The following is a 69153-nucleotide window of genomic DNA, read 5'->3' as shown; positions in this document are numbered from 1 at the left end:
AGCCTGCCCCCACCCCCCATTTTCTCACTTGCCAAATGTGCACATTGATACCTGCTCAGCTTTAGAGGGTAGATGAGTGTGGACAGAAAAATGCATATATAAGTTAAAAAGCCCTAAAGTATAAGGTAGAAGTGGTGAGCTGGAGGGAATGAGAAGACAGGATAAGGTCAAAGCAGTCAACTTCAGAAGCTCATACGAGGAAGTAGGAGACATGAGTGCCGTTAGGATAAGGGTTTCGGTCACTTTTCAGAAGTCAGGGATTGCAAAAGCAAAGTGAGGGTAGAGAATATTTTTCAAAGTGATAGACATGGGCTCTGGACATGTGTGGACTCTGGAGAGTCAGGCCACCCGCTTTTGAATCCCAGCTTGGCCACTTACTAGCTAGGTGGGCCATCTTGGACAAATACTGGATCTCTTTTTGCCTCTGTGTCCCCTCTATAAAACGAGGGTAATAGTGGTACCTACTTCACAGGGTTGTGGTGATTAAACGTGCTTGGCATGCGGGGAGCTTCCGTGTCCATAGGGTAGAGATCATAATAGTATGTACCTTATAAGGGATGGAACGAGAGTCTGTGTTAAAAGCTTACAGTAAGCGCGCTGTAAATATCGGCCAGTATTAATTAGCATGATCGTTTTCAGCATTGTTTATGATCCCAAGATAATATAGGGGAAAGCACATAGTAAATTGCAAAGTGCTATGCAAATATGTTGTTATTCTTCACCGGGTTCATATTAAGTTGTGAAGTTTGGAGATGGATAACTCAAACCAAATTGGCTGTTATGGGACCAGAGCTGGTAAAGTGGCATTTCAAAATACATTTTCAGGTGTGTTTGTCTGTGGCAGGAAAGGTCTGCATTCTTGGTCTGCAGAGAAATGTGTTCCCTGGGACTTCTTTAGTGCTTCTGTTCTATCTATTACCCACCTCACAGGTTAGAATCATTATTTTTTGCTATTTTCTGCCGTGAACCTCTGGTCCAGGCAGGCCATATGCTCTAACCTCGTCTCCTACTCTCCTTCATCTCCAGGCACATCCCATCCTTTTCTGCTCCCCCCAAAGTTTATACTCCCAATCTTAATTCTTTTTTTTTTTCTAAGTTTATTTATTTATTTTGAGAGAGAGAAAGAGAGAGAGAGAGAGAGAGAGAGAGAGAGAATCCCAAGCAGGATCTGAGCTGTCAGTGCACAGCCTGACACAGGGCTTGAACTCATGAACCACGAGATCATGATCTGAGCCAAAAGTCAAGAGTCGGATGTTTTACCATTTAACTGATGAGCCACCCAGGTGCCCCTCCCCATCTAAATTCTTTTTTTTTTTTTAATGTTTTTATTTATTTTTGAGAGAGAGAGAGAGAGAGAGAGAGGCGGGGGGAGGGGCAGAGAGAGAGGGAGAATCTGAAGCAGGCTCCAAGCTCTGAGCTGTCAGCATAGAGCGCATCTCAGGGCTGGAACCCACAAACCGTGAGATCATGACCTGAGCCAAAGATGGATGCTTAACCAACTGAGACACAAAGGAGCCCCTCCCCATCTAAATTCTTAATTTTTTCCTCCCCTTTCCCTACCAGTATGTCCAGCCTCTGCTGTGAACCCTGCTATCTGCTCTGACCACCAATACTTTTTTTGTTTAAGTTCTGTAACCTCAGAGGCTGTGTTGGATTGCCTGTACTGGGTTCTCATGTGCTTCTCCAGTTGTCTCATGTTGCAATATAAAATGCCTCATCCGTGTCAAGGTGTTGTGTAAATCTTACCACCCTGGTTAGAGCAAGGCATAGGTCTGCTCCTTTGTTTAATCCATGTCTTTTCCTTGCACGGTAACCAGGGCTCACAGAAAGCACCCAATGACAGCTATTTTGAAGAAAGCTCCCTGTCTTCTCCTTGGATTTTTGGGGACTAGGGTCTCATCTTCTCATAAGAATGACAAATTTTGTATGGCTTTGGGCCTCCTTGGAGACTCCATTCCTCCCCCTTGCACAGTGTCTGCTCATGGCTGGTGGGAGACTCAGATTTAGAATCAAGAACTTGGATCTAATCCGATGTACCCAGGGCAGAACTGCCTGCTGGAGGACAGTGGCAGATTTCTGGCCAGTCGTGCCACAAGCAAAATGGTACATCCTATTGGTTTGTTGGGAATTGCAAAGCCCTGGTATTTTGGAGAAATGTAGGAAGGGATGGGAGACTCAGGAGGGCTCCATTAGCATTAATCATGTTCTAGACCTGAGAGCACCATGGAAAACACTGCCCCCCTTTCTAGCTGCTTCCCTGAGGACTATGAAAAAGTGTGGGTCCCTGATCTGCTCCTACTTTTCCCTGGGGAATAGAGAGGCTCTGTTAGAGAAGTAGGACAGGATTGATGATTGGTGTAAGAATCCCTTCCACTCTCACTAAAGCAGGTACTGGATCCAGCCTGCACAGCCATCCACACTGTCCCAGGAACCTGCCTCAGGACCAGAGGCCTCCTCAGTCTCCCAGACAGCCTTTGTTCGCTCCTGTTTTCTGAAGAGTTGGCCAAGGTGTTGGCAGCCTTAATCCTCTGGGGATATTCAAGTCAAACCCTAACCCTACCCCTAACCTTCCCACTCCCAGTGATGAGAAGAGTGACCCCACGCTGTGGACATCAGAACACAATGCATCTTTTTCCACAATGTACTTTGAACACATTGCACGTAGGGCCTGTAAGAGTGGATGTTGTTATCTGACTCACAGCCAAACACCTTCATCCTCAGGCTAGGTCATCACAGAATCCAGATACCAAATGTCCTCCAGCCTCCATTTCCCACCTGATCTCTAAGGAAACAAGAGGCAGAAAGCAAGTGTTCTGGCTTGCTGCTTCCCTCACAGCATCCCCATTCCAATTAACCAGGTTCTCCAAGAGTGGGAATGTTGGTTTCAAGTGGCCAAGCAATACACTTGGCTTTCTTTTCTTCGTCTTTCATGGCCAGTCCAATAAAGGTGTCAGCTTCTTTCTTGCTACCTGACAGCCAACAATAAATATAGCCCTGGCCTGCTGGCCTTGACCAGAGAATAGCCAGCTCAGATGGAGCACAGATACAAGGGCCTTTCCCAGTGGGGACATAAATGGAGGACACTACCAAAACCAAAAGGAGAATAGAGAGTAGTGACTGAATTGTTACAGTGAGCAGTGATGCCCTTGCATCAGCCACCACACATAGGACTTCCCAAGGTCAGGACCACTATTGAGGGCAGTGATGCAGACAGGCAGGGTCCAGTAAACCAGCGAGTGCTTTGTTACCTTTCTGTCACCTAGAAGAAAGTGGCATTATCCCTGCTTTATAAATAGAGACATTGACACACATCCAAGAGCACTATTAGCCATGAAAAAAAAAATACACTCTAAACCCAAGAGCTGTAGGCTGAATTTTGGCCATAAGCTAAATTCAGTTCAAGACCTATTGGGTATTTTCAGCTTGTGACATTGTTAGGCACTCTGGAAAAATTATAATAAGCAGTTCTGCTCTGAATTGCTTTCTGTTTCTTAGGAGAGGAACACAGGGACACTTGTGACTCTTAGGAAACAACATACCCAAGTGTGCATCAACCAATGGATGGATAAATAAAATGTGGTATATCCATACAATGGAATATTATTTGGCCATTAAAAGGAATGAAGTAGTGAGACATGCTACAGCATAGAAGAATGTTGAAAGCATTATGCTAAATGGAAGAAGGCAGTCACAGACCATATAATGTAGGATTCCATTCATATGAAATATCCAGTATAGGCATATCTATAGAGATGGAAAGCATCAAGCTTCCTAGGCTGAGGGAAAGGGTAGGAGATGGCATGTGACTGCCAGTGGGTATGGAGTTTGTTTTGGAGATGATAAAAATGTTCCAAAGTTAGGGGTGCCTGGGTGACTTGCGTCTGACTCTTGGTTTCAACACAGGTCATGATCTCTCAGTTTGAGCCTGCCATGGGGCCCTCTGCTGTCTGTGCAGAGCCTGCTTGGCATTCTCTCCCTCTCCCTCTCCTTCTCCCTCTCCCTCTCCCTCTCCCTCTCCCTCTCCCTCTCCCTCTCCCTCTCCCTCTGCCCCTCCCCAGCTTGGGCTTGCGCGCGCGCGCGCTCTCTCTCTCTCTCTCTCTCTCTCTCTCAAAATAAATAAATAAACTTAAAACAAAATTTTTTTTAAGTTCTAAAGTTCAATTGTGAGGGCGCCTGGGTGGCTCAGCAGGTTAAATGTCCAACTTCAGCTCAGGTCATGATCTCATGGTTCATGAGTTCAAGCCCAGCCGGCATCATGCTCCATGCTGACAGTGTGGAGCCTGCTTGGGATTCATTCATTCATTCATTCATTCATTCATATTCTCTCTCTCTCTCTCTCTCTCTCTCTCTCTCTCTCTCTCTCCTTCCCTCCCTCCCTCCCTCTCCCCCCTTCTCTCTGCCCCTCCCCTGCTCTCATCCCCCCACTCAAAATAAATTAAATAAATAAGTAGACTTTAAAGTTAGATTGTGGTGATGGTTGCATAACTCTATGAATATACTAAAAAAAATCGAATTATATGCTCTAAATGGGTGAATTTTCTGGTATGTGAATATATCTCAATAAAGATGTTTAAAAAAGAAACAAGATGGTATGTGATCGAGTGTGAATTTGTGTGGTTTGTACAGTATGTTTTACAGACAGTTGGGGTGGCAACACTAGGGACAAGAGGAGGATTCCTGGCGGGCTTTGATGGTGCACTTTGAGCAGTGGGGGGGGGGGGGGGGGGCTAGAGAATCACAACGCTGACAGTGTTGAGCAGAAGTAAGTTTTGTTGTGAGAGAAGAATGCAGTTGGGCTGGAGAACAGCCAGCCTTGAAGCGGAGGGTGGGGAGAAGAAGGTTGCGTGGAGAGGTGGGAAGAGATTGTCAATGAGCCTTGAATGCCAGGCAAGGATTTTGATTTAATCCTATACACGGTACAGGATCTTGATCAGGAGAATTAAGGGACAAAACTCCAGAGGCAGAGAAAAGAAAGGTGGTCCTTGAGGCTATTTATTTATTTATTTAACAAATTGCTTCAATCTTGTTTTTTGTTTTTTTAATTTATTTACTCTTGAGAGAGGTGCCTGGGTGGCTCAGTCAGCTAAGCGTCCAACTTCTGCTCAGGTCATGATGTCATGGTTCATGGGTTCAAGCCCTGCATCGGGCTCTGTGCTGACAGCTCAGAGCCTGGAGCCTGCTTCAAATTCTGTGTCTCCTTCTCTCTCTCTGCCCCTCCACCACTCATGCTCTGTCTCTGTCTCTCTCTCAAAAATAAAACAAACATTAAAAAGAAATTTTAAAAAATGTTTTATTTATTCTTGAGAGAGAGAGACTCCCAAGCAGGCTCTGCGCTGTCAGTGTGGAACCTGATGTGGGGCTTGAGGCCATGACCCTGGGACACTTAACCAACTGAGCCACCCAGGTGCCCTGAGACTTTCTATGTATCCTGTAGAAGTTTTGTGTGCACATCCTAGTTAGAACAAGCGGGGAGTCAGGGCTCCGAGCTAGAATCAGCCAGAGTGGTCTCAGTAGGGCCAGTGACCCTTTGCTTTCTCTGGGGGGAATGCCCGTGTTTTCCTCGCTACCTTTTTGTTCCGAGACCTATCAAAATAGGCTGCGATGCCAGAGGCTAAGAATTCGAGTTTACGGAGTTTACTGTTTGACCAATGGCTTGTACAGAATCACGAGCTGCAAAATATTTAATCAGTGAGGTCACTGGAGGGAACAGAGGTTTGATCAATAGGAGTGTCTGCTGTTTCCCTTAAGGATCAAGTCTGAACTGCTTTTCTTCCCCCTTCTTTTGGCAAAACCACAATCCATTAAAAATGGAAAGAATAACTTTTTTTAAAGACCCACAAAAGCTTATTTTTAATCAGTTATGTGGTCTGCTCACCTTTGTGGGGTTCCTCTTGACCCGATTCACAAAACTATAAATGAATGCTAGCCTAGTGGCTTTCAAACCCTTTTGCAGCAGCACCTCCCCCTTTCAATGACTCAGTATTTACCCAGTATTTAAGACAGCCCTTGGGTTGCAAGAGGGTCAGGGACGGCAGCCTTGGCCCCTCTGAGGACGATGGCTATTAGCTGGTAGTCACTGGTGCCATCTGACGCCCAGGGTGCTCATTTCTTCATTTGTAAGGTTTGGCACCTGGGTAGCACTTCAGAAGGAGTCGGTTACGGTGAAGGTGGTAAAGGAGAAAAGGGAGTTTAGAAAGGAAGACGGTGAGGAAACCGTGCATTTTCCAACAAGTGTTCATTGGGCAACTGTTGCGTGCCAAGTCCTGTACTGGGTGTTGGGCATTTTAAAAGTAAATATGACACGTCCCCACCCTCACAACTCAGTCGAGAAAGGGGACCGTCCTTCAGTGTGACGAGTGCAGTGGGAGAGCACCTGCCCCAGCCTGGGAGTCAGAAAAGGCTTTGAGGCAGAGTCCCCAGCCAGCCAGAGAACTGGAAGGTAGCTGAGAGCCAGGCAGGGCACGGGCCCTGAGGGCAGTGGGGTGCAGGGATGGGAGAGCGTGTTTCAGAGGCGGGTGCTTTGGGGACCTGCAAGGAGCCCCAGCTGGGCCTCCCATGGTTAACCGAGGGGTGAGAAAGAAAGAAGGCTCCCAGGGCAGTGGAGACGTAGGTCAGGTGGTAGATGTGAGCTGGAACAGGTGCACTTTTTGGTGGGGGGTGGACAGTTGGCAGAAGATGCCAGGAGGGAGCACAACTGAACATCCTGAAAGGAAACAGAAACTGCATTTCCCCCTAGTTAGTAAAGGGGAGCTGCTCAAGAGCGGGTCACAGTCAGGGATGGTGGACTCTGAGTGTGCCTGGCTTCTGGCCTTCACTGTCAGTGCGGGTGCCCACTTGCTGGTTGTGAGGATGGATGGGTAAACGGGTTGTATCAGATCTGTGAGCCGTGGGGCACTCGGGATCCAGGGAAAGAAAGGTGAGGAGGAATGGATGTGTGTGACCGTGTGTTGGGGGAGGGGAAGCTGGAGGGCTTGAGGCGGGGGAGCCCTGCAGTGGGATGAGGAGAAAGGAGCTTTGTGTGCAAGGGCTTCTGTAGCCAGAGCAAGTGTGGGCTTGGTGGCAGCTGCAGGCCTCCGTTCCTAATATAGTCAAAAGCTCCGAATCCTCTGGCCCGACACCTGTTAGCCAGAGGTTCCCCTGAGCTGACCTCTCCTTAGGCCGCCTCTCCCACATATGCATCTTATGCATCTGACTCACTGAGGGGCCAGACCCCTCCCTGCTGAATCACTTGGACTGAGGGCCCCGGTTGACAAATTGCCTTCTCTCAACTTAGGTGGGGGCTGCTGGAGTTTTGAGGGACAGGTTTGCTCAGCTGTTTCTAGGGAGAGGCGTGAGGCTGGGCTAGCCAAAAAGAAATGGGGTGTCCTCCTGGGAAGTGGCCATCCTTGACAGAGGACTGAGCGAGTGGGAGAGGGGCAGTCTGGACACAACGAAGCCCTGGGGAGGGCCGGCCTTTCCCCCGCCCTCCGATGGAGGGAAATGAAACATCAACTGCTTATTGCTGCTGTGGCTGCTTCCTGGCTTTGCCTCTTTCTTCTTCTGACCTTTGGGGGAGTGGGGCATAGCAGAAGAGGTGGGGTTCTAGGTAGCCAGCCGTTTCCCACTGACGCCTGTTCCGGTTCTCACCTCCCAGCTCTGTAGCCCCTGGGATGTTGCAGCTCAGTGCGGCTAGCTAGCATAATTCCCTTTGTCTCTCCCCCTCTCCCCTCTCCCCCTCTTCCTGTCCCATCCCTTGGTCCCCCTTCCCGGTCCCTGTGGGGGGCTGCAGCCCAGCCCTGGGGAGCCCCTGTGGAAGTGGAGTCCTTCCTGGTCCACCCTGGTGACCTGCTACAGCTTCGCTGTCGGCTGCGGGACGATGTCCAGAGCATCAACTGGCTGCGGGACGGGGTGCAGCTGGTGGAGAGCAACCGTACCCGCATCACAGGGGAGGAGGTGGAGGTGCGGGACTCGGTGCCTGCCGACTCCGGCCTCTACGCTTGCGTGACCAGCAGCCCCTCGGGCAGCGACACCACCTACTTCTCCGTCAATGTCTCAGGTTGGTAGCAAAGCCTGCCCTCCCCCTCTCCCTGGATCCACCCCTCCAACCCTCTCTGCTAGTTTCAGGGGGAGGCGAACCTCCTCCCCTTCATGATCTGCCCCCACTCTGCTTCCAAAACTGCTGCCCACTAACATTGCTCCCTGCCCGCCGCGTGGCTTAGCTCTCAGAGGGGTGACCAGGTGGGGCAGGCCTCAGGTCAGAGATCTAGGCCTCCAGGATCTGCCTCAAGTGACTGCTGATACACTTGGGTCAGCAAGACACTGATTGTTTTCCGCCATAGCTTGTCCAGATCTCCAGGTGCTACCTGGGGCTCAGCCAGCTTCCATTCTGTCATTCCCTTGCCATTCGGACTTGGTACTTGGCTTAGGGGTTAGAGCCCCAGAATATGTGGTGAGGTAGGTCCCTACTATGATGGGAAAGGATCCAGGTGCACCGCCATATTCACAGGCTTCATGGAAAACATCGGTCCTCCAGCTTCCTGAGCTGTATTAAGGGCAGCCAGGGAACTCTGGAGTTCTGTGACTTTGGGAAACTGCCACTTATAGAACACGAGTTTTACAAAACTCTAGGATGAAACAAAGAAGAGTTGAAATTTTCTTGATGCCGTTTGTGCATCCCAAGAGGGAGGGCTGGGCATCTCCTCCCCTTCAGGCATCATTTAGAACCTGCCCCCATTTGAAGGACTGGAAAAAGATCTGGCATGAACCCTGATTGGTGACCACATGTGTGTCAAGCCTTTTAAAAGGGGTGGATACTTGGGGAGAAGTGTCGGCAGCTGCAGACGGTGTGGTGGGCTCCCTATCTACCCTGGGCAAGAAGGGCAGCCCCCAAACCTCAGCAGATACATGCTAGGAAAATTCCATCTGTGAGTTGTTCAGCCTCATGGCTTTAGAAATAGCTTCTCGCCATAGCGTGCCTAGATCTGTCTGGGTTTCTGAAGGAGACACACAGATTCCCCTGGCTGCTAGTTCTGAGACCCAGCATGTCTGGGTGCTACTGAGTTGAGAGAACTTCTCAATACAAGGTGTAATTAAATCCAAGAGGACCCGCTGCCCCTGATGGAACTGGCCAATATCAAGGCTTGTGGACAGAAAGGGGCACTGCGTTGGGCTGGGGAAGGCGGGGGACAGGCATAGAGCATGCAGTTCTTAAACCATTTCTTTCCCACAGAGAGACTGTCACTAAGGGTGGAATGGGACTGGGGGGTTCCAGATGCATTCGTTCTGTAACTGGACTGGCCTTTATGTTCATGGCTGGCTGTTGATATGGATGGAAATCTAGTGAGCCCTTTTCCCTCGAAGGGACCTCAGTGCCCCCTTCTTCCCATAGATGCTCTCCCCTCCTCGGAGGACGACGACGATGATGATGACTCCTCTTCAGAGGAGAAAGAGACAGATAACACCAAACCAAACCGTATGCGTGAGACACTGTTTCCTATCTTATTGCCTTCGGGCCGGGCCTTGGGTTTGAGTGGGAAGGGGGAGGCTTAGATGATTGTTTGGAGAAGGGGAGAAGAGGGCACATGCGGTCATGGGATCCTTTGGGCGCCCTGATTAGTGCAGGCATTGTTTACAGTGTTGGGGACACCTCCAGGTCCTGGCCTGGGCCCCTGCTCCTGAGCCTGACTGGCCCCTGCCTGTCTCTTTTGGCTTTCCCTGGGTAGCCGTGGCTCCATACTGGACATCCCCAGAAAAGATGGAAAAGAAATTGCACGCGGTGCCAGCTGCCAAGACTGTGAAGTTCAAATGTCCTTCTAGTGGGACTCCTAACCCCACGCTGCGCTGGTTGAAAAATGGCAAAGAATTCAAACCTGACCACAGGATTGGAGGCTATAAGGTACGTGTGTATGTATGGAAGTTAATGTAAGATGAATGAAAAAATCTACTTAGAAAATCCTTATTATGTGGCATTAATGGTTTAAAGTAATGCTTTCTAACTATAAAAGTAGTGTGCCTTAGAAGAATTTCAAATATAAAAAACTTCAAATGAAGCTTCAAAATCTTTTCAGTCTTGGGGCGCCTGGGTGGCTCAGTTGGTTAAGCATCTGACTTTAACTCAGGTCATGACCTCACGATTTGTGAGTTCGAGCCCCATGTCGGGCTCTGTGCTGACAGCTCAGAGCCCGAAGCCTGCTTCAGATTCTGTGTCTCCTTCTCTCTGCTCCTCCCCCGCTTGCTTGCACGTGCGTGCGCGCACGCTCTCTCAAAAAAAAAAAAAAAAAAAAACATTAAAAAAAATTTAAATATTTTCAGTCTTTTTTCTTATGTGTATGGTTTTTTCATAGTTAATCGCAATGTGTGTAGAATTTCTTTCCCTTGTTAACATTACAGCACGTGTCTTCTGCCATGTGTTCGGTAGATAATTTTTCATGGCTGCACAATATTTCATTATTAAAATGTCCATAATTTGATGACATACATTGTCATACTAGTTATTTTCTGATTTTTCACTATTACAAATTATGCTGTAGTGAATATCTTTATACATAAATCTTTGTTGGTGTTTTAAAATATTCTTCCCTAAGACAGATTGCTAGAAGTGAAGTTTACTAGATCAAAGTATAAGCATTTTTTTAAGCCCTTGATGCGTATTCCCCATTACCTTATTTCCCCCTGGTAATTAGATAATTTTAATCATTTTTTTATTATGTGAACATTTCTTTTTTAAAAAAAGTTTTATTTATTTTGAGAGAGAGACAGGAAGTGCGCGTGTGCGCATGTGCGTGGGGGAGAGGCAGAGAGAGAGAATCCCAAGCAGGCTCTGCACCATCAGCACAGCCCAATGCGGAGCTTGAACTCATGAACCTGGGAGATCATGACCAGAGCCTAAATCAAGAGTTGGACGCTTAATCAACTGAGCCACCCAAGTGGCCCTTTATGAACATTTCTTGAGCACATGTCTTTTCAGAAGGTGTACTGGCTGGACAAGTAGAGCTCTAAGTAAAACAGGAAGATACAAAATTTTAATTATTGTGACATTTGCTTTAATGGAGTATGATGTAATGAGTTGGGTGTGATTTTATTTTTTAATTTAATTTTATTGTGGTAACGATTACTTTCCTAAAAGGGAAGATTGATTCATCTTCCCATAGAAGAGTACAAGAATGACAAGCTCACCATACCTGAGCCAACAACTTTGATAGATGATGAAAGTATCTCATTGTTGTCTTGTGCATTTTTTTGCTTATTAACAAACTTAGAATTTTCATATGTTAATGAGTGATTTCCGTTTCCTGCTGTGTGAATTGTCTGTTTGTATCTTTTACCCACCTTCGTTTCTAGGAAGAACTTCATCCTAATCTCTTCTTTAGACTCCCAGATCATCCTTATATCCCATTTCACCTAGCTGCTCTTTCCCCATTAATCTTGTATAAGAAAAGCAGAGATCCGGGGAGCCTGGCTGGCTCATTTAGTGGAGCATGTGACTCTTGATCTCAGAGTTGTAAGTTTGAGCCCCACATTAGGTGTAGAGATTACTTAAAAAAGTAAAATCGTTAGGGGCACCTGGGTGGCTCAGTCAGTTAAGCATCTGACTCTTGGTTTCAGCTCAGGTCATGATCTCACAGTTCAGGAGTTTTGGCCCCACGTCAGGCCCTGTGCTGGCAGTGCAGAGCCTGCTTGGGATTCTCTTTCCTTCTCTCTCTGCCCCTCTCCTGCTCATGCTCTCTTTCTTTCAAAATAAATAAATAAATCTTAAAAAAGTAAAATGTTTCTTAAAAATCAGGAAAAATAGGAGAAACTGTAAATTAATTTACCAGACACTTGCAAGGCACTGCCATGGTACAAGGCAGCATTCCTGCCCACAAAGAATTTCCAGTCTGGTAGGAAGGCAGATGTCCTTGAACACTGCTGCAAAAAGCAGTCTGTGATCAGTGCTTCAGCAGGGCCACAGGAGTGAGAACCATTCTGACCCAGGTTGGGCTGGAGGAGATGGTTTTTGAAAGGAGAGGTCAAGAGCAGACAGGGCAGAACTCTTTGCAGGGAGCCCTTCTGGCCCAGGACACGAACAGAGGCGCAGAGTGGAAAGCTCCCAGTGCATTGGGGAGTGTGCAGGAGGCACATAGGTCCAGATCATGGATGGCCCTGGCTGTTGTGGGCAGACTTCCAGAGTTTCTCATACCCACCTGCCAGCTTGCCTGATACATTCTTTCCCCGAACTTGGACCAGGGTGGCCGTCTGCCCTGTCCTGGCTCGTTTGCTGCGTGGGCCGTGTGTTCTGGGCTGTGATTGGAGGGTAAGTGGCACAGGGTGCCAGTGCCTCCCGTGGCTTCTGCCTCCATTTTCCTCCAGACTCGCGATGGAGCTATTGGCATGTTTTCCCCCAGGTCCGTTACGCCACCTGGAGCATCATAATGGACTCCGTAGTGCCTTCTGATAAGGGCAACTACACCTGCATTGTGGAGAATGAGTATGGCAGCATTAACCACACCTACCAGCTCGACGTCGTGGGTAAGAGGGCAGTGGCAACAAGGTTAAGGAGCTTAGAGGAAAGAGCAGGGTGTTGAGAAAACAGCCGTGGGGTCCAGGTTTACTTACAGGTCATTGGCGTTTACTAGCTCTGTCACCTTAAGCAGCTTTTCCATAAGTCATTTGTGCATTTTTCTTACCTGTAAATGGTTGAGAGGATTGGACAGTTCTGTGACTCACTGTAAGGTGAAAGGTGCTGTGGCTGGTCTCCTGCAAGGGCTGCCTGGGGAGGGTGTCACGTAGCAGATACACAGGCAGCTGCTGGTGCTTCAGGGCCGGCAGCCTGCTGGGTGCATTACACCCGGCCGTTCTCACGGGCCCTGCGAGGTAAGCACTGTCACTCCCACCCTACAGAAGAGCAGACTGAGGCCCAGAATCAGACACCTCATTAATGTAAAACTGCAGACCCGTGCAGGGCATCACAGGAAGCACTAGGAAGGACGTAGTCCCTGCCTCTAGGTGCTGTTACTGCAGCCTCTTCCTTTCGGAGACTCTGAATCTCATTCCCTAGAGATCTTAAGGTGAAGAGTTTCTCAGCTAGCATTCTGTCTTGGCTTTGCAGATATGGTATAAAAAGAAGCTTCTTGTCCGAGGGGGATAGGACCTGAGATTTGGCATTGCTAGTGGACTCTTAAGTGCTGCCGGTGATGCTGTTCTTGGACCACGCTTTGAATAGCAAGTCTAAGTGACTCTCTAATTTTAGTTAGGGAGGTCTGGGAGTGTGACTAAGTTATATATAGGGTCTCCATTTAGGCAAGAGGGACTTCTGGTGCCTGGGAAAATGGGTGCACTGCCCTGGGGAGGAGGTTCCTAACAGCTGAAGACCCGAGGAGAGAGTGTCCCTTCTCTTCTTCCAGCTCAGGGTCAAGGGGCTAAGGCTCAGCAGAGACTGGAAATGCTCTGTCAGCATCCCAGCCAGGAGCAGGCCATGGCAGAGCCTAACGAGCCTCTCCTCTCCCTTCCTCCACAGAGCGGTCCCCTCACCGGCCCATCCTGCAGGCGGGGTTGCCTGCCAACAAGACAGTGGCCCTGGGCAGCAATGTGGAGTTCATGTGTAAGGTGTACAGTGACCCACAGCCCCATATCCAGTGGCTAAAGCACATCGAGGTGAATGGGAGTAAGATTGGTCCAGACAACCTGCCTTATGTCCAGATCTTGAAGGTAATCTTTGCCCTAGTCTCCATGGGCTGGGTCTGGGAAGGTCTCCTGCATCTCCCGGGGCCCCAGTTGCTGTGGTCAGGCTCAGCGCCGGCGATTGGGACCCATCCCTTATCCTTTTAAATAGGGACCTAGCCACATTCCCCAGAATTAGTGACAGGTCACAGAGTAGAGGTGCAATGGGAACAGAGGACAGGGGGTGGAGTGGGCATCACTAGTTTCTAAAGAGCTCTGAGAGTGGCTTTGCTCAGGTTTTTGGGTCAGCTACTCAAGGAAGGCCTTTGTACTCCTGACTTAACATTGCCTGGGACCAAAGCCTCTCCAGCAAATGTCTCCCAGATTCTGCCCTATTTCCCAAGTCCTGTCCTTTCTGGCAAATGAGTGAATGAATGATAAGGTCACGACTCTTAGGTAGAGTTGGAAAAGCAAATGCCACAGGTAAATTCTAAACAGCATCAGGAATAATGGCATTTTCTTCCTTTTTTCCTCTCAATCCCAGACTTACATTGTCCCTGAATGCTCCACTAATCCAGGGAAGGTAATTACCTAATTCCCCAGTGGATCTCGCAACAAGAAGTAACCAGAAGCTGGGAACGTGGTTTACCTCCTGGTCCCAGAGTTAGACCTCATCCTCCCCTGGCTTGGCCGTCCCAGAGTTTTACTGGCTATCCCTTTTCTTCACTATTGGTGCTGAAGCCTGCTGTGAAGGAGATGAGGCCGTGGCCTTGGCCCTTGGCCACAGTCTCCATTCACAATCCCTGGCCTAGACCTGGAGGAGTGAGTTTAACACAGAATGTTTGATTGGGGGCAGCAATTTGTTTTTGTTTTTTTTAAAGCTTATTTTTCAGTCAGATGCTTTGGGCCTTTGAAGTCAACTTGTTTTGTCCTACTAAAAAGAGAAATGACAAATCTCACTAACGTCTCCCTCGCCTTAGCTCCCTGGGCCTGCCTTAATGTTACATGGGAGCAAGTGTGGCCACGTCTCAGTGTTTGCCCCACTGACTGGCTTGTCGTTGGTTTGTTCTAGCATTCGGGGATTAATAGCTCGGATGCGGAGGTGCTGACCCTGTTCAATGTGACAGAGGCCCAGAGCGGGGAGTATGTGTGTAAGGTTTCCAATTATATTGGTGAAGCTAACCAGTCTGCGTGGCTCACTGTCACCAGACCTGTGGCAAAAGGTAATGGGAAGATGGATGGGGCCGTGTGCTGGGAGTTTGATTCAGGCCCCAAGCTGCTGGGGCAGATGGGGAAGCCAGCACCCAACTCTCCCTGTTATCCTGCTGTATTTCTAGAGCCCAGAGCCATGGAAAAATACCCGGCCTGGGAGGCTGCTTTGGTTTGGTACTGTGTTGGTGTCTGCTCCCTCTGTGCCTTCTGTGTCCTCCTTGGCTATGTGCGTACTTGTGGGGACAGTCTGGCTGCGTGGTGAATGATGCTACAGACTGAGGTTTGAATGGTAGAGAAGGGGCCAGATGTCCCCTTGCAAACTGGCAGGCCATGTGCACGCATGTGTGTGTGTGTGTGTGTGTGTGTGTGTGTGTGTGTGTGTACGTGTGATTGCAGCACCCTTCCATCCCTCCTGTGTGTGCCCTCTGACTTTCTTTACCAGAAACCAAACAGCACCCCCCCTGCCGCCGGGCCCCATTTCTCCATGCTGCCCACTGCCCGCCCGCATGCTTGGATGGGCCAGGGGCTGCCAGCGTCTGGTGAAGGGTTGTAACCAGCCAGCGTCGTCTCAGGTCTGCGGAGTCCCTCCCTCAGGGTTTCACTGTCTTCCTCTAACAGGTCTCGCTGCCTGGTGGTTTTTGTTTGTTCCTTGTTGCAAAGGAGACGCTGGGGAGCATTTCTTCCTCCGGTTTTTCCCCCCTTCTCTTCCTCCCTCCCTTCCTGTGTGTCTCTTAGAGGTCTCATGTCCTGTGCTTGTCCATTTTGCTTCCGTTGTCTCTTCTAGACTGCTGGAGTTAACACCACCGACAAAGAGATGGAAGTGCTTCACTTAAGGAATGTCTCCTTTGAGGACGCGGGGGAGTATACGTGCTTGGCGGGTAACTCTATCGGACTGTCCCATCACTCTGCATGGTTGACCGTTTTGGAAGGTATACACTGTACTTCTCCTCTCGATGTCCTGCCCTCGCCACGGGCACGGGGGGAGCATGCATTGTGGGGCTGGTGGAGACACAGAGCCAGGAGAGGTAGAGGAATGGCCCTGGCAGGTTGTCCAACCTTGAGTGTCGAATCCTCTCAGCTCACATAGGATCTGTCCTCGTTTTGCAGGAACACGGAGGCCTCCCACCTCTATGCCTGCGTCTGCCTCTCCCCTTGGCCAGTGCGATGCATGCGTGGGATCTGGAGTTAACCTGCAGCCGGGCTCTCCTGCCGGCCAGGCTCCTTCCCTCCTTGGGTCCAGCAGCCTTCCCCAACTTATCAGATCCTTTTTTGCTGGCTCTGCAAGTCTCGGGCCCATGCCTCCCCTCAGCAAATGTAGGCATTCTGTAAAGGGGGGCTTGTTGCTTACAGAGAACAGTGCTAGCCCACCCCGCCATCCTCTGATCTTGGAGGAGAGGTTCCATCCACATGAGTGAACTTGAGCTCTGAATAAAGTAAGGCCGCCTGGGATGCGGTGGTGCCCCCTTATCCTCTTGGGCTACTGACGTTTCTCCTCTCAAGAGGGGAGGTCTGTGTGTGGGGCTGGGAAGGAAGGAGCCTGCGGCCTGCTCAGGTGGTGGGCTGCCCATCGCTGCTTCTCGAGTGTCCTGCACGTGGGTCTGGGGGCTGTGCTGCTCCTGTTGCCGCTGACGCTGCCCTCCTCTCTCTCCCTCCATCTTCCTCTGCCCTGCTCGCCCATCAGGGTCTGAGAACACCCCTCCTTCAGGGGAGAAGCGTTCTGTTTTTACCCTGTCACTGTCTTTGTCCCGTGTGTGCTCCCAGTCACTTGTCTTCGTCCGTCCATACTGGGAAAAGAGAAAAACAGAAACACTTCCTCTTATTATCAGCTCTGCTGTCTCCTCGTCAGGCTCGGGAGTCCCTTGGGGCTCTGTCTGTGGTCACACCTAGTGCCTCTCTGGGGAGGTCCCCGGCATGCCAGCCTCTGTGGCTGGCTGGGGTCTTTGGAAGAGGAGGGTTGGGAGGAAAGCCATGCAAGGAAGAGGGGCGTTCCTGCTGGTGGCGAAGGAGTGTCCTGTGAAGCCCCCCGGCTTCGGCTTCGGCTTCGTATGCGAGGGAAGGGTGGGTTCAGCTGGATGGGCTTCTGTGGGAAACAGGCTGTGTTCTAAATGGAAAGTGGGAGATGACAATACAACAGTACCTTCTCCCCCCCCCCCCCCCCCCCAATGTCCTCGTTCAGTTTCAGGAGTTAGGGCCTGTGAGTAGAATTCTTACAAAGTGCAGCAAAGCTTACGTTCTCATCTCAAGCAGCCCAGACATGGTTGGAAATGCAGTTAGTTCTGCCTATGGTTCAGCTAGGCATGTAGGTACGAATATTTGCAGGTCTGACCTGACACAGGTGAAATAGGCAAGAGGTGAGGAATGGTCAGGACACCGACTGGGGTCCTCCTTTCCCTCCCCTCTTGTTCTCGTTATGTGAGTGTTGCTATATGCTAGGCACTGTGGCATGTGGAGATGAACAAGGCGCCGGGCCCCTGCCCCCAGGGTGCTCATGGGCTGTCAGGGACCAAAGACAGATGGTTCCTTGTGTCGCATGTGATAGGTGTAGGCACACAATGCTGGGGCCCTGCGGAGAAGGGCCATGTTTCCATGAGGCGACTGAGAAAGTCCTTGTTGCATACCTGGTAGCCACCGAGCCCAGTGGTTCCACTGAACGAGGCAGGCTCCTGACCGAATGAATGAGGATGGGCCTCAAGTAACAAGACGGTTCTAATCCATCCCTCTTGTGGGATCCAAGTCAGGATCAGGAAGACTCAAAGATGGTAGGATATCTGATCTGCTCCATGCTGGAACACAGTCCCAGCTAGGACCTGGCTTGGTTCATTCTCTGCCCTGAAAATTCTCAGAGGAAAGGAGATGGGGGTTGTTTTTCTTATGAAGCTGGAAGCCTAGCGCATTGCTAACACGCCTGCTAACATGGTGTTCACACTGACTCAGCCCTGGAAGAGAGGCCGGCGGTGATGACCTCGCCCCTGTACCTGGAGATCATCATCTACTGCACGGGGGCCTTCCTCATCTCCTGCATGGTGGGGTCTGTCATCATCTACAAAATGAAGAGTGGCACCAAGAAGAGCGACTTCCACAGCCAGATGGCCGTGCACAAGCTGGCCAAGAGCATCCCTCTGCGCAGACAGGTAACAGAAAGTAGATAGGGGATTTGCACACTCTATATCACCTTTCCTTCCTGTGCCCCCAGGGGCTTCTCCAGGATTCTGATGCCCTGCCCTCCTCTGTCCCCAACCTACCGCTTCCAGCTTTGCTTTCTAGCTTCTGGGCCAGAGGCAGTGGAATGTCCTAAGTGTTCCAGAGTTGGGTTCCAGGCTGTGCTAGCCCATGGATTCCATACACCTACCGTACCAGAACTGCGAGCCCCCTGCTCCTCCAGCACATGGCTTCGGAGAAGGCCCTAGCCAGGCTGAATGTGCATCTGATATTGCACTTTTGAACTGTCCCTGAGGGCCAGCTACAGGTGCAAAGATACAGAGTAGAGAAGAGGGCCTGAGTCAGGTGCCAGGATGCCTCTCTCTCCTCTCCAGGATGCCACCCTCTCCTCGTCCAAGGAAATGGAACAGAGGGTGAAGGCATGTGGAAGGGAGGGAATGCTTCTCATTCAGAGTGGTGCTAATTCTGGAAGGTGCTTCGGGGGTTAGGAATCCATAATTTGAGGCAGGGTTTTCACAAAGAATGGGAACAGGAATAGAATTGTGGTTGCAATAGTAAGTTATAAAATAATCAGTCTGGAAGAGGTAGACTTGGTCTGTTTGTGTTGAAGGTAAGTGAACAGAGAAGGCTGGCCGGTGGCAAAAATTAGTTTTAGAACTTTAGGCCTTCAGACCTTTTGTGGTCTTTCTGTCACTCTGTGTTAGAGAAGGAACATCAGATACCAGATACCTCTGCCATGTTGGTGGAAAGCCCTAAGAGTTGCAGGAACTTGCTGCTGCTGCTGCTCAATCCCCCCAACCCCCCACCCTATCCTCGCTAGAAGGGTGACCCCACGCTTCCCTGTAGGTGTCGGCTGATTCTAGTGCCTCCATGAACTCTGGGGTTCTGCTGGTTCGGCCCTCACGTCTCTCCTCTAGCGGAACCCCCATGCTGGCTGGAGTCTCTGAATATGAGCTTCCTGAAGACCCACGCTGGGAGCTGCCTCGAGACAGGTAATATTCTAACTTCAACTTCTGAGGAAGTCCCCTGCTTGGGAGTGAAGGTATACCAGATGCCTCCAGAAATCATAGTTGACACTTCTGTTCTCAGTCGAGTGGAATATGGACAGGTGGAAAGGGGGTGCCCTCTCAAGGCCTGAACTTTACCGGTCCTGACTCACACCACCCTTTGTTTTCCTAAAAGGCTGGTTTTAGGCAAACCCCTGGGAGAGGGCTGCTTTGGGCAGGTGGTGTTGGCAGAAGCCATTGGGCTGGACAAGGACAAACCCAACCGTGTGACCAAAGTGGCTGTGAAGATGTTGAAGTGTAAGTGATGTTTCTGTCCTTGCAAAAACAATCCCTTCCTTTTCCGAGCAAACTGTTACCTCGGGCCAAATAGAACACACTCTCCGGTGCTCTTTCACCATCCACACCGGCTGCACTGCCTGCTTGGCGTCTCCTGGGAGTGGAGGGGCATTCTGTACCCTGAGATTGCCATGATCTCACTTTGTTCCTCAGCGTCAGTCTGGGTGGTGGCCAGGTGTTTATTCTAGATCTCGCTGCCAGCTGGTTTTTCTTATCATATCCTCCGTCCCACTTGTTAGCACACACTGCCAACAACCGCTCTCAGAAGAGGGAAGGGAAAATAGATTTAGGTGTGAATCAGGGAGGAGAGAAGCCACTCCGGAGGACAGGGACTCCTCGAGCATACACCTCATCCCCTCTCCCTTAGCTTTCCTCCTCTTGTCCTCCTTCACACATAAATGAGTCTCATGCCCTTCTGGTTTATGTGTAAAGCGGACGCAACAGAGAAAGACCTGTCAGACCTGATCTCAGAAATGGAGATGATGAAGATGATCGGAAAGCACAAGAACATCATCAACCTGCTGGGGGCCTGCACACAGGACGGTAGGCGCTAAGCCAGGCCGGCTCTCCCACCCCAGCCGGGAACCCGGGCCTCCCACGGATAACAGTGTCTGTCGGGAAGGAGATCACGAGCTGGGGGTATCAGTGAGCAGGCATCTCAGCTACACTGAGGGAACGGGGGCCAGCTTAGCAGCAGTTGGGAGTTACCTCTCGGGGGCTGGGCTTGTGCCTGTTGGTGCTCATCTGAGAACAGTGTGTGGATAGAACCAGGTGAGTCCTTGTGGTCTCAGGGCTCTTACCTCCCTCCCCCAACCCAGCTTGGCTCAGGAACTTCCTAGTGTATGCTAGGAAGAACCACTTCCCTAGCTTTCTTTGGGTAGTGGACTGAATTTCCCAGGCTCCCTAGAGGTGCAGTTAGGATTGGAGGACAGACACATGGTGTGCAGTTGGGGGTGGGGTTTCCTCAGGGTGGAGCTGACCCAGAGCACCTGCCTGCCCACCCTGATGGCCTGTCCATCCCCGTGCTCCCAGGTCCTTTGTACGTCATCGTGGAGTATGCCTCCAAAGGCAACCTACGGGAATACCTGCAGGCCCGGCGGCCCCCGGGGCTGGAGTACTGTTATAACCCCAGCCACAACCCAGAGGAGCAGCTCTCTTCCAAGGACCTGGTCTCCTGCGCCTATCAGGTGGCCCGAGGCATGGAGTATCTCGCCTCCAAGAAGGTGTGGCACCTGAAGGTTCCCCTGGGTGAAGTTGGGATGGGAACAGAGCCCTCCTTGCACTCCAGTTGATGACTTTTAATCCTCTGGTGGGGTCGTAGATGTCTGTAGCACCGCTTCCCTGTGCTGTCTGCAGCTCTCAGGGACGTCGTCAGGAGAGCCTGGTGGCCTTCTGGTCAGACGGGATAAAGTTCTGATCCGTGCACACTGCCCCTTTTCTGTGCAGCTACTTATGTATCTCCAATTGTAGAGTAAGAATGGGGAGTCCTATGTTGTGGGTAAAATGAAGTCGTTCGTGACAGTGTTAACTACAGTTCTAGTGCTTGGTAAACGGATGCTTTGTTTGAGAGCACACACCTACACAGACTGGCAGAAGCGTCCAGGTTCCGCCTTTCCGGGTGCGAAGGAGACCCATGAGGAGGGTTTGCTCAGGTGACTGAGAGGCCTGGAGCTGGAGGTGTTCGAATGGCTGACTTTGAAGTGGAGCAGAGGGACCTCCTAACAGTGAACTAGAATGGTCAGGGGGAAGTGGTGTGGCAGGAGAAGGCCTGTAAAGGCACCTGGGCTACCTGCCTGCTGCAGCGTCACAGCTGGGCCAGAGGCTGATCCACAGCTGGGCACTGTCAGCCCCTCACCCGCATCCCACCTCCTCTCTGCACAGTGCATACACCGAGACCTGGCCGCCAGGAACGTCCTGGTGACAGAGGACAACGTGATGAAGATCGCAGACTTCGGCCTCGCTCGGGACATCCACCACATCGACTACTATAAAAAGACAACCAATGTAAGTGCTGAGGACGGAACTGGGCGCTGGTCCTCGGCCCAGGCCTCTGCCCTGTTAGGCTTCCTCCTACTTACATCTCCTGGCTGTGACCCAGTGCAGGCAGCCCTGCTTGAGAAGCAGTGTGCTGGGATGAGCCAAGAGTGTGCCCCGTCCTGTGTGTGCCCCAGCTGGCCCCCACGCTGCCCTGTCCTGGGCCACCCCCAACCTCCCTCATGCTGCTTGCAGGGCCGGCTGCCTGTGAAGTGGATGGCACCCGAGGCCTTGTTTGACCGGATCTACACCCACCAGAGTGACGTGTGAGTTTGAAAGAAGCTATTGCCGGGGATATTTGGTATAGAGCATGCCCCTCTGGATGGGGGGTGGGGGAGGGGGTCCTCTTTCCATCTCAGAACAGAAGGAAACATTGTATGTGCGCACCTACTCTGTTCACTCAGTAGAGGTTGAAAGGCCAGTCTGTTCTCCAGCACTGCCCTTGGCGTCCCCCTGAAGAGTTTGTGCTCCGGGAGGGTGGGTTCAGGATGACGTGCTGGTGGAGAGATGGAGAGGGTTCTAGGCTGCCCGAGTTCTGTGCCCGTAAGACCCAGTGGCTCTGTGCTCACCCACAGCTGGTCTTTTGGGGTGCTCCTGTGGGAAATCTTCACTCTGGGAGGCTCCCCGTATCCTGGCGTGCCTGTGGAGGAGCTTTTCAAGCTGCTGAAGGAGGGTCATCGAATGGACAAGCCCAGTAACTGCACCAATGAGCTGTAAGCATGGGAAGACACTTGAGGTCCTGAGCCAGGCCCTGGGGACGAAGGGGAGAAGAAAGGGGCTTAGGTAGATCAAGTAGCCCTTCCTGGTCGTTCCTCCCCTGACTCAACAATCCTGTCCCAGATACATGATGATGCGGGATTGCTGGCATGCAGTACCCTCTCAGAGACCTACCTTCAAGCAGCTGGTGGAAGACCTGGACCGCATTGTGGCCTTGACCTCCAACCAGGTGAGGCAGTCCTATCCTAGACCTTCAGCCACCATCAACTAGGTGCATCTCTGTGAATGAACACTACCACAGGGAGTAGAGTGCCGGATCTTTTGTGTCTCCTTTCACAGGAGTATCTGGACCTGTCAATGCCCCTGGACCAATACTCTCCCAGCTTTCCCGACACCCGAAGCTCTACCTGCTCCTCAGGGGAGGATTCCGTCTTCTCTCATGAGCCGTTGCCTGAGGAGCCCTGTCTGCCCCGACACCCAGCCCAGCTTGCCAATGGCGGACTCAAACGGCGCTGACTAGCACCCCAGTTCCCATCCCCGAACTCCATTGTCGGCTGTAACCCTCACCCACCCCTCCCTGCGGGACTCACTGCCTTCCCCTCTGCCCCTTTCCTGCTGGCAGGAGCCGGCTGCCTACCTGAGGCCTTCACCCCATGGAGTTCACCTCTCTTCCTCCTCCTCACAACCTGCTTGTGAGAGAGAGGAGCAGAGAGGCAGGTACTTGCTCATGGCCACTTCGTTCCCTCCCAGATGTTGGACCAAGACCCTCCCCACCACCTGGCACTGCCTGGAGGGCTGGGGAGTGGGAGATGAGCAGGCATGCAGGCGAGAGCTGACTGAGCTTTCCCATGTTGGTTTTGTCTGCTTCGAATAACCCGTAAGCCTGAGTTCCGGTGGCGGGGGCCTCATCCTCATGGCCACCGCGGTAGTGAGGGGAGGTCCGTGCTCCGGGCCTCGGCTGAAGGCAACCTCTGCTCCAGATAGATGGTGCCAGTGGCTTATTAATTCCGATACTAATTCGCTTTGCTGACCAAATACCTGGTACCAGAGGATGGGGAGGCAAAGGCTGGGAGCAGTGTCGTGGCCCTGGGGCCCAGCCCCAAACTGGGGGCTTTGTACATAGCTATGAAGAAAACACAAAGTGTATAAATCTGAGTATATATTTACATGTCTTTTTAAAAGGGTCGTTACCAGAGATTTACCCATTGGGTAAGATGCTCCTGGTGGCTGGGAGGCATCAGTTGCTATATATTAAAAACAAAGAAAAAAGAAAAAAAAGGAAAATGTTTTTAAAAAGGTCATATATTTTTTGCTACTTTTGCTGTTTTATTTTTTTAAATTATGTTCTAAACCTATTTTCAGTTTAGGTCCCTCAATAAAAATTGCTGCTGCTTCATTTTTATATGGGCTGTGTGACGAGGGAAAGAATGTCAGCTGAAAAGGAGTGAGCCTAATGGGGCCCTGGGGCTGTGTCTGTGCAGAGGGCGCCACAAGTTCCCTGCAGTTCCCTCCTAAATCTCTTCCCCTCGGGTCCTTCACCGAGACCTCCGCCACAAATCTCCTACCCCTCCGATGCTTTTGGAAAGGCATCGATGTGTGTGTAATGGGCAGGAACCTCCCATCAGTGCACCAGAGGTGCTGGGCCCGGAGCCAAGGCCCCACCGCCCTCAACCACAGATCGTTTCCTCAGAGGAAACTGATGGGGTTGGTGGGGTTGGAGGGTCAGAGGGGGAGCTGGGGGCCTCCCTGGGAAATAGCCAAGAGGTAGAGCTAAGTGATTAAGAGGAGAGCTAAGGATTACTCCACCAAGGGCCTGCAGAAACTCAAACCCAGATATACATCTACCCCTTTATGTGGGTGTGGTTTTGTCTGTGCTTCTATGTGGGGGAAAGCTTGTCACCTAAGATCAGCTTTACACTCGGGTCCCTTGCTTCATGTTTCCTGGCTTACTCTGTTCATGGCGGTCCCCCACATCGTGCTTCCTGTGTCTGTGACCGACTTCATGTGTTGAAACTACCACAGATCTTGGCTTCCTATAGTTCTTCCTGTACAAACTCCACCCCATCCCCCAGGAAAGGGAAAAAATTCTCTGAATGTTTGGATTTTGGCTGCTTGGAAATCTACTTTCTCTGCCACCTGCTGGTTATTGCTGCGTTCCACGCGTGGATCCCTGCTCCTCGGAACGTTAGCACTCAACCTGCTACCACTCGGCCTCTATACCCAAAGCTTACTCTTTGCTGGATTATTGCTAAATACAAAAAGAAGGTTCGATTCACTTTCATTTCTGCAGGGCAAATGGGATTGCTGCTTTAAGTCTCCTTTCTAAGCTAGCTATGTTTTGGCAGCTGCGGTGTTGGCCACTATTGTAAAGTTCTCTCTTATCCTTGTGTCTCTCTGTAAATATGTGTCTGTCAACATGTTACAGTTTGTGTTTATGCTTAAAGAAGGCGTAATTTGGTGCAAAGAGCCAAGAAATGAATTTCTGATCTTAAAACCATTTGCTTTGAGACCTTAGAGTGGTGTCTTTCCTTGCAAAGTACAGATAATTTCTGCCTTGGCCCTCCCTCGAAGCAATGTTATGTGAGTGGATGGAGGACCTATGAAGAGCTTCAGATGCCTTTGGGAAAGGTGCCAGAGAAATAGAAGGCACTGTTATGATAACCGTGATGTCCTTGCTGTTACTACTCAAAATCACCCACAGATTTCCCCAGAGACTGAGCTAGCTGTCAAATAAAAGATAGTAAAATTGACCTGAGAGAAAATGAAGTGGCCATTTTACTTAGATAACCAGATTGGGTCTCCTGAGGAAAGGAATCCAGTTTATCTAATGAAGACGTTGTGCTGTCAAGGCACTGAATCTCTGGTTTCCTGAGGGTTAAAAGATTAGGGCCTGGGACCACCACAGCATTCATCAATACTGCCTTTCCACCTTTTCTAATTGCCACAGACTGAGGGTCATCAGTCCCTCGGTACCACTAATGTACGATATCGATCTCAAGTAAGAAAGATGGAACCTCAGGAAGCAAGAAATCTGTCTCGAGGACAGTGAAGCCGCTGTGACTATCGGCTGCCACTGGGAGGAGCCAGCAGGCCAAACTCAGTCGACATTCACATTCGGCAGCCAACCTGCTTTGAAGTTCCCTTAGTCTGACCTCACCTACGGTGAACTGGTGGTGACTGGGAAACCTTTAGCCTCGGTTTTAGCATTACAGAGCATTTATTTGATGTCACCAACATGACTGGTATTGTAACGACTCAAGTCCTGGCACGAGTGCAGGTCCTAAAAGTCAAGTACCACCAGCACCTCTCTCCCTGTTGTAGCAAAAAAATGTGGGAGACACAGGCCGAAGCTGACCTCACCACCGAGGTTTGGTTTTAAAAACTGCCTGAAATCGTCCCCAGTGAGATGATGAGCACCGGCACAGCTGAGGCAGCTGCCTCTGCAGGGAAGAATGGAGAGCAGGAAAGCGGGCTTTGTAGCAAGCAGCCTGGCATAGCCTTCTATTCCCTCAATCGATGAGAGACGGAAGGTGAGCAAGAACCCAGCTGTTCTGGAAGACTCGGTCTGGGGCAAGTTCTCATTAGATTGGCACCTAACAGTATTCAGGGCCATGTATGCCGCGCCGCCTCCCAGGCGCTTGGATCGGAGCACAGAAGTGACATTTAATGAACATGCTGCCAAGTACAGATTTGCCCCTTGTTGCTCAAGGAGGGCTGGGGTCGGTGGTGTGCTGGAGCTGATCGTGCACACCTCTGACTCTTCTTCAGTGACCGCCTGTTGGCAGCTTGAAATCGAGCACTACAAATCAGGGCACCCTCTCATCAGGCAGAGCTGGTTGTTAATCATTTACCAGAACAACACCAGCTCGGTTTCAGCACGGGGATAGATGTAACAATCACATAGAGCCTGACAGCCAAGAGTGCTGTGTGATGATGAGCCCAAAGAAACATCCTTGACTTCTCTGAGCCACTATCCTAAGAACGGGAAGAGGGCTATATATCAGGTGTCTCAGATGCCTAGATGTAGAAAAAAAAATGGGTGAGAGCCAGCTGGGGCCAGAACTGCCCAGGGGCCCCTTGACCTAACCAATCCCACTCTGCTTACAGGGAAAGCCAGAAAGAACCGGAGAACAGCCAACAGTATTTATGAATCATTCAGCTTAAACAGGATTGAACAAGTTGACTAGCTAGGCCCTTTCCCACCTTTAACACTTGAATGTGAGCTAATTAAAACAAACGCCCATCATTTTAAAAATGGGAAAGTTTATTGTGAATCACCTTACTGGGCCAACAGCAAAATCCATGGAACCTGCATAGTAGGGATTCGTCATTTAGCAGGCTGTGGTGGGGCTTTTCCTCTGGGGGAGAGGAGGCTTAAAAAGTATTGTAAGGTACAGATCTTTGCTGTGAAGTGCTGATGACAGTCCTCACTTAGGTGATCCCAGAGAGAGAGATTTGAGTTTTACTTGGTTTAACTGACTTCCACTTAACCGCTTTCAATTTCACAGCAAGCAAAGAAAACTAATTTCATCACCCCCGGGCCAAAGTATCTTTTCTTTCTAAGCATTCCCCAAGGGAAGAAAGCTGTTGGGTCAGCTGCATGGCAATCTATTATGTTAAGGGGTTTTTTTTGTTTTTGTTTTTTTTCCCAGTATTAATAATAGTGAACACACCAAACATAAATATCTGAACATAATACTTGTTACTGGGTAGCACAGGGATTGTATCAAACTTTAACAACCCCTATGACCAACAAATAGTCTTGTTTATGGAAGACAGACTAGAAAAACATACACCCAGCACAGACAAATGGTTAAGTCTTAAACCCTTAATTAGGTTTCCTGGCAAAATGGTGGCTAATGAAAGCCACATGTGCTGGAATAGTGGCAGCCTCCCAGATTCCTGGAGCCTCTGCAGGCCCCAGAGGGGGACGTCTCAGAACAGCCAAGCAGCAGCCAAGCCTTTTGGACTGCCAGTCTGCTTAACTCCCCATTTCTTCTCCGAAGAGCTTTTTCTTCTTCATATCCAGAAAGACTTTACTGGGGAGTACATCCATCCCATTTCATAAGGTACTCTGTTTCCAGGGCACTATTCATACTGATGGATCACTGGAAAAGTGAGGTGGTCTTACAATGGTTTTGGAGTTTCCAAGTTCTCACTCAAGCTATCTAAGATGCCAAGCTGATTCCATTATGCGAAAACTTTCCTTCCGTAGAGGACACGCACACAAATACGAAGCTGTTGAAAAATAACATGGGGAGGGGGCTTTACACAAAGTTTAGTGGGATGACATAATGGTACAGAGGAAGTTGGCTTTGCAATTATATTTCTAAACGGTCTGAACTTGGTCTCACTGCTGACATCATCTGGATGGTTACAAGGCCCCAAGGACGAAATGGCTGATCTCTTCTCAAACCAGACACAGATCGTCTTAGCTGGGCGGCCCGTTATGGATGCCACTGCGGAGGGCAGGGAGCTGGAGAGAGTGAGCTTCGTCCTCAGTAGTCCTTATGCTCCTTTTGAACTAGCCTTGCTGTTCTGGGTTGTCTTTTGGGATTTGACCTGGAGTGTCTAGGCATAAAACATAAGGACTTTAGGCACTGGTCACAGTCAGATGTGTGAGTTCTTCAGGAGTCCCTCTTGTATTTTCTTAATCAAATAATGACAGACCATAAAGTCAGATCCAAGGTTATAATTTACCTTGATAATAAAAATTTTAAAAATTTAAAGGGGGGGGCCCTGCAAGCAAGGCCCCTGGATGTTCACCCCCAGATGTCTGCATGTTCACTGGCTCTCTTCTTTGGTGGTCAGGATCCAGTGGAGATAGTCACCGTCCAACTCTCCCATGAACACCCCCCCACCACCACCACTTACTTGTGTCATGCTTCTGCTCTTGCCCCAAATTCTTTCACCCAAATGGAGAAATGGATAGATAAGTAATTTCTTATTTACATGCATTTCTCCTAAGATTTAAATTGCTTTCCTGCTAGTATTTCCTGACATCTGAAGCCTGTGTGAGATACACAACATATGGGAACTATTTCCATCTGGCACAAAAGAAAATAAGAATCTGCCTATATTGTAATTAGCTTCTAGACTTAACATGTTTAGTCCTGATCCACGATTGCATTGGTTGATAAGGTGTTTTGTTTTGTTTTGTTTCGCTTTTGGATAACCGAGTTTTAAAAATGTTAGTGGTTATAAAATGACTAAAGTTCAGCCTACAACTTCCTGTTTGGAGGACAGGAAGAACTGTGCAGTGTTTTGCAATAGTTACAATTCTAGATTCTCCCTGCCCTTAAAAATAGCCAGAGAGAAAAGGCTTTCTTTTTTCAGACACTTACAGCTTCTTTAGCAGAAGGGATGGGTCCTTTTGGTAATGAAACAGGTGAAGATGGCAATATGGACGATGGGGTAACTGGGGGCAGTTGTATACATTCTTCATCCTTAAACACCAGAACTGAGAGTTAGGTTATGGGTTTAAAACAAAATGTGTACTAGATCTATAGTCACACTGCCATGACTGCCAGGAACTTGTAACAATGACATATTTTGGCACAGGATTCAAGAGGCTACATTTGGAACCTAATTGCATATAGCCAAATGTTGACCTTTCTTACAAATAGATCTGTTAGTACAATAAATATTCCTTATTTAAAGAACACCACTGTATTCAAATACAGTTTCATTGAGGGAGTTAAAAATATATGTTAACTTGTTCTCATTTTTAAAGCTAATTAATCAAATGAAAAGTAATTGTCCAACCTTAGTTCCCTTCAGTGGAGGTGCTACATCCAGCAGGTTCTCTTTAGATTCAGGAGAAGTAGCTGGTTCCACAGGAATATCCACCTTTGGAGACTAGGAAGAGAGATATTTTATATAAACATAAGCTTTCTGTTATTCCTGAAACTCAGAAGCACTTCATAGTAATAAATGCTTTCTAGCACAACTTGCTTTCCACTAAATCCCTGACTTCTTCCAACTATACCCTTTGTGAGAACATATGAAATATGTCCCTGAAATAGCAACTTAGTATTATTATCTTTGAATTATGAGCACCCTATATACAAAAGCTGTACCCTAAGGAGATCCTAGTATTAAAAATCCTCAGTCATTGAGACACCTGGCTGGCTCAGTTGGTGGAGTGTGTGACTGACTCTTGGTCTGAGCGTTGTGAGTTTGAATCCCATGTTGGGTGTAGAAATTACTTAAAAAGTAAAATCTGAAAAAAAAAAATCCCCATTTATGAACAAGCTCCTGATTTGTTAATTCTGATCCTGTTCTCACTCTCAACAACAATCATTCATCAGCTTTGTTTTTTTTAATGTTTATTTTTGAGAGAGAGTGGGTAGGGGAGGGACAGAGAGAGAGGGAGACAGAGAATCAATCCCAAGCAGGCTCTGCCCTGAGCCAAACAGGGGGCTTGAACCCACAAATCTTGAGAGTAACCTGAACCGAAACTAAGGGTAGGACGCTCATCTGACAGAGCCACTCAGGCGCCCCTCATCAGCTTCTAATAGCATTGATATAACTTAGTCAAAATTGACATCTTTATCATCTTGGTGTCTAATAATAAGTGATAAATTTGTCTGAATTATTAAAATGGTAGGTGCTGCTTAAGCACCTAATGGTAGGTGCTCCTGCAACATGAGGAAAATGTAAGGGATGGTATTTTAGAATAGCTAGCTAACTTACTTTCAAGAATTATATTAATTAGATTTGAAAAGTAAATATGTCACTGCTCTTTGGAAATAAGTAATTTCTTTATGCACTTTGGAGGGAAAAAAGCTACATATATCCTAAATTATAGTATACTTAACTTGATGTCTCTAAAGTCTTTACAGAACCTAGCATGCTACTTATTCGCATTTTGTATATATGGAAAATAGACGTTTAAAGACGTGGATTAAAAAAAAAAAAACTAATAAAATGCCTAGGAGCTTGTCATTTTGTCCTTGATTTCTAGGTTTTTCTCAAACATTCTAGAAAGCAGCATCTGGATAAAGGGCTTATGCCCCTCTAGAATAATTCTGGGAATACAAATTTAGCTCTGAGATATTACACTATTCCAAGATTTCCTTGCTCCTGAGAACAGTCTAAGAATGACAAATTTGTTCTGTCTTAATGACCAAAGATAGAGTAAGAATCAGGTAGGCTGCCTTTTAGAACATGGTCTGGGTTCCAAAATTGCTCCTACTCTCCCCAGGGTCCTTCCCAGACAGAGCCCAAATCTGATTAATCTCTGGAAATATGGAAAGGAAAAGCAAGGTGGTGTTCCCTGAAATACATTTTTCATGCTGGAATTCATCTAATATCCCTTGGCTTGTCCGAGGAATCACTAGCTTAACTGAATTAAAAATGATTGGTCCCCAATCCAGAGTACTTCACTAAACCACATGTGCAGCGTCTTCTGTAATGGTCTCTCCTTTCTTACCCATGCAGGTTCTGACTTAGACATGAAGCCACAAAGTAGAGAAGTGAGAGTCCCTTTCTTTTTTTTAAAGAAAGAGATCGCGAGTGGGAGAGAGGGGCAGAGGGAGAGAAGCTTAAGCAGGCTCCACACTCAGTGCAGAGCCTGATGTAGGGCTCAATCCCACAACCACGGGATCATGACCGGAGTCAAAATCAAGAGTCGACGCTCAACCAACTGAGCCACCCAAGTGCCCCGAGAGGTCCTTTCTGATCAGAGCAAGATGCTCTAGTGATTGGGCCCATCCTGGGTTTTTCAGTAAAATACCAGGAGGGAAAAGAAAACTGCTGAATTAAAGGCAACAAAAAATGATTAAGGAAACGAGTTGAAGGAAAACAAATAGTTTACATTCTAGATTGGCCATTGACTGCTTAAAAATTAATAGGAATCTGGACAAATAGACACGAAAGAACAGGGACTATTTAGTTTCAAAACAGAAAGTGGTGAAAACAGTCTGCTGCTGAAGACAAGATAGCTTAAAGAGAAAGAATAAATGGGATTCCTAAATCAAGCTGGGATTAAAAAAAGTAATAGCTCTAGAGCTGGAGCTAGTTTTAATGATTTTAATTTTTTAAAGAATTCTAAAACGATTTTAAAGCCAGTTGGACCAAACTTCAAAAGATATTCCAAAAGAAAGGTCTACCCTAACTGCAAGAGGAAATAAGACATTTATGGAGAGGCCCCAGTAACAGAAATCCCGAAACTCCATAAACCCAGGTACTTACCTCCCCACTTAGTGGTATCTCAATTGGCTTTGGCTTCACATCTATCAGGTAGAAGGTTCGGGACAGGAGCAACAGAGAAGGAGGGACATTCTCCTTCAGGTGGAGGTCCTGCCACTGGAGAACGGGAGGAGGATAAAACACGATCGCATTGCAGAATGTTAGAACTGGACATGACCCACAGTCATCTACTGCTTCCCTGGTTTTACAGCTTCCCCAGCCACACCCTGGTAAACAACAGCACAAGGATAATGCTCGTCTCCGGGCTTCTGAGCCAGTAGTTGTGCTGTGCAACCCCCTCACACCAGTGGGATCAGAGTGAGAGAGGGGGTGTTCCATTAAACTTTCAACCCAATTGTGGCTCAAAGTAGCTCAGTATCTTTTCTTCGCCACAAAGCAGATAATGTGAAAGAAAAAATAAGACTCGTGCATAACCAAGGAAATAAACTCTAAAATGAAAATGAGACGTAATTTTCAAGAACCAAATTGGTCAAGCTTAAATATTATTAGAGCAATCATACATGACCAGAGACAAAATTCAAAAAGTAAAATGTAATCAGTAACAATAAGCCTGCCTTCTACTCCTACCCTTTGCTACCTTGTTTCCCGCCCTAGAAGCAACCAGTGTTACCAGTTGTCCTGTGAATATACAAACATACATTTATAGGTGTTTCATCTTTACATAAAGTATGATATATATACACTGTTCTGCCCTTTGCTTTTTTTTCCACTAAAATATCTTGGAGATTGATTCATATCAGTAGTTAATAGAGCTGCCTCTTTCTTTTTAAACATCTATTAAGTGTTCTATTGTTACATGGAAATGCCACAATTTGATTATTTTCCTATTAATAAACTTCAGGCTGTTTCCAATCTTTTGCTATTATAAATGGTGCTGCAATGGATAATCTTATTGATACATCATACTACACAAGTGAAATTTCTAGGTCAAAGTAAATGCATTTTTAAATTTTGAAAGATTACGTGGAGGTTTTTCTCAGCAATGCATGAGCACCCCTCTCCCCAACCCTCAACAACACAGTGTGTCATCAGACTGATCTTTGCCCACATAATAGGTGAAGGGGATATCTCGTAGTTGTAATTTATCTTATTATGAAGCTAAGATGTTTCATATGATTATCATTTTTAGATTTTCCTTTCTATAAAGTGTCTGCCTGTATCCTAACACAGGAATTTTTATTTTTATTTTTTTATTTTTTTTTAATGTTTGTTTATTTTTGAGAGAGAGACAGAGTGTGAGCAACGGAGAGGCAGAGAGAGAGGGAGACACAGAATCCAAAACAGGCTCCGGGCTCTGAGCTGTCAGCACAGACCCCAATGTGGGGCTCGAACCCATGAACCATGAGATCATGACCCGAGCCAGAGTCGGACACTTAACCAACTGAGCCACCCAGGCGCCCCGTGACACAGGAATTTTTAAATAATACATACTGCTGGATGTCATATTGTTGGATTAGTATCCTCACTTCTTTGTGGTAAAAATGATACACCCTCTCAAGCAAGCTATTTGACAGTATGAACTCACCCAATACTCTATGTTCAAGAAATAAATGATTTTAAGAAACTTTCTCTACAGTATGTTCACCTTCCAGCCAGAGCAGGTCCGACACGTAAGAGGAAAGAGCTACCTGACCTGGTTTCGAAGCCACAACAGTGACTCCCATTCCAAAACGCTCTGTGTACACTTGATAGCACTTCTTACAGTTATGAGAATTTTAACAGGAGCTACTCCTTTGTTCGAAAACATTGATGCTCTTAGTTAAAATATGTTGTCTGAGGGAAACTATGAAACATCTGCTGCCAAAGTCAAGGCTTTACATTGGCTTGAGGCATTAACTGGAAAAGTGGTCCCAGGTGAGCCACCGGGCAAGGTTTAGAACTCCGGATGGATTCACACATGACAGGCCTTGGATTAGAGATTTTGCCCAAACCCGTTAAATAGCTGAAGTATGCAAAACTCTAAGGTGGCCCCAAGATTCCCTGTCCCCAGTGCACCCACACCTCCTTCCAGTTATTCAAGCATGAATGTAGGTGCTGCCAGGAGGAGTTTGCAGATATAATTAGGGTCCCAAGTCAGTAGGCCTTAAAGTAGGAAGTTGTCTAACTAGGTCTCGCCTAATCACGTGAGATCTCTAAATGTGGAGCTAGAGGTCAAAAAGGGGAAGTCTGAGATGAGAAGCTTACAGGGGTCTGGCTAGCGAGAAGCTTTGCACTTCTGACCGACAGAACTTGTAAGCTAACAAACAGGTGCTGTTTTCAGCAACTAAGTTTGTGGTAGTTTCTTAGCAGCAACAGAAAACTAACAGAGTACCCTGTCTCCATCAAAAAAGTAAATCTAGCTTCTGGGGTGCCTGAGGGGCTCAGTCAGTTAAGCATCTGACTTCAACTCAGGCCATGATCTCATGGTTCATGAGTTCGAGCCCCACATCAGGCTCTCTGCACTGAGTGCGGAGACTGCTTGGGATTCTCTCTCTCTCCCTCTCTCTCTTTGCTCCTTCCCCACTTGCACTGTCTCTCAAAATAAATAAATAAACTTAAAAACAAAATAAATCTAGCTGCTTCAGTGTCCCACTGCTCAATTACATGAGGCAAACTAAGGTAAGATGGCTCGCCTGAGAAGTCGACATTGCGAAGTGAGGTCTGCAAATCGCAGGGAAGAGAGTTCTAGTGAAAGTGGCCCGGGAGAGCCGCTACTTGCCTCTGTGAGCTGTTGTCTCAGTTGCTCCTCAGTGAGACCCAGGGATCTCATTCCTCGGGCCCTGCAGGCAGCCTGCAGTTCTGACACGCTCAAAGCACTCACCCCTTCTTTGGCAATTATCTGAAAGAAACGTAAGCAGTGGTACTGGATCTTTCCGTCCCAATCTTACCAAACGCCTAAATTCCAACAAATCAGGGAAACACTACATCTCTCACACCTTGTCCTCTGCACTGACTAAAGGCGCAGGCAGCAGTTGGAAATGAAGGGAATCCTGCCAACAGGTATTAATAGTATCAGAGATAGTCCCATAACTCCCCCCCAACACTCTCATCCAAGTAGTTCTTTCCCCTCTTGGTTTGCATTTTGGCTGGTTGTGACATCTCTTCCCCTTCGTGGCAGCTTTAGGCTTCATCAGAAAATATTCCACTTGAAAAGTTTTCAGTGTTACTATTTGCTGCGTGTCCCAGTATCACTCTCCCCCCAACCCCGCCCCCACTGGGGCACAGCCCTACCTCTGGTCCACAAAACTCTCTCAATATCTAACAGTTTCTGCTTGTTGTGCCCCAAAACTACGGTACTTCTGGGACCGGTATTGTTTATTCCAAAATTCTGGAAGCAACAGCTGAAATCTAAATGAGGCCAAAGGCATGGTGCTTTCTCAGTTCTGGGAATCTTGCTCCCTCAGGCAGAATGCTTTCCTTAAAGCAGCTGATTCTGACTCAAAAAACATTCTTTCCATTTTTTAAGGAGCCTAATTAGTAGTTACAATGCCTTTTCCTCCATAAGATGTCCAGGCTCTGCTTCCCCTCTCTGCATTATGACTTGTCACCCCTTCTTATCAGGCCAACTCACCGGGCAGAATATTTACTCTGGCATCAGCTCTGAGGAAGGGGAGCGGAGGTGTGGGGGTAGAGCACTGGCCTTAGCAATGGAAGACTCTCAGGAATCTCCTGGGCTGCTGCTCCTTCCCAGCAGGTCCTAACTACTTTAGATTACTAAATTACTAACTGCTTGTGAGGGCCTTCTCCAGAAAGTGCGTCAGAGTAAGACAAACAACTCCTAAAATGAGTAATCACAGTTCACGTTGTCATGGTAATGATTGTTTAAACCATTCAATGGTTTGCCAGAACCAGTCCCCGAGAAGATCTAAGAGAAGATATTGCACTTTATCACAAAGCCACCCTAAGGGATCTCCCATGCCTTGCTGATTCCCTATGGCTATAGTTAAGCTCTTACTTCATCATCTGCTTTGATAGACTTCAGTTTCATCAGAAGTTGAAAGCGAAGCAAATTGTTGGTTCCAAAGGGCTGTAGTTCTAGTAGTTTGCAGAGGGCGACCAGCTGAGGTCGGTCTAGGTGTTCCAGGGTTAGCTGATCCTCAAACAGTTTGGAAAAGCGAACTATCTCCTTTGTACTGGGCTTGTGGCCTGTCTGAACCTAGGCAATGAGACAAAGAGGTTCATTAAAATGTATTTTTTTTAATTTTTTTTTAACGTTTTATTTATTTTTGAAACAGGGAGAGACAGAGCATGAACAGGGGAGGGTCAGAGAGAGGGAGACACAGAATCTGAAACAGGCTCCAGGCTCTGAGCTGTCAGCACAGAGCCCAACGCGGGGCTCGAACTCATGGACCGCGAGATCATGACCTGAGCCGAAGTCGGCCGCTCAACCGACTGAGCCACCCAGGTGCCCCTAAAATGTATTTCTTACTTAATTTAACCTTCCCTGTAGACTATTTGAAAGACACATCAAGGCATTCACAGACTCTATCTTATACCTGGAAATCGGCCCTGTGGTACAAAAAGGAGAAATCTGTCCAAGTCAGTCTAAGTCAACTGAAAAATCAGGAGTAGTTCACAAGTCTGACTCTAGATCTACAGTTCTTTCCACGAAGTTATCAACGTCTTCAACACATGACTGCTTTAAAATGGGTTTTTCTGCAAATCTCTAAATGTTTGCAGTATTGTATCTGTATAACTAAGGTATCTGCAAAGTCAGAGACCATGAACAATTTGGAAGCTCCATGATGACATGAAGTTTTCATATAACTGCCAGCCTGGAAGTTGTTGTCTGGTATTACAAAAGAGACGGACACCTGTTTGACGTAGGATGAGAACTGTGTAGAGGCGTCTCCCAACTTGGCCCTGTTCCTCCTTGCCATTTCTGTAATTGTTTCTTGAAGAAATTTTGCTAGTTCCAACTTTGCAGCCATTTTCTTTTTCTGTTTTTCTTCCTTAATAATAGAAGAGGAGGAAGTTAATCATTCATGATTGCAACTTCATAGATAAATATGAGAAAAAAATAACCACCACCTTGTTATTGTTCATCCCTACTTCATGTGTTAATATTATTTTCAGACCTAATTAAATGGGTTTTGTGAGAAGCAGAATAAAAACTAGCCTGTTTGCAACTTGACTCCTTAATCTTACCTTTTATTTGTTACTAACACAATGATCATAAATATTTGATAGATCCAAATTGTCCCCTCAATGGCAGCCTTTGTCATTATTTAGAATGAGATCTTATCTCTTAGCCTGGTACAACCAAACCATCTAGTTGGACCAACTTCCGGTCTCAGTGGTCCCAGATGTTGCATGAGCCAGAAAGTAACTGGGAAAGAAACTGGGAAACTGGGAAAGTAACTCTATGCTACTGTAGCACATAGTTTCATACAAAACAGATACAATTAATTATAATACACTGACGTAAGTGTTACAACAGATGTGAACAAAGCACTACACAAAAAAGAATTACATGTACATTCCTTTTTTTTTTTTTTTTTTTAAGTAAGCTCTACTCCCAGGGTGGGCCTTGAACTCCAAGATCCTATGATCTACTGACTGAGCCAGCCCCTAAATGTACACTCTTAAGACTCAATGTTGACAAGTATTTCTAAATCCTCATTCACTATCAGAAATGCAGTGTGGTAGCATTTTCAGAATAACCATAGTCAGGACTCAGGGGGATGGAGAGAAAGAGAAATCTTTGTCTATTTTTTAAGTTGTCCAAGAGATTCTAATGATCAGCCAATCATAGCAATCACTGATTTTTAGAAAGATCTGAAGAGAGAGACGCAACCAAAAAAAAAAAAAAAAAAAGAAAAGAAAAATCACACAATGGCAATGGCAATACCATCATGAGATCCATCCATCCATCTATTCATTTATTTACTGAGCATCTACCCTGTGCTAGGTGCTGGGGATAAAACAAGCAAAAACAGAGAAGAATTCCTGCCCTCATGGAACTTCTAGTCTAATGGGAAAGACAAACATTAGTGACTAATGATAATCCAAAATTTCCATAAATTAATGTAAAAGTGTAACAAATAAGTATGATGAGAGTGAATGGGTGCTCTAATCTGATGTAAATAGTGTCCTGCCTCCCATAACCTGCTTCCCTCCACCATCACCTACTCTGTCTGTCTCATTCATCTCCATGAAAAGAAAGAAAGAAAAAGGTACTTTCTAAAACTCTGGCCATGATGTGTGTATATGTATGTTTGGGGAACAAGAAGTGTTGAGGAAAGAGGAATGTTTAGATAAATCACTTCCTCTCTGCCCCCATCTTCCTGCACGCACAAATACATTCCTTGGAATCTCAAGATATTAATTCTATGTCCTGATTACTTTAAACGTAAGTAAACTAAACCACTACCAGTCAGTTAAATATTGAAGCTTGATTCTACCCCCTAACACCTATCTCAAATGTATCTTCAAGTTTTTATTCCTAATACCACTTTCATAATTTAATCCTCTCACTCCTGTGCTACTGTCACGGTATTCCAGATGATTTCCCTCCCTTGACTCTGCCCTCTTCAATCCTTCCAGCTAGCAAAATTATTTTTCTAAGGTACAGATCTAATCATGTTACTCACCCTCTGCGTAAATTTACCTTCCATCATTCACCATGGTCAAAGGCAAACTCTAAATTCCTTAGGGTGGTAGACGCTTTCCAACCTGACCCAACACATCACTTTTGTCTCATCTTCCACCATGGATCTCCTTGTATTCCCTACTCAAACCACAAAGAAGCACTCAGTGTCTCAGATTCTGTCATACTCTTTTATACAATCAAGCCATTGTAAGTGCTACTCTTTCCATCCAGAAAGCCTTTCAAATGCTGCAGCAAAATTCTACCACTTTTCTAGTCTCAGTCGCCTGGCTATCTCTTCTATGAGACATTTCCCAATCCCATTTAAAAGTTGTCCTTTTCAGGAGTGCCTGGGTGGCTCGTTGGTTAGGTGTCCTACTCTTGATTTGGGCTCAGGTCATGATCCCACAGTTTGTGGGATTGAGCCCCACATTGGGCTCCGTGCTGACAACATGAAGCTTGCTTGGGATTCTCTCTTTCCCTCTCTCTCTGCATGCCCCACCACCCTTCCCCCCACTGCGTACACACTCTCTCTCTGTCTCTCTCAAAAGAAATAAACATTTAAAAACAAATACATAAAAGTTGTCCTTTTTGTCCTCTTGTAATGTCGTGTTCATGCCTTTGTACTTCTGTGTAGTAAGAGTGGCACAGCATGGAAAGAATGAAGGGGCCACCCCAGTGACCATCCAATGAGGATCCCTCTTCTCCAGGACGAGTCTTAAGCACTAAAGTGTCTGTCTGGCTAAACCTACTATTCAACTAGTCCTTGCAATAGCAGTTGATTTTTGTTTTCTTTTTTTTTTTAATGGTTAAAAAGTTACGATTCAATGGGATCACATCGTCAACAAATGATGCTAGAAAAACTTGGTATCCACACGCCAAAAAAAAAAAAAAGTCTTAACACTGATGTTCCACCTCTCACCAAAATTAACTCAATACAGATTATAGACTTACATTTAAAACTCAAAATTATAAAACATCCGGAAGAAAACACAGGAGGGGCACCTGGCTGGCTCAGTCAGTAGAGCAATGCGACTCTTGATCGCAGGGTCGTGAGTCAAGCCCCATGCTGGGTGTGAAGCCTACTTAAAATAAAATGTAAAAAATTAAAAAAAAAAACAAAAAAAAAACATATGAGAAAACCTAGGTGACCTAGAGTTTGGCAATGAGTTTTTAGATACAACACCAAAAGCATGAGCTAAGAAAAAAATCTATCGATAAGTTGTACTCGATTAAAATGAAAAACTTTAGCTCTGTGAAAGCCAGTTAAGAGAATGGACAAGCCATAGGCTGGGAGAATATATTTGCAAAACACATATCTGATAGAGGACTTGTATCCAAATATACTAAGAACTCCTAAAACTCAACAATAAGAAAATGAACAACTCCATTAAAAAGTTGGCAAAAGACAGATACCTCCCCAGAGAAGATATACAGGTAGCAAATAAGCATATGAAAATAAGCATGTGTTCAATATTATACCTCATCAGAGAATTGCAAACTAAAATAACAATGAGATATCACTTTACACCTATTAGAATAGCTAATATTCACATCAGTGACAACACAATGCTGATGAAGACAAAGAGCTATGGGAACTCTCTTTGCTGGTGAGAATAAAAAATGGTATCACTACCTGGGGAGACAGTTATTTTTTTTTTCCAAAACAAAACAGTCTTACCATACGATCCAGCAATTGCTTTCCAATGTACTTAGGAACCCAAATGAGTTGAAACCTTATGCTCGTACAAAAACCTGCACACAGACATTTATTTATGGCAGCTTTATTTATAATTGCCAAAAACTGGAAACAACCACGATATGTTTCAACAGGTGAATTCAACAACCTGTGGTACATTCACACAGTGAAATATTATACAATGATAGAAATGAGCCATGAAAGGAGTGCACACTGTATGATTCCAACTATCTGATATTCTGGAAAAGGCAAAACTATAGAGACAGTGAAAAGATCAGTGGTTGCCACTGATTCGGGGAGGTAGGAGGAACAACAAATGACACACAGGGCATTTTTAGGGCAGTGAAACTATTCTGGGTGATAGTGTGATGGTAGATACATAACATTATGCATTTTTCAAAACCCAAGAACTGTACATTACAAAGAGTAAAGCCTAATGTAAAGTATGAAATTTAACTAATAATAATATCTAGATTTTCGTTCTTCAGTTATAACAAACAGACCACACAAATGCAAGATGTTAATATAAGAGAAATGGGAGGTGGTACCTGGGGACCCTTATATTTTCTGCTCAATTTTTCTATAAACGTGAAAACTGTAAAGTCTATTAATTTTTTTTAGTTTTAAAAAATCCTACATACCTTTTTGGATTCACTTTCAAAAGTTGATGGCAACATCTCTGGGAAGAATTTCAGAAATGCTGGTAATAAGAATTCCATGAAGGGTACAATGAGGAACACCATAAATGGAACCAGGCGGAAGAAATCAGCACAAGTTCTCAAGAGCTAAAGAATTAAATGCATATGCGGTATTCATTATTTTAGGGCATGCCCAAAACAAAAAAAAAAAAAAAAGAAAGAAAGAAACCAAAAAAGGATGCCTTGGTTCTTAAAGTGTTAAAAACCCTTAACAGATTTTCTCTCTGTTTATAAAATGGAAAGGTAGAGTTTTCCTCTTTACCACAGCTCTGAAGTAATATCTATGGGACACCTTCAAGGAAATCTATGACAACCAAAACATGTTATTGGCATCTCTTAGCTTTCACCTAAGTTAGAGGCCTGTACTTTAATAATACAGTATCTGTTAAAAACTGATTTTTGAAATGCATATACAGAATATATCAACAGTAGTTTCTACTTCGGGTGCACAGATCAAACCCGAAGTTTCTCTACTCTGTGGGGAGATCAGAAAATACAATTATAATCATCTTACAGGCAAATAAGAATCTTGCCTAAAGTTGGAGGGTCAGTCAGTTTCAGACAAATAAACTCAATCAGAAACTCTGGTTCTCACCATCAGTTACTACTTCTACTTTGGGATTTTTAGGATGAACTTTACGTTGAGTTTAAAACTTGGTTCCCCAACATTTCACTTTAATTTTACATTTTCTTTCTCAAGTATGATGCTTGCCTACCCTTCGTCTCTCTCGTCTGGTCAGCACCTGTCCATGCAATAGCCTCCAAACCATCCGGGCAGCAACTTTGGTGTCAATCCAAAGTAAATAAAATCCATTGTAATAATATTTAAGTTCACCCATAATTTTTTGTCTATAAGATTGCTTTTCTTCTTTAATCTTCATGCCAGTTCCTTTCGTGGGCTCAGGGTTTGTCACCTGTGGCTTTTTTGGGGTTTGCTCCGGCTGAGGTTTACCAGGGACGTCTTGTAGCCAGCAAGTTGATGTGTGTAGCTTTTGTATTATTCTAGTTCGTAAGTGCAGTACTTTACTGCCTGACTGATTAGGACAGGAGTACTTCTTGCTTCCATAGTCCTTCATATATGTTTTCTTTAAATGGGAATCTGGCAAGTGAAGAAATGCAAATGATGGGGAGTAAGAAGAGCTGGTGAGATGGACAAAATGGCTAGGGAATCTGGAATAAAAAGCAACATCCTCTGAGTTGAGCACATACTAGGACAAACTCAAAAATTAAAGAAATAGATATTTTCTCTGGTTAAAAGAAAACAACAGTTTTTAAGGTTGTATTTTAAAAGCACATGATAGTCATTAATGAATGAAATATAACTTTTTACCCCAGTTGAAGAAAAAGGTACTTCATGGTTGAATGATATACTCTAGAAGAAATACTAATAAGTTAGTTCCTAAAAATAACTGGTATATTACAAGTTAGAAACCCCACAACTATTAATTTAAAAATCTAATGGCAGGGGAGCCTGGGTGGCTCAGTTGGTTAAGCCTCCGACTTCAGCTCAGGTCATGATCTCATGGTTTGTGAGTTCAAGCCCCGCGTTGGGCTTTGTGCTGAAAGCTCAGAGCCTGGAGACTGCTTCAGATTCTGTGTCTCCCTCTCTCTCTCTGCCCCTCCCCTGCTCGTACTCTATCTCTCTCTCAAAAATAAACATTAAAAAAAATAATAATAAATAAAATAAATAAAAATCTAATAGCAAATATTTTTCCATCACGGTGTGTGTTTGAAAGTGTTGCCTTGGGGCGCCTGGGTGGCTCAGTCGGTTAGGCGGCCGACTTCGGCTCAGGTCATGATCTCGCGGTCTGTGAGTTCGAGCCCCACATCGGGCTCTGTGCTGACAGCTCAGAGCCTGGAGCCTGTTTCAGATTCTGTGTCTCCCTCTCTCTGACCCTCCCCCGTTCATGCTCTGTCTCTCTCTGTGTCAAAAATAAATAAATGTTAAAAAAATAAAAAAATTAAAAAAAAAAAAAAAGAAAGTGTTGCCTTTATCTACTCTCATGAAACAGGTGGAACGTTTGTGTCTTCGGTTACTCTGCTGACAATAAGAATACTGTTTGAGGGGTGCCTGGGTGACTCAGTCAGTTAAGCATCTGACTCTTGATTTAGGCTCAGGTCATCTCAAGGTTTGTGAGTTTGAGCCCTGCATCAGGCTCTGTGCTGACATAGTGGAGCCTGCTGGGGATTCTTTTTCTCCCTCTCTCTCTGCCCCTCTCCTGCCCGCTCACTTGCTTTCTCTCAAAAAAAAAAAAAAAAAAAAAAAAAAAGTAAGATTGCTTGAACAAAACTCTTCATGGCCTCCGTGGGTATTAACTAATCACATAATACTGCTTTGTCTGTGTAGTGCCCATGGACTCCCTCAAATGAGAGACATTTACAGCTGAAATGCCCTTCACCTAAGATTCTTCAAGAATCTTAGGTAAGAATTAGAATTGGGCACCCCATCCATAGATTTCTATATCATAGTTTTACAATAGCTCATAATCTTCAGTTAAATTAGCACATTAGATTGTTTGAAAATAAAAAAATGACCCATCTAGGCAAAGAAAGTTCCTGGCAAGGACAGCTCTTCTGGCAAAGAGATGGCTTTTCCATTCTTGTGGACTGTTTTTGAAGCATGCCAAGATAAAACACATTTTGAAGGGCCAAAAGGCAAAATGTGCAATGTATCAGGCACAAAGTAAGTTCTCAGTGAATATACTTTGGAATAGTAAGTGATAACAGATCCTACTATGGCAGTTATGCGGCCTAGGACTGGTTTGTTTGCCAGCCACTGTACTCATTTTTATATCTAAGGGCGGCATGTAACATTTATTGATTATGGAGGTGTCACTCTAAAACCATGATGTCTTCTGTCTTACCTGTGCCATACATCTACAGAATTACTCAGGCTGAGTTCTAAGGCATATAGAAAATTCAGGGTAGGTTTAAATACCATAAAATATGAGCTTCCTAAAAACCAGGATAGTTAAAGGCAACAAAACTTTACTTTTTTAAAAGGTTTTATTTTTAAGTAACCTCTACACCCACGTGGGGCTTGAACTCACAACCCTGAGATCAAGAGTCCAACACTCTTCCCACTGAGCCAGCTGGGTGCCCCCAGCAAAGCTTTAATTTGTTGTGTAACCAGCCTATCCTTTCACATATATCTTTTTCATCTAGAAGAAAATTCATATGAATTTGGCAGGGGAAGGGGGGGTTCCACAGCTTACCTTGTTCGGGCAATAGCTAAGATTGTATTATAACTGTAGAAAGCCATATTTATATTTGTCTCAACTAGTCAACATAGGAACCTAGACAGAAGGAGTAAGTACACGATTTAGTATTTTAAAAACACATCAATTATAAAGATATCAGGATTTAAGTGTTTACTATTGCAAGGGTAGAAAATTTGCACATTCCATGCAAGGCATAAAATCTCTCTCAAGTTCATGAATGTTTTCTCAGCCCTGGATCTGGAAATGGTACTTTGAGATCCCAACAAACAGAAATAAGTTCTAGTATAACGGTGCTCATGATGGCGATATGGTCTTCAAAGACTTCTATTTGTGGTCAGTAACACCTAGTAACCCACTAGAATGATTGCCAGGTTATTAAAGAAGCTAAGCAATACACACTTATTTGTAGTCTAAGAATACAGGTAGAATGAAGTAAATATCCTGAATTTGTTTCACTTAGCTTTTCCCCCATACTTGGCCAAGCTGCCCCAAACTTTAAAGACTGAAAGTACTCACTAAGCACTCATGTAGCAGTGAAGAGATAACATGGTACCTACTAATAATTCAAGTGGAGGTAAATCGGTTTCCTGTATTGGTGGTTCTCCAGAGTCCAAACTGAGCTTTGCACCTTTAAATAAGCTTTATCAAAACCTTTTTCCATCCTGGGGCGCTTTTCAGCCAAGGGCAGCAAGGTGCTTTAGTAATATCCCTTAGCGTCAACTCTGCCTTCCTGCAGCTGGAAAAGGCCTAGACCAGGGTGTTCTCCTGGACGGAAACCTCAACCACAGAGCTGACATTTTGAACAGGAGTTCAAATAATCCTTCGGAATATCTAAAAACATCTAAACCCAGGCTAAGGGCGGGTGGTCTCCTGCTGGAGGGATGCCACACCCGATCCGGCGGTTAGCCTGCTCTCTGGCCCCCGGGCGCTCCCGCCCGGGGCTGTGGGCAACCACTTCCTAGGCGGGGACTGCCGGGAGCCCCGCCTGCGCCATCGCGCCGCCCACGCCCACACGCCGAGGGCCCCGGGCTTCCCGGGTTACCTTTGCTTCAGGCCCTTGACGACACAGGGGCGAAACGCGCTCTCGGCTTTTGTGCACGTAGTGTGTTGGAGGATTGTGTTTGTGGTAGCGGGGTCTCGGGGGGGGGGGGGGCGGTTCTTTGTGTTTGGGTGCGGGGATGATGCGGGTACGGGGGCGACAACCTTGTCGGCGATCCAGGTTTATGGAAGGAAGCCGAGGAGAAGCCGGGCGCGGGGTACGGAAGAGAAAAGAGGAAGCGAAGCACCGAGGGAGGGGGAATGGAGGTTGAGCTCCAAAGTTGGGGGGCGGGCAGGGGCACGAGGTCAAGGGCTGAGGAGAGTGCTGAGGGGAACTGGAAGCTGTCGGGAAAACTGGACGCTGATGGGAAGAGCGGATGCGGAGCGACCGGGCTCCGGAGGGAAAAAAAAGCAGGCGAAGTCCTCCGAATAACAGCTGGAGGACTTGGCCCGCCCACCCCTACCTCCTTGGGCCGGCTCCCGGGAACGGCTGCCTCAGTCCTCCAGTCCCTTCCCAGTCCCCCCTCCCCCAGCTCCCCATCTAGAAGGGCCCCGGGCCAAGTCTCTATGGCTCCACCTCTTTCCTCACCCGTTACGTCGCTCTGAGTGACGACACCACCCACCAATAAGCGCTCGGGTTACGGGGAGGGAGGGCGTCCTTCGCTGTGGCAGCCCTGGAGGCAGCGAAGGTCCAGCTGCCACCAGCTAAATGACCTTTATATTGGGCTCAGTTTAAGAAGAGGCTGTACTGCGGGAGGGGGCAAGACTGACGTTTTTTCGCCCGTCCACACTCTATGAGCTGTGGGCTAACCCTCACTGAAGGCTAAAGAACCTCTTACCCTACCGATGGCGTAATATGCCCGATAGTCGCCATGGTAACCATCTTAAAGTCACGAATTACATCACTTTGATGTACTCCCCCACCCCCACCCCTCCGAATCAGCAACTGCCGGGGTTGGGGTGGCGCCGAGAGCTAGGCGGAGAGGGAGTGGCAGAAAGGGCGGGAATGGTTAGGAAAACATCCCTTTCCTTTCTCCGAGGCCTAAGAGTGGAATGCTGTGAAATCTTCATATGGAAATATGAATTCCACTAAAGTAATTTGCTTTATAAATCCGTTCTTAACAGATATTGTTTATGATAGTAGTTTGTGTAGAAATGTCAAATAACATTTAAGATGTATATTATAGTAGCCGTACAGTGACGTAGGCACTACAGGTTTGGGGCACTTCAATTCCTAGGTTGGGTAACTGAGCCATCTTGGAAAAGTGAAAGACGCAGAAATATTCTCGCTCTCTTGTTATTTCTACTCATCCATTTCCTCTGGCTCTAGAAGAAAAACAGCATTTTTAGTGGCTCTACTTGGACTAACACCAGACAACAAGGAATCGCTTTCACACGGATAATACTTCTCTTAACATGTGAGCTGACCACAGACCCTAGTCATCTGGGCTGCACATTTGTAAGAATGAAAGATGGCGGGTATTGAATTTCAGTTATTATTATTATTTTTTAATGTAGACTGCATTTAATCCACAAAGCATTTTTCAGCTAATAACCAGTTAGATCAACCATATTAAATAAGCAAAACTTTTCAGTTTGGCCACGAGAGGGCTCTTTGTGCATGTCTGATGCCCGAGTTTCCACATAAAGGTTTCACTTCACGTTCTGTGTTTACTAGAATTAACAAAATCTACAAAGCTTTGGTCTCTTCACCTTTCCTTTCCTGAAAATTCCCGATGGCAAATGTTGAGCTCTAAAAGGCTAGGCAGTTATAATTTTCAAATTAATTCCATAAATTAATCACTGCACTATCATAAACATGTACTTTTCTGGAACAGATCATAAAGATGCAAAAATATTCCTTTCAGTTCCCTGGGAGACATTTTATACCGGGAAATATTCTTATTCATGCATTGTATTCACTTACAACCAGGCACAGTGAAAATCATTAAGTATTCATAAACCAGATGAACGATTCCAAGCTCAGTATTGGAAAGATGAGCTAGATTTTCTACCACAGCCATATGTCAGCAATCCTATTCTAAAAAGGGAAGGGTTAAGAACCTTCCTATTGAAATCTGTTTGTTCAAAGCAATGTTTGCCTTCTGCTCTCAGGCCTGGCAATTTTTTGACTTTCATGATTAAGTGATTTATCATGTTAGGAGTTTTTGGATATAATCTTTGGAAGAGAAACAAAAAATTTTTTTCTCCATAACTGTGGCCCTGCGAATTGTGTTTGATTGCTGTCTTCAAATGAACTGTTTGCTCATTTTGTATGGAGAAGAGAAAGCATGATCTGAACCTCAGAAGATGTTAGATGCTAAAAATGTAAATTATTAATTTTAACGGCCGTTTCTCTAAATATGACTCAAGATCCAATATTATTAACAATATATTTTCTAATGTTTTGCAAGAAGAGATTATACATCTACTTGACATAACTAATTTCATTTATTTATTTTTAATGTTTATTTATTTTTTAGAAGAAAGACAGAGCACGAGTGGGGGAGGGGCAGAGAGAGAAGGAGACACAGAATCTGAAGCAGGCTCCAGGCTCTGAGCTGTCAGCACAGAGCCTGATGCAGGGCTTGAACTCACAAGCTGTGAGATCATGATCTGAGCTGAAGTCGGACACTCAACCGACTGAGCCATTCAGGTGCCCCGGCATAACCTTAATTTTAAACTCTTGTCACTTAGAAGCAGATTAAAATAAAATCCCTGGGGACAATTTATCAGCTTCTCCTCAAGGGGAAAATCCAGGTGTCAGGTCAAAGCAACAGTTTGTCAACAAAGCAAGGAGTTTACAGGAAGGTGGAAAGGAAGGATGATGGTGGAAAGGATCATAGGAGAAAAAAAAAGATTTAACCTCTCAGGTGTCCCCCTTTAAGATGTCTGTGTTCTAAAAAGACATTTAAAGTAAACAAAAATAGATTCGGATTGATTCCTTTAACTTTTGGTACTGCACAAACCATAGAAATAGGTTTAGAAATAGTTAATGGTTGACAGTAATGAGACACTTAATTATCAATATCATCTGCAGTATTATTAACAGGGTTATGTTTTTAAAACCCTGAAACATAATTAGTAATCATTAAAATAATTGATCTGTAGGAATCTTTTAATTTCTTGTTTAAATGGTATTTAAGATAAAAATATCAGGAATTTCTTGTGGCCGTGCCAAACAGATCCAGAACTATAATGTCGGTGCAGAGTGTAACATCTAGTAGCGATACGGCTTTATTCTCAGACCATAACGCAGAGGATAGGTTTCGTTGTCTCACTGCTGCTGTGTTTCCTTCGTACGTTCACGTCTCTTGTGCTGCAACATTCTAAGTCATTACCACCAGGCCCCAGGAAATATCACCAAATTTCGCACACTCCTGCAAGGCTACTTTATTATGTCACACACCTTCTATTGTTTAACATAAATTTCCTAGAAGGGGGAGCGCTTAGAGGGTTACAGAGAATTTGGGTCTCTTTTCCTCTTCTCAAGCTTGAATGAGCTCTGTGGAGGACAAATGCCCTCCCGTCCCTGGAAGCGAAGGTCTGGCTGTGAGCAGCAGAGGACCCAGGCACGTGACGGACACTGAGCCCTCTAGGTCCCTGGGGTCCGGGCTGCAGTCGGCGTTGACGACGTCCTCCTGGCTACCCACAAGCCTCCGGGCCCGCAGTGCCAGCAGGAAGAAGGCGTGCGGGGCCCGGTGTCTGCCAGGGAGGTCAGCGCTTCCTCATAGCGACTGAGATGCCGCCACGGCTTGAGATTGTGGGGCGGGACGGGGTGTGGGGGCGGGGGGGTGGCAATCCGGGGCTCACATCCGAGGTTGGATGAGCGACTATCCCCCAAGGCTCAAAACTGAAATTGCTGCCACGGATTCCAGACACAGACTCATGTGAAATAGGGAGCTCTTCTCTGACAGCTGTCGGACAGAAGGCAGCCAAGGCTGCACACAAATTGTTCTTCTCTTTCCCGGTCATCTTAACCGGGCACTCGTTTGTAGGTTATTTCTAACATCTAAGGAGCGTACAGCAGTGTCACTCTGAGGAGTACCATATGGTGTTTATTATGTGCTATTATTTAATAAGTATCAGAACACGCACGAACACAATTTTACCTCACAGGCCCAACCTTTAGCCTAGCTTTCTAAAGTCTTTTTTTTTTTTTTTTTAAGCTCTCCTTCGTATCATTCCTTCCTGTCTTTGCTTTTATCGCCTGCGGTCTCACTTCTCGTCTAGACTCTCTCGGGCAGCTCCTCTCCGCCCCGCTGACTACCTTCTTCCTCCTTTCGCACCCCCTGCCCCCAAACACGGGACTGCATTTCCCGGCAGGCGCCGCGGCCAGCGGCCAATGAGGGGCTGAGGATTTGGCGGCGGCGGCGGCGGCGTTCCGAGAGCCGGGGTGGGGGGGCTTTGTGCGCGGCGGCGGCGGCGGGAGCGGGCGGCGGCGGGAGCGGCGACCAGGACGGAGGCGGAGACCGAAGGGGACTGTCCACTGGTCGCTGCGGAGAGGCGTGCGAAGGCCGAGTAGAGCCCCGAGGACCTTGCTGCTCCGGCGCGGCCGCCAGCCACAGCCTTCTCTCTGGCAGCAGCGGCTGCGCGGCGACCCCCCATAATCCTTCCACCGCCCCTGGCCACCCCGTCTCCCACAGCCTTCCTCATCTCAGCTTCACGCCCGGCCTGGCCGGCCGCGGCCCTCCTCGGTGCCGGCAGCCATGGCAGAGGCGTCCGGCGCGAGGAAAATCTAGCCCGGGGATTTCATGCGGCCTAGCTCGGTTCCGTCTCCTCCCCCCGCAGCCCCGGCGGCTGCCCGCACCCCAGCCCCACTCCGGGCCTCCGTGTCTCTCCTGTGATCGTACTGACACGGCCGGGGGGTTAGAATGGAACAAACTGAAGGTAAAGTTAATGCGTCTGTGTGTGTATGTGTGTGTGCTGGAAGGAAGGGCTGAGGAGGGAACGACGAGGAGGGAGCGACGTAGGGATGGGACCCGGGTAGAGAGAGAGAGAGAGAGAGAGAGAGAGACCCTAACAAGGATGGGAGGACAAGCTGGTGGCCAGAAAGGGTTCGAGGGGAGCTCAGTAGGAAGAGCAGAGGGCCAGGTGGGGGGTGTGGAGATTGGGAGGTGGGGCAGAGGAGGTAGGATTGGGATGAGCGATGGAGTGGCGCTGAGGTGGGAATTGGGAGTAAAGGTGGGATGGGGGCGGGGATAAAGATGGAACGGGGGAGGGGCAGGGAACGAGAAGAAGAGTTAGGTTTGGAGATTAGAGACCTGGGTGAACTGAACTAGGTTTGGGGGTGCAGTGTGGAAACTTGAAGAGTCTGGGGGAAGGGGATAGAATTGTATGGAGAAATGGGGCATCAAGAGAGGAAACGAGGGGATGGAAGTAAAGGAAAAGGTGGATTAGGAAAAGGGATATAAATTGTTGAGACAGGATGCATAGGAAGATAGGACATAGACTCAGGAAACTGGAAGACTTAGAATTGGCGTAGGGAGGGAAATGCACTGAATGTTGAGAAGGATGAGAACTATCGACCAAGCATCACAGAGTGGGAGGAAAAGAAGGGGAAGGGGGTTGTTAAAGGAAGGGAAAGCCTTTTGTTCCTATATTTCTGTGTATTCTGGGCCTTTTCTTTCAAGGCTAGAGAATGTAGAAGAAGCTAGTGGTTCTAGTGTTGTGATTGTGAAATGAGGAGGTGTGGGGTTTTACTGTTTTGAGGGAGGAGGAAATGTGTTAGTGTTATGGTATCAAGACAGCAGAGACATGGCCATAATTTGATGGTTTTGCTGAGGGAGTGAAGACTATTCGGATTTAAAGGGGGTAGGGGCAGCCATGTTTGCTGCCAGGCACTGCAGTGTAAATAAATTCCTTCTCTCCGACAGCAGTATGAATGTGGAAGGGGCCAGTTCAGATTGTCAACCCCCTTTCTTTCTATTCATGAACTCTTCCCATACATCTTGTGGTAATTTAGAATTATTCATAACCACCAAAGGAGGTAGTGATGTTTTCCATCTTGTGTGTTTTGCTGCTCCCCCCACCCCCTTTCCCTCTTCCTTCTGGTTGCAAACAAGGCATGCTAATGAACTGCAGTGTAAAATTAACCCTTTTTATAAAGTTGGAACTGTATGTTTACTGGGTGAAGGAATCATTGCTATCGTATTTCAAATGTGATCATAAAAAGTCTTAAATGTTGAAAATTCATTTGTTTTAGAAGCTTCGGAAGCAGTCAACATGTTTTCTGAAATTCTTTAAGTAAACAAGGAAATTGCATTGGTTATTTTTCTTGGGCTTGTGTTCTTGGCAAAGCACTGTGTGGGGGTGAGAAGGGGTAGAAAGATCTGCTTGTGGTAGGTTATGTTCTTGCTGTATTTTGAATGTTGGAAAATTAGAAGTAGGTGTATTTTACAATGATGTTACCGACAGTTCATGCTCTTAGGTGACGGGTGTGTTAAGAAGTGTTTTTCTTTTAATACGCTCTCTCTCCTCCATCCCTTCTCTTTGCTTCATGGGTACAGGTCAGTACAGTCTCCAGATGTCAGCTCAGCACAGTGTAATGATCTATGAAGTAGGCATGCAGTTCTTAGAGCCTCAGTGAGGTGCCGGATTTTTGGTTTTTTTTTTGTTTTTTGGTGAGAACTTCAGGTTACTCTCAGGAAAGCTACAATAACGCTTTAATGTATTAAAATGTAACTGCTTGTGTAATTTGAAATGGTTACTGTTCTAAAGGTTTTAAATCCTGACAAACTTACAGTAGATACATTGTTAAGTGGAGCCTATTTTATTTTCCTATTGAAAAGGATTAAATGTGTGTGTGTGACCTTTTATTTTTGTTTTATAGTTGTAATTGGGGTAATTCAAACTTTAATCCATCATATTGATTTTGAAACTATTCTCTAATAGCAGGAAGGTGTGTTAAAATTGTAATATGATGGACTCAAACCAGTTGTACCGCATATTGATTTAATCTATCTTAATGCAATATCCTTTCAGTTGTTATATAGAAGTTTAGGAGGTGTTCTTGGTGTGTTGAAAAAATTAAATTGAATATTGTTAGAGTAATACTTTATGAGAGTACTTTTAGTTAAAGGCCAGATTCAAAACTTGATGTATTTTGACTTGATATTCAGCCTGAATTTTTAATGTTTGTTTATTTATTTATTTTTGAGAGAGAGAGAGAGACAGACAGACACAGTGCAAGCAGGGGAGGGAACAGAGAGAGGGAGACACAGAATCCGAAGGAGGCTCCAGACTCTGAGCTGTCAGCACAGAGCCTGATGTGGGGCTCTTGTTAACCACCGGATCATGACCTGAGCTGAAGTTGGCCGCTTAACTGACTCAGCCACCCAGGCGCCCCTAAGCCCAAATTTTAAAAAATTCTGTGAGGAAAAGTTTCACTAAAAAAAAAACTATTCAATATGCTTTTTTGGAATTAATTTTTATGGAGATCTCATTTTTATATCTTCCACTCAGTTGACATGTTATTTGTAATTAACTGGTAAAATTGTGTGCATGAACTATCACTGCCATAAATTTAGGAAAATGAGAAATTCTTGTATATTGAAAGAAGAAAAAAACTCATGTTGGAAGCTTGAATTACTTTTTTAAAAAAGTGTATTCCTATGTATTCAGCATTTTGTCAAAAGCAGGGTCCCCTGACTAGCTGTATTGAGTATTCTGGCTCTTTGGATAGGTATCCACATAATGAAGAAGGCTATTCTAGTTAGATAATAATTAATTAAAACCCAGACTTTGCTGTGATTACCGTGTCTGTCAGCCCACCTGCTACCTGTGATAGCTTTTTTTTTTTTTAATCTTACTAAATATGCTCTTTCCTATACTAATCAGATTGATTCAATTTTGGGTAAAGGAAATTGGTTGCCTTTGAGATGGTCCTCCTTGAGTGAATTGTCAAATCTGATTCTAAAGACACTCAGTTTCTGAAGTTTATGATATTTATAATAATTATAGCAAAGCTGCTAATAGTTGTCTTCTTACAGTATGTTATGCTAAGTGCCTTACACGTATAATTTCCTTTTATCCTACCAACAGTTGCATGAGGTTGGTACTATCGACTCCTTTTTAGAGATGGAGAAATTGAGGTTAAGTATCTTAACAGCACACAGATGGTAACTAGCAAAGCCAGTATTTGAATCCAGGTCTTTTCTAATTATATAACCTGGATCGGCAGGTCTTTTAGTTTCTTTTAAAAAATTTATAAAGATAAAAAAAACTATAAAGATAATACATGTTCATTATGTAAATTTTTTTCAAATATTATAAAAGGCTAAGAGGTAAAAAAAAAAAAAAAAAAAAAAAAGTTAGCACCCCATTTCCCCCAATAACCATTTTGAAGTTTCTTCTGAAAATATCTATAGATATTTTCTATATATTCTATTTCTTCTAGAAAATATCTGTACATACATATCTGTCTTAAAATACATTCAAAATGGGTCATACTGTCTGCATTTGCTATTGTGGTGTTTGGGGTTTTTGTTTGTTTTTGTTTTTTGCTCTTGTGTTTTAATAGGCTACCTGGGACATCCTTTTAAATTAGCACATATTTGATCTACAAGTGTTTTTAATTAAAAAAAATTTTTTTAAATTTTTTGAGAGAGAGGGAGACAGAGCATGAATAGGGAGGGGCAGAGAGAGGGAGACAGAATCCTAAGCAGACTCCAGGCTCTGAGCTGTCAGCACAGAGCCCAGTGCCAGGCTCGAACTCACAAACTCTGAGACCATGACCCAAGCCGAAGTTAGACGCATACCTGACTGAGCCACCCAGGCACTCCTACAACTTTTTTTTTTAAAGGGTCATGTAGTATTCTATTGTTTGGAATATTGATTAACAGGATGTTAACTATTTTTACTATTGTAAGTAGTATAGCAGGTTCTGAATTAAGTACCTAACAGCCAATTTAAATGGAAAAGATATAATCCAACTACTTTATTTTATAAGAGAGAAAACAGAGGCCTAAGGAAGTTAAGTTCCTTTGGTGACAGATCTGTACCTGGCTCTTTATACTACACCACATTACTTCATTTATTATGAAGGTATTTGAGCTCTCTGTAAAAGCTCAAGGTGAAGGGGAATATTCAAGGTTAGGCACGTTTAATATAATGAATGCAAAAGGATTAAGTTGCAGTGAGGCAAAGGATCTTGTTTCTTTTTTTCATACTTTGTTCACTATGTTGTACATATAGTATATGCACAAAGCATTCTTACATGCATAAATGAACCCTAAGGATCTTAGAGTTTGTGTTTTGGGTAACGAAATGGTTTTGGCAGAATTTTTCCTGTTTTAGTAAAATTATCAATGAAATAAAATAGCAGTGAAATGAAAAAAATAAGAGGTCCATTGTGGTCCTAGAAAGGAACTTGTAAAGAAAATGGAGTCACTAGTAAGTTTTTAAAAATGAGCTAAAATATAGCTCATTGAAAACAAGTTTTAAAAGATCTTAGCAGGCACCACTGATTACTTTATTTTTAATTATTTTTGTCAAGAAGAAAATAAGTTACCATGGATACTTATTCATTGGATTCTTTTGAAACAAAGTCAGTTTTAGACACTTAAAAATTAGAATTATCAAAGCCTTAAAAAGATTTAGAATTTGGTGTCTATAAAATTTGTTTCTTGATACAATGCTGTTTTTAGTTTTACTTTAAAAAAAAAAAGTAGAGTCTGTTATTTTTTGAAAGAGCAACTAAGATGATTTATTCCTTTGTTAATAAACAACATGTCCAGCATTTGAGTTTTTAAATGAATGGTCACCTTTATTTCTGCAGGCTAATCTTTTTATAAATGTTAATAAAGGTAGATTTAAGAAATTGATTATACTACAACTACCCAACACGTTTTTAAAAAGCTTACAGAGGTTTAGTTTTGGTTTTTATTGTTGATTTTACTAAGTACCTAGTAAGTACTTTCAAACACTTCGTATTATGTTGTGCGTGCACAGTGTGGCATAAAATAAAGGTAAAGGCATATTTAAAATTTTGTGAATTTAGAGAATGTTCAGTTCTTACTACATGGATATGTGTTGTTACTCCTAAAATATATCTGCCTATCGATGAGATTTTGAATTTGCAAAGCTCCTTGAAAAATATTCTTGACTTATTTTTAAATTTATTAAGATGTGGATCTGTAACTCTTTTTTTACTAGGTTCCTTTTTTCATGTAGATTTAGAGATACATTGAAGAGAAAGTGAAGGGAAAATGAAAACATTTTGTATCCTTTACATTTTAACTGTATAAATGTATGAATTTATTATCTAATAGTACCTTGCACTTATGCCATCTTCTAAGATGTTTGATTGAATTCCTACATGATAACTGGACTTGTTTTTAAAATGTGAAGTTGGAAAGCATAAAAATTATTTAACCCAAATTTAAAGATGGGAAAATTGAGGTTTCAGGAAATCCTTAGGCCAAGTAGATTGGCATGTTAGGTAGAATAAGGTTTTCAGAGTTCTGTCTGATTACTTAAAATTTTTTTTTAGGGATGCCTGGCTGGCTCAGTCAGTAGAGCATGCGACTCTCCCTCTTGGGGTCGTGAGTTCCAAAACCCCACGTTGAGTGTGGAGCTTACTTAAAAAAGACACTTTAAAAAAAATATGTGTGTTTCTTGACTTTTTCTTCATAGCCTGCATTATCCTTACTTTAATAGATAAACATTAAATAACAGTAAAGCATTTTTCTACCATGGAACATGCTTTTTGAATTTTGTATGATGTATATACATACATCTTGAAGTACATAGATGGATATTTTAAATATAAGAAATGTATGTATTCCTGGGGTTTTGTGAGTCAAACAAAACTTGGTTTATCAAGTTGATTTGAGATGAAGAAGTCTTGTATGGAGGCTTGCCTTTAACTAGTGGCATTTTGGCTGTAGCCAAGGCAGTATTGTGTCTGTTGAGTCTTGTGTAACTAGTATCTCTTAGCTATAGAGTCTTAAGAAAACTGTACATTTAAACACATACACATAAAACACCTTAAGAAAGAAACAATTTTAAACTTTTAAGTTGTGAAATATGACATATAAAGAAAAAAGCACAAAACCTAAATGTACAGGGCACCTGGGTGGCTCAGTTGGTTGAGCGTCTGACTCCTGGTTTTGGCTCAGGTCATGATCTCACACGGTTCGTGTGTTTGAGCCGCACATCTGGCTTTGTGCTGACAGTGCAGAACCTGCTTGGGATTCTCTCTGTCTCTGTGTCCCTCCCACTCTCTTTCTCTCAAAATAAATAAACAAACTTGAAAAAAAAAGATTAAAAAAAAACCCTAAATGTACAGTACAAACAAATAATTAGAAAGTAAACATTATGTAGTGACCACTCAGGTAATAAACCCTTTAAGGAAAACTACAGAGACTGCTTCATTGGTTTAGTTGGTATTGCCTTGATGGTAGTTGGACTTTCAGGATAACAGTATGCTGAAAGTAATCTGAAAAATTAATAATGAGGGGTCAGGAAATGTAAAAACTGAATCACCAGTTACTGTTATTATCAAAAGGGTTATCTAGGCAATTAAAAACAAGTTTCCTACCAGTGTAGTCATTTAGTGATTTGAAATCTTAGTGCTATATTAATGAATGTGAAACAAAAAATGACACTAAATTCTATAAGAATCATGCCATTTTACACAAAGTGTTTTTTTTCAGAGTTCATCTCTTACAGTTTTTGTAGAATTTAATGACTACTGATTTTTAGATTAATATGCAAACTCTAACAATGATTTTTGCTTAGAAAATATCAAATTTGAGCTATTAATAATATCCTAAGTTAAGTATCTTATTTTATAAAAACTGCTTTGACTCTCTTGCTTTCACATTAATGTAACTATTCAAGAAGTATTAACCTGAGAAGTAATCAGTAGTGACATTCTATTTTGACACTTCATCCTTGATACCTTTTGATTCTTATCTTTTCTGTATTTGGTCTAGGTGAATCAAATTTTTTTGAAACTGAAGAAACTTACTTGAGGGTGCTTCTTTGTCTTAGCAGACTGTTTTCTTATATGTTTGGAAGTGTTAAATGTTGATTTTCGAGGATTTTGATAACAGAGAAAATTGAATTTTTTTCCTTTCTGACTACCTGTTACATACAGTATACTTGCATAAAATTCTGCAATGTGGACTTTGGAAAAGACATTTTTGGAACACATTTTTGGAACATATCTACGTACATAAAGTAAAACCTTTATTTGGTTATTGTAATTTTGTTACTTTTTAAGCTTTCTTTAATGATTTCTGCAGAATCCAAATACGTTAGCACATAGTATTTCATATTTGGTTGTGATGAGAAACTTTTTGCTGTGCTTTACCATACCCTTGAATTCCTTCCTGTAATGCCGTAGAATGTTGTTCTTTTTTATTCTGGCTAATTTTCCCCTAGCAAAGATGATAAGTAATTATTTTAAATCTTGAAATGAACATACATGTTGAGTTTTCCTAGATGTGGAAGCAAATGTGATTTGATATAATAATGTTTTAAACCTAGATTAGGTAGTTTGGCTTTGTGTATGAAGTAGAGTTAATACGCTTTTGGCCAGCTCGTGGTTTCTGTGTTAACACCTGTAAAATTAAGCGTGGATCATTAGAATTTATTTTATTGGGGATAGAATTAGTTAAGGTTTTAAACTATGAGGTTAATGCATTAATTAAGGTATTGGACACATATACATACATGCACACACATAATACTTGTGAGAAATGCTGATGGCCCTGTTTTTATTTTTTAATGGAAAATTTGTACTTTTCAAAGTGGCTACTAGTTTAAAAATAACACTTATGTTTAACTTATGAAAGGATTTTTATTGTAGAGAAATTGAAGACTAGTCAGATATAGAGAAGATTAAGATCACTTGAAATTCTGCCAGTTGGAAGTAACTATTGACATTTTGTTCTATATCTTTCCAGTGTTTTCTCTTATGCATCTATGTATTTTTTAACAAACTGCAGTTGTACATTAATATTATTTTGGTAACATGGTTTATTATGAAATGAATTTTTTGAGAATGTGATTTTTTGAATTGACATTCAATTTCATTGTATGGGTATGCCATATCTGTTTACCATTCTTCTATTGATGGTATTTTAGGTAGTTTGCACTTTTGGGATATTATGATTTGATGAACATCCTTATACATTAAAAAACAAAAACCTTTATGACTGTGATTATTTCCTTACAACAGATTCCTAGAAATAGAATTACGTAACAGATATGAACATTTCAAAGGCTTTTAACACGTATTGCCAGTTTGTTCTCCAGAAGGGTTTTTTTAAATAACAGTTTTGTTGAGAAATAATTCACATACCATACAATTCACCCACTTAAAGTATACAATGCAGCATTTTTTAGTATATTTGTAGAATTGTGCAGTCATCACCACAATTAATTTTAGAGCATTTCCAGAAAATTTTGAGCTAGTTTAAACTCCCAGCAATATCAGAAAGGCTTTGTTAAATTTGTGGTTTTTAAAGTGTAGTGCAAATATATAATAACACAATCATTTATGTGATAACATGTTTTTTCTTTGTGATCACCATTTATTTTTTTTTAATTTTATTTCCAGCTTTTTTTTTTTTTTAATATTTATTTTTGAGAAAGAGAGAACAGACGAGCAGAGGAGCAGCAGAGAGAGGGTGACAGAGGATCTGAAGCAGGCTTCATGCTTGCAGCGCAGAACCCAATGCAGGGCTCGAACTCGTGAGCCTTGAGATTGAGCTGGCTTAACAGACTGATCCACCCAGGCATCCCCAAATTTTAGTTCCACCTTTATTGAGATATAATTGACTGACACACACTTTATATCCATTTATGAGTGAGTTTAGAAAGTTACTGATGAAGATGCTCATATCCTATGTTCAGAAATCCTGACATACAGAGTTTAAGTTTATGAAACAAAGTATGTGGCAGATTTTTCAAAAATTATAAAATCATTCTCCAGTCAAGATGCCTTTATTGAGAGAGTGTTGTATATGGTTTAAAATATGTTTCTTTTCGTTCAAATTTTATTTAGAAACATTTTATTTTAGAAAATGGCTATAGAAAGTGTGCTATACCTGTATAATTAACTATAGCAAACTTGTCACCCTAAAGAAAGTATGGTTTTCTTTTTATTAAGAGAGGTTTGCTTTGCTTAAGTGACCTTCACCCTGAAAGTTGTTCTGTCATTCTGTTTGCTTTAAGCCATTTAACAAAACATCTTTTTTTTTTTTCCCCCAACTCCATGGGCCTGTGGAGTATAGGGCAAGAGTCCCACCTTAACAACTAAGGCTCAGTGTTGTCATCCCTGGAGATGAAAATATCTACTTTTTGGAGTTATAGTGATCCAAATTAGAACTGCTAGAGTGTACCTGGAACCGGACCAGGCATATAGCTGATAATTAATGACTTAAAAAAATTTTTTTTAACATTTTTATTTATTTTTGAGAGAGAGAGAGAGAGAGAGAGAGAGTGTGTGTGAAGTGGGGGAGGGGCAGAGAAAGAGGGAGACACAGAATCTGAAGCAGGCTCCAGGCTCTGGGCTGTCAGCACAGAGCTTGAGGTGGACCGCAAGATCATGACCTGAGCCGAAGTCAGACGCTCAACTGATGAGCCACCCAGGTGCCCCCCAAAATTATTTTAATGTTTATTTAGAGAGAGAGACAGAACATGAGCAGGGAGGGACAAAGAGAGGGGGACACACAGAATCCAAAGCAGGCTCCAGGCTCCAAATTGTCAGCACAGAGCCCCATGCAGGGCTTGAACCCATGAACCTCGAGATCATGACCTGAGCCAAAGTCAGAGAGTTAACAGACTGAGCCACCCAGGTGCCCCGATGACTTTTTTTTAATATAAGAAAAATAATATTTGCAAAATGAACTAGACTTTAGTCCCGTGTTTAATAGATGAAGAAATGAATTCATCTGGCCTAAACTCAGTTTCAAAGAAGTTAAAAGTGAATGTTAACTAATACTTGAATAGAATCTTTGCATGGGTTATGTGAGTGTTTCCCAGTTGTAAGAATTCATGCTGGTACAAGTACGAACATGAAGTTAACTTTCCAGTCCAAATTTACTTCCACTGTTGTTATTACAACAGCATGGTGGCTATAGCTTCACCAATGCTTAGTGTTCTGATTCAGCAAATAGCTGATAGTGTAAAATTTGAGTATATGGTATGAAGTGTCTTACGTTCTTTTTTTTTTTTTTTAATTTTTTTTAACGTTTATTTATCTTTGAGACTGAGACAGGGCATGAACAGGGGAGGGGCAGAGAGAGAGGGAAACACAGAATCTGAAACAGGCTCCAGGCTCTGAGCTGTCAGCACAGAGCCTGACGCGGGGCTCGAACTCACGGACCGTGAGATCATGACCTGAGCGAAGTCGGACGCTTAACCGACCAAGCCACCCAGGCGCCCCTGTTCTAACTTTTATTGCTTATTTTGAAATGGAATGTTGAATACAATTGATCCTAAAATACTAAAGTGATAAACCTGATGAACCAAAAACCAAAAACTGGTCTTTATAGGAAAGATAAACTTAGTAAATTACTATTTTAGATATTATAATAAGTTACTTAGTATTTTAAAAACCACATATCAGTTCTGTGATGCATTCTCTTTTTGTCTTGCTGTGGTGAATGGAGAATACAAGGTAAAGTCAAATTTGAACATTTACAAAATTTTGAGAACCAATCTCAAATCATTTTACTATAACTTAAAAGTTTGTTGGTGAAAGAGGTAGGAAAATATGTGGATGAACTTGTTAGTTTACTAGATTTCATAGTGCATGGAGCAAGATGACTGATTGGAGTTACTTATTTTGTAGTAATTTTCAGTATGAGTCAATACCCTTGATGGAAGGGATTGGAAAATAATCTAAATTTTCTTCAAGTGTTAATACCGTGTCTGCTGTGCCGGGTGGGGTCAAGAACAAAGTGAAGACCATCGAGGTTAAAGCAAGTAGATAAGGGAAATATGGTATATTGCTAGTAAGTTTTATATTGGTATAGGCAATTCAATAGTACTGAGGTTTAGTCAGGAAAAAATAAGAACTACAAAGCATCCTAAACTATTGTATAACAATGAAATCATAGTCAATGAAATTTGTATAATTGTATTCAATGACACACTTACTAGTCCATTGAAATACAATATAGGGTGGGGTTTTTTTGTTTTGTTTGTATTTCATTAGTTAATTGTGTTTTATTTCATGCAGGTCACTTCCTAATACAGGATATTAAAATATCCTTGACCCTTATCCACACATTTTTTGTGGAAAATTCTTAAGTGAAAATTTCAGAAAATATTTGTGGCAGTAACACTGTAGTTAAACAGATTGTGGGGTAATACAGTTACACTTTTAAAAATAGTGTTGCTCTTTTATTAGTAGTATAGACTCAGAAAAATTAAAAATTAGAAGAAAATGTGCCACTTCTGTAATGCATCTTTATTATTTACTTAGAGAATTTGGTAGAAAGAAATATGGTAGAAAGAAATATGGGTCTGATTTTACCCCCTAAAATTTTATTTATGTAAATAGATATTGGTTGTCAATTTCATATAATTGTTTGCTCTTTCAAATAATGAACATCTTTATGTAATGTTAATGTTAGGTAAGACCTTAAAGTTAATTTTTTTAAACCACGTATATTTCTGTCAGCATGAAAATCCAAACTGTACACCTATTTATTGATAACTAGGAGGAGTCACAGCCCATTTTCCATTGTTTGGGGTCTTTTCAGGTTATCTGGATCATTTCATTTTTAACCTCTGCTATTAGATATACACAAAAGCCTAATTCTGTATCCCTCAGAATTCATACAGCTAAAAGAGGTAGAATCAGAGTTAAAATTCAAGTCTCATTACGAAAGATGGATGTCAGAGTACGTTTTTGCTTATCCCAGACTTATCTCAGTCTGTCTTATTCTAGAATATAGATCTGATTACTAAACCTCTTATGTGACTTCTTTCTGGCTTCACAGTACTACTCACCCATTCCTTTAAAAAGTTTATGACTGGGGCGCCTGGGTGGCTTAGTCAGTTGAACATCTGACTCTTGATTTTGGCTCAGGTCATGATCTCACAGTTTGTGAATTAGAGCCCCACATCGGGATCTGCCCTGACAGTGCAGAGCCTGCTTGGGATTCTCTCTCTCCCTCTCTGCCCCTTTCCTGCTCACTCGCTCTCTTTCTCTCAAAATAAGTAAATATTAAAAAAAAAAGTAAAAAGTTTATGATTAACCTTATTTTTATAAGCTTCTTTGGAATATTTTTGTTTAGTTCAAATATGAAAAATAATTTTTTTTTGAAAAATAATTTATATCAGCACTGTCCAATAGAATTTTCTGTGATGGGGGCGCCTGGGTGGCTCGGTCAGTTGAGTGTCTGACTTCGGCTCAGGTCATGATCTCACAGTCTGTGAGTTCGAGCCCCGCGTCGGGCTCTGTGCTGACAGCTCAGAGCCTGGAGCCTGTTTCAGATTCTGTGTCTCCCTCTCTCTGTGACCCTCCCCCGTTCATGCTCTGTCTCTCTCTGTCTCAAAAATAAATAAAAACGTTTAAAAAAAAAATTAAAAAAAAAAAAAAAGAATTTTCTGTGATGATGAAATGCTTTATAGCTGTGTTGTCTAACATGGCAGCCACTAGCCACATATGGATATTGAACAATTAGAATGTGGCTAATGTACTTGATAAATTTTATTTAATTTTAATTTGTTTAAAATTAAATAGCCACATGTGGCTAGCACCAATTGAGACATTTTTTAAAAATATTTTTTAAAAAACTTTTTAAAAGTTTATTTATTGTGAGAGAGAGGGAGAGAGAGAGAATCCCAAGCAGGCTCTGCACTGTTAGCACAGAGCCCATTTTGGAGCTTGAACTCCGGAGACATGAGATCATGACCTGAGCTGAAACCAGGACTTGGATGCTTAGCCAACTGAGCCACCCAGGTGCCCCAGGTTTAGATATTCTTAATAAAGGAAAGAATTAAGTAGAGGTGGACATATTTTTCACATTATTTGCTCTTGCAGTCTATTTGTGTGTTTTTGTGGGGTCGGGTTTTAAAATCTCATTTTTCCAAAATACTCAGTGTCTTAGTGAATAAATCTAGTCATAGAAAACAACTTAGTAATAGCTATTTGAAAGCTATCGTGTTTTTAAAAATTCTTTTAATTGATTCAATTAAGTGACTATAGACTGCCAACCAACAGAATAATTTTATTTCTGTAGTATTCTGGAATAGTTACGGTTAAATAAGATTTCAAACTTAAACTTTTCATGTTACATGGAACATTTGATTAAATTATTATTAAATTTTTTTGCTATTGCCATATCTCAGAAGTCTCTGAAACAAAGAGAAATTGAAATAAAAGATATGCCTAATGATCACCTCTTCACTTTGTCTTCTTTAAATCTTTCTATATAACTAATTCCTGGTTTTGATTGTTAAGCCTTTTTTTTTTTTTTTAAATCAGGCTAGCCCCTCAGTCATTGTATCCTATTACCCTGTTTTATAGTAGTTTATCACTATCTGAAATTTTCTGCTTTAAGCTCCATGAGACTAGAATCTTATTTCCTTTGATTTCCCAGAGTTAGAACAAGATCTGCTGTATAGTTGGTGTTCAGTAATGAACCATTTCACAAACAAAACAAAACAAAACAAAGGATTCTGTGAAGAATAAGATAAATATTTGGAATAACATGCCAGTTGGAGTCTGGGAATAGGCAAGGTGAGACTCAGCTTTTGATTATCTTAGTGATGCTGGTGTAGGTAATTTAAGGTAATTATTTTTTTTTTAAGTTTATTTATTTTGAGAGACAGCAAGTGGGGAAGGGGCTCAGAGACAGGGAGAGAGACTTCTCTTAAGTCTCCACACTGATACAGTGCAGAGCCTGATGTGGGGCTCCAACTCAACGAACCATGACATCATGACCTTAAACTGACACTTCACCAACTGAGCCAGCCAGGTGCCCCTAAAGTGATTAATTTAGAATGATTTTGTATAGAAATGTTTCTCTGTGAACTTTTATTTTATTTATTTATTTTTAAAATTTGTTAACGTTACTATTGAGAAACAGACAGAGCACGAGTGGGGGAAGGGCAGATAGAAGGGGAGACACAGAATCCAAAGCAGGATCCAGGCTCCGTGCTGTCGGCATAGAGCCCGATGTGGGGCTCAAACTCACGAACTGTGAGATCATGACCTGAGCCAAAGTCGGACGCTTAACTGACTGAGCCACCCCGGCGCCCCTGTGAACTCTTATTTTAAAAACAAGCTTTTGTCAGGGCCCCTGGGTGGCTTAGTTGGTTAAGTGCCCAACTCTTGATTTTGGCTCAGGTTGTGATCTCATGTGCTGATGCTGCGGAGCCTGCTTGGGATTCTGTCTCCCTCTCTCTTTGCCCCTCCCCTGCTCACTCTCTATCTCTAAATAAATAAATAAACAAGTATATAAATAAAAACATTAAAAAAATTTTAAAACAGGCTTTTGTCTAGGCATACATACATGTACTAAATAAATCTCATCCACATAAAAACATCATAGAGTTGACAAAATGGAAGGAAAAAGTGAGAAAATATTTACACGGTCAGTTTTTGAGTATTCAGCCTCATTTCATAACTTCTTAGAGATGAAGGGGTTTACTCAGAGTCATTTATATACCATTGGCTGAAATGGTAGGAGAACTACCTGCTCCTGATTTTCCAGTATGTTTTGACTTATGATCTATGAATGAACATCGCTGGGTAGCAGACATAGGCACTTTAACTGATACAAGCAGTATTTGGCTAATACTGATTTGAGTTATCTCCAAGTTGTTGGAAATCAAATATTCTTTTACAGTAAATTAGGTGTTTAATTTCTAATTTTAAAATGTCAACAAGGTAAGTGTGGAAAGGATTTTATTTTTACTATTTATTTCTATACGTACTCTTAAATAGCTAAACAGTGTTTTAAGATGTGAATGAAAGCCTTTTTATTTAGGGAACTTATTATTTTACCTTTACAAAATACATTTCCACTTAGAGGTTATTCATCAGAGGTTATTCATCACTACATATTGGCTTAATGTAGTATTTTTGGATGCGAGGCTTTTCTTTTTTAACTTGTTCATTTATGTTTAACAGAATTTTAAAATATGGTTCTTACCAGAGTGCTATCTTTATTAGTGCAGATTTTCTCCACCTCCCTCTACATATTTTTGTGAAAATCGGTCACAAAATCCAGTGTGGCCCAGTGATTTTAGTTGCCAGAAATTGAAGATCTTAAAAACAGTAAGTATTTTCGTAATAAAACGACCTATAACATTGTGTCCTGTCTGGGAATGGCTTTACTGCCATTTCATTATTTGTATCACATCTATGACTAGAATGAAAGTAAACTCTAGAGCATAGAAAGCAGCAGTGACTGTGCCAACAAAATGGGAAGAAGTATTTCCTTTCTTCTGCATGTATAAAAGGTGGCAGCCACACCCTACCAGCAATTTAAATCTAATGGCTTTTTCTGGCTGTCCAGGGACAAATTGTAGGTCACATTACTATATTTGTATCCATACACAGGAATATTTGTGTTGTAATAGGGTAAGACTATTAAATAGTCTTTAAATATCACATTTAAAGTGATATTTCTGTTTCAGATTCTCCAAATCTTAGGTTAATGGATCTATGGTAATTCCCCTCCTCCCTGTTTGTGCTTTATAGGGATGTTAGTGGAACTAAGGACAACAAAGTGAGTGGAAATGCTTTCAGAGAAGACTCTATTAGTTTCCTGTTGCCTCTCTAACAAATGATGTCACACCTAGATGCCAAACGAAATTTAAAACAACAAATTTACTATCGCATACTTCTGGATGTCAGAAGTCCAACATGGGTCTCTCAGGGCTAAAATCAAGACATCAGTAAGGTTGTATTCCTCTGGAGTCTCTAGGGGAAGAATCTGTTTTCTTGCCTTTTTCCAGCTTACAGAGGCTGCCTGCATTCGTTGGCTTCTGGTCCCCTTCTCTATTTTCAAAACCAGAAGTGTAGTGTCTTCCAGCCTCTTCTCCCTCCCCTTTTCACTTATAAGGATCCTTGTCATTACGTTCGCCCCAGCTAGATAATCCAGTATGCTCTCTCCATTGGTAAGATCCTAAATCACGTGTGCAAAGTCCCTTTTACCACATAAGGTAACATTCACAGGTTCTAGGGGTTAGGATGTGGGCATGTGGGGGGGGGGCATTATTATATCACAGCCTCTGTGCAAGTTGAAGATACTGATTTTGTTAATTATAGTAACAAGGGATGTTTTCTGAAGCAGTAAGCATTGCCTTTCTGAATTAATACAGACATGACAGAAAGTGGTTTAATGGTCAGTGAGTATAGCATGTGGTAAAGAGTGCAGGTCATGAAGTAAGATTGCCTGGGTTTGACTCCCAGCTCTATCACTTATTATATGTGGGACCTTGGACAAGACACCTAAGCTGTTTTTCAGTTTCCTCATCTGTGAAATGGAGATGCTAACATTCACTTTAGTTTTTCTGAGGGTTAAATGTTGTAATTCTTGCCAAGCACTTGGGACATCACATCAAAAGTGCTCAGTAAATGATCCTGTTTTACTTAAAGCATCTTTAAAGTATTTTTCATTTGAAATTTCAAGAAATCCTTATATAGATTAAAATCTGGGTGTATTCTGAGATGAATTTTTTTTTGTTAAACATTTTGAATACTCAGAAACATTTCATATTTGGGAAAACATCTGTGCATACTAGTCATTAAAAACTAGGGTACAAACTGAATAAATGAGTATTTCCTTGATTAATAATTAGTGAATTGTATTTTTTCTTTTGTAAAACGTATTGAAACTTTTATACTCATTTTAGAAAATACAGAAAAGCAAAAGATAAAGCAAAAAAGAACAGAATGTATCCATAATTCCATTCAGAGATAGTAAACATTTACATTTTAGTGAACATCATTTTAGGGTAGTAGTTTTCAACCCTGGGGTGATTTTGCATCCAAGGGGACATTTGGCAAAGTCTGGAGACAAATATTTTTTGATTCTTAGTACTGGCAGATGGTTCTACTGTCATCTAGTGGGCAGAGGCCAGGAGGCTATCACGCATCTTACAATGCACATGACAGTCCTCCACAATAAATTACCTGGCCCAGAATGTTAGTAGTGCTAAGGTTGAGAAATCTTGTTTCACAGTGTGAACTCATTGATAAATGTATTGCCTTCTTAGTCTAGTTCTCAGTCATATATTTGAATTTTGGATCACTTCTTAATCAGTGAGTTACAGAAAGCCTAGATACTAAAGACCAAATTTGATTTGGTAACTCATATTTGGCTCTTGAGAAATGTTAATAATTTTAGAGATTAGTATAACACAGCAGTTTGATGAAGTTTCCAAAGAAGGTTTACACATTAAAATTACCTGCATAATTTTAGATTATGAAGTTGAAATCCTGTTACAGCAAACACTAATGCTGTGATTTTGGGCTGTACTTTTGACTATATTTTGATAGTTAAAATGTATTTTCTTCTGTCTTCATTACTTGGTTGGAAATGAGTATTTAGTAAAACAACTGTTATAATTTTCTTTGTTTTTTTCTGTCATCTCTGCACTTGATCTTAGCCAGAAGGCCAAGATGCGATTTTTCTGTCATCTCTGTATTTCATTTAGCAGTCTTTCTCATTTACTTACTGCACTAAGGGATAAGCATACAACAATTAACAAAATGTAAAAAGAAGTACCTAGTACTTCTTCTAGAATTGAAGTACAGTTGACCATTGAACAACATGGTTTGAACTGTGCAGGCCAACTTGTACACAGATTTTTTTGATAAATCTAGTTCTGCAAATGTATTTTCTCTCCTTTTGGTTTTCTTTTTTAAAAATTTTTTTTAACGTTTTTTATTTATTTTTGACACAGAGAGAGACAGAGCATGAACGGGGGAGGGTCAGAGAGAGGGAGACACAGAATCTGAAACAGGCTCCAGGCTCTGAGCTGTCAGCACAGAGCCCGATGCAGGGCTCGAACTCACAGACCGTGAGATCATGACCTGAGCCGAAGTTGGCCGCTTAACCCACTGAGCCATCCAGGCGCCCCTCTCCTTTTGGTTTTCTTAACATTTTCTTTTCTCTAGCTTATTTTATTGTAAGAATACTGTATGTAATATGTATAACATACAAAATGTATGTTTATGTTGTGGTAAGGTCAACAGTTAGCTGTTAGTAATTAAGTTTTTGGTGAGTCAAAAGTTATATGCACATTTTGGACTGCACTGGGTGTCAGCACCCCTAACTACCATGTTGTTCGAGGGTCAACATGGTTTGGTTTTGTTGGTTGGTTGCTTTTTCCATGATGAAAGATGGTACTGCTATCCTTTGCCTTGGAAATTAAAGATAAACATGAATTTCAGATATCTGAACACATTTGGCAGTTCTCAGAATGTTGAAGTTACTCAAAGACACCTCAAATATAGCTGGGCATTCTAATGTAAACTGATTTTGTTTTAATACAGGCTTTGTGTTAGTCTGTACATGATTTAAAAAAAAAAAAAGGAAAGTCATTTTATTAGAGTTCTAGATTCTTCTTATGTATTATGCTCAGTGGTGATAATGTTATGATAGTTTCTCTTAATATCATTAGTAGTGACTGCAGTTTTTATACACTGAAACAAAAAACAGATTCATTTCATTATATACCTACTGCTTTGAAAAATATCCCTAATATGTTAATAGTTTATATACACCTGTAGAATTATTAGATTCATGGTAGTGAGTTTCATATTAAATACGGTTGTGTAAATATTTAGTTTCCTGGGGAAAAAAATCTCTTGTCAGTCAGTGACTCTTGTGTGATGTGTTTATATACTGTATTTCTAGCACTTAATAAAATGTCTTCTATTCTGATCTGATGAAAAGATTACTTGATAAAATATAGTAAGATTACAAAGTAACTTTTGAAAACATTTAAAAATAATTGGGGCAAATTTTGTTTTGTTGTGTTTTCCTCTTAGTGACCTGATAACCTGCTGCTAGTTTGGTTTTATGTGGACATATAATCAGAGTGCAGGTACTTTCTAGCCTAATTCATGACCTTTCTTAAGAAGGAAAAAGCAAATTTGTACAGTCAGTTCTAAATGCATGCTCCTAACAAACAGCCTGTGGTATTTCACTAATACTAGTTAGTGGTTATAGCTCATATTAAAATATTTACAGGGACACCTGGGTGGCTCAGTTGTTTAAGCATCTGACTTCAGCTCACGTCATGATCTCATGGTTCGTAGGTTCGAGCCCCGCGTCGGGCTCTGTGCTGACAGCTCAGAGCCTGGAGCTTGCTTCAGATTTTGTGCCTCCCTCTCTCTGCCCCACACCTCTCAAAAATAAATAAACATTAAAAAAACTTTTTAATAAAATATTTACATTGTCAAGACAATTCTGTGGCCCTTTACTGTGATACTCCCTTCTGTTTACAGTTGATTTCTTTATTGATAATGAGTCAGGCACTGTAGTTAGCCTGGAGATTCAGAGATGAAGTAGGCCACTGTCCTTAATATAGACTTCCAGTCTTTCCATATTGTCTGGCATCTGAGTTGTTTTTATTTCCCTAAATTATGGAGTTTCATTACATGCTTATAATTTAGTTTTGTAACATATCAAGAAAGATTCTTCTA

At 43.5% G+C, this 69153-nt stretch overlaps 3 protein-coding genes across 11 annotated transcripts in view; 2 read left to right on the top strand and 1 right to left on the bottom strand.

Moving 5' to 3' along the window:
* Positions 1 to 9361: 9361 nt before the first annotated feature.
* Positions 9362 to 23484, top strand: FGFR1 (fibroblast growth factor receptor 1). The gene is made up of 15 exons (XM_049631452.1): positions 9362 to 9457; positions 9702 to 9874; positions 12363 to 12486; positions 13475 to 13665; positions 15614 to 15758; positions 17764 to 17960; positions 18835 to 18980; positions 19171 to 19292; positions 19764 to 19874; positions 20364 to 20554; positions 21213 to 21335; positions 21561 to 21631; positions 21941 to 22078; positions 22206 to 22311; positions 22422 to 23484. Exons 1-15 carry the CDS (start codon positions 9454 to 9456, stop codon positions 22596 to 22598), a joined length of 2019 nt encoding a protein of 672 aa, XP_049487409.1. The 5' UTR covers positions 9362 to 9453; the 3' UTR covers positions 22599 to 23484.
* Positions 23485 to 26328: 2844 nt separating this feature from the next.
* Positions 26329 to 45134, bottom strand: LETM2 (leucine zipper and EF-hand containing transmembrane protein 2). Of its 7 annotated transcripts, none has more exons than XM_049631456.1 (11): positions 45109 to 45134; positions 43476 to 43556; positions 40977 to 41430; positions 40204 to 40347; positions 36089 to 36226; positions 35230 to 35430; positions 33994 to 34113; positions 31278 to 31391; positions 28848 to 28940; positions 28427 to 28528; positions 26329 to 27653 (listed from the first exon to the last, which is right to left on the bottom strand). In XM_049631456.1, the coding sequence occupies exons 2-11, from the start codon at positions 43520 to 43522 to the stop codon at positions 27591 to 27593; spliced, it is 1476 nt and encodes a 491-aa protein (XP_049487413.1). In that variant the 5' UTR covers positions 43523 to 43556; positions 45109 to 45134; the 3' UTR covers positions 26329 to 27590. The 7 variants fall into 7 exon arrangements, with proteins under 7 accessions (XP_049487413.1, XP_049487412.1, XP_049487411.1 ...); XM_049631455.1 differs by lacking the exon at positions 45109 to 45134 and adding an exon at positions 44984 to 45073; XM_049631454.1 differs by lacking the exon at positions 45109 to 45134 and adding an exon at positions 44524 to 45071.
* Positions 45135 to 62781: 17647 nt separating this feature from the next.
* Positions 62782 to 69153, top strand: part of NSD3 (nuclear receptor binding SET domain protein 3) — a 102909-nt gene continuing 96537 nt past the window's right edge. Inside the window, exon 1 of one of the 3 annotated variants that reach the window (XM_049631427.1) lies at positions 62782 to 64770. The gene's annotated coding sequence lies outside the window, so the exon portion shown is untranslated. The remainder of the gene's footprint in view (positions 64771 to 69153) is intronic. The other 2 variants (XM_049631428.1, XM_049631429.1) reach the window with 2 other exon arrangements.

Source organism: Panthera uncia, chromosome B1 (assembly GCF_023721935.1).
Source record: "Panthera uncia isolate 11264 chromosome B1, Puncia_PCG_1.0, whole genome shotgun sequence".
Classification (NCBI taxonomy): Eukaryota; Metazoa; Chordata; class Mammalia; order Carnivora; family Felidae; genus Panthera; species Panthera uncia.
Note: the sequence above shows the minus strand (reverse complement) of the source record. Positions and strands in the feature narration are given on the sequence as shown.

Bases quoted from the DNA above. Each gene is read 5' to 3' on its own strand.
- FGFR1 (XM_049631452.1), top strand. The intron at 12,487-13,474 runs GTAAGAGGGCAG...CTTCCTCCACAG, and splicing joins CTACCAGCTCGACGTCGTGG to AGCGGTCCCCTCACCGGCCC. The intron at 13,666-15,613 runs GTAATCTTTGCC...TGTCTCTTCTAG, and splicing joins CTTATGTCCAGATCTTGAAG to ACTGCTGGAGTTAACACCAC.
- LETM2 (XM_049631456.1), bottom strand. From the start codon at position 43,522: ATGGCTTTCTACAGTTATAATACAATCTTAGCTATTGCCCGAACAAG. The intron at 40,348-40,976 runs GTAGGCAAGCAT...TTAATTCTTTAG, and splicing joins CCAGACGAGAGAGACGAAGG to CTCTTGAGAACTTGTGCTGA. The intron at 31,392-33,993 runs GCAAGTAGCGGC...CCCGTTCTCCAG, and splicing joins TGAGACAACAGCTCACAGAG to TGGCAGGACCTCCACCTGAA.